The sequence below is a fragment of the Eschscholzia californica genome, unplaced genomic scaffold (genome assembly GCF_041429995.1).
Source record: "Eschscholzia californica isolate CP2 unplaced genomic scaffold, dmEscCali1.0.p SCAF_6, whole genome shotgun sequence".
NCBI lineage: Eukaryota > Viridiplantae > Streptophyta > Magnoliopsida > Ranunculales > Papaveraceae > Eschscholzia > Eschscholzia californica.
Window position 1 is genome coordinate 26,310,523 of NW_028238483.1, and position 69,153 is coordinate 26,379,675.

The following is a 69,153-nucleotide window of genomic DNA, read 5'->3' on the forward strand; positions in this document are numbered from 1 at the left end:
TGTAGGATCCGATCGAAGTTAGCCGCGAATTACTTCGTAATTCGACGATCGTAGTTGGTCTCTAGCTACAACTCTACGATCCCTAAATCAATCGGACTTGATGATCTTCCACATCAATTGTCCTATCCGAAAAATTGTTCGCATTGTCACCTTGGTCGAAGGACATCTCCTTCAACTCCTTCAGACTCCCACTTGGACTTAGAACAAGTGCAATGCCTCGATTCCCGTGTCAATTTAGTATCCCATCTGATACGTCACATCATTCAGACTTTCTTGATATCCGAGTACAACTGCAAAAGACAAACGATTAACTTTTAATCCGTTTGAGCGCGGCCACGCATTTTCAGTTGCTACTCATCAAGTGGCCTTGAGACACTTTGTACCTAATGTGATTAGGGTGACACAATCCATTCTTGCGCTCCCACTTAACTTCATGTCTATCCTGTCCTTCCCAGTATCCGTCTTTATAACCTCCTTTTACGGCGCGGCGTTTAACGGAACCAAAGTCGGGCATTCCTTACATAAGGTGAGTGGAGCACTCATGTTTTGAGGAATCTCTCCAATTGTCTTTATGAGAAGTATTGACGTTCATCACGAATAATGTACTTCTCATTTGAGGGTTATCCAGTGTATAAACCTTTTATACACCCACGTAGTCGAATAGAATATACTATTCCTATAGCCCATGAAACTGCGCTAACCCATCGACTCCCGTGCTAGTCTTCGTGAGTCATTGTTGTCCATGCAATGACCTGGACCAGGGATTTTTGATAATAAATATTCCAAGTTCACTTAGTAGGGTTTCATTCATCAGATCACGTATCTGACAAACCTATTCGGAACGTTTTATTATCGATGGACTGTCGTTTAAACACTAAACCAAGTTTAGACGACTGGTGAAATAATTCTTATTATTTCTGATAACGAGAGTTGTAAATCTGAGCCTCTTCCGTAAAACTCCTTTTACCCACTCAGTTTTACTTGTCGAGGTTTAAAATTTATACCTCATGCCTTAGACTGTGTATGAATCTCATACTATGTCTTAGGTGACAGTTTAGTTTGACTACCGTGGTGGTCGGTTTTAAACTTTGCTTATTATCAATTAATTTGAAGTACTATATTCAACCTTGATAATATCTAGTAATCTTTACTAGAGTTAAGGCCTTTAATTCTTTGTGTAGTATTTGCAACAGTTCCCGGCTTAAAACACTTTTAGCCTACTTTCCTTCCATGTCTGGAAGTTTGCTACGATGACATGTTCAACTTTGTACTACTTCATCCTTTAGCCTTCTAGGATGTACTAAGTAGTGTTTCGGTTTTCCAATCCGAATTCGGATGTTTAAATGCTAATCATGTCCAACATGATTGACTTTATGTTTTCGAACATAAATGTCTCTCTCATGCGTGCTAGCTCATCGGTGTCTTTTAGACTCCGAGTTTTGCAACGCCCTCTGTCATGAGTTTTTGGGTCGAAATTCTTTTAGACTTTCCGAGTCTTAGATTTTCTGTTTCGGATCTCAAGCATCTCATCGTACTGAGTCTCTCTAATCCTATCATCCTTTTGATCTATGCTTATAGATCTTCAGATGCCCAAAATGACATTTTATCCTTTTGTGTGTGGTCCTTTATTGAGTCAGTTCGTTACTGTTATACAACACCTTATGTCGTACTCAATCTTTTGTATGTACTCTGCATACGGACCCGGAAGGTTTGTTTACTCCCACTTACCTTCTTGAAACTCGTGATTCAAGATTTTCTTCATTCTCCAGGAATCAAATTTCTCTGATTGCCTTTTGAATCGAAGATTCTAACTCTTGCGTGCTTTTAATCCGTCGATATATTTCTGAAGCATGCTTGTGGACATAACTTGATTGGAAGAATCTTTATTCTTCTTGTCTCGTTTCGGGAAACACGAATGTTTCCATCCTTCTCAGTTTTCTATTTTGGAAAACCAATTTAGGTCTTTTGTTGACTTAAATTATCAAGCTTCATGTCTTGACGAGATATGGATTCCACGATGATTTTGGGTTCTAGCCAAAATCTAGAGTCAGTTTCCGTTTCTGCGCCGGTCTTTTATCTCTTCAGAAATAACCTTTATTTTCTGTGTCTTTGAGTTTTGACCTTTTAGGGCTTTTGAACAACAATTTGGAATTTTCTCAATTACTTTAAGATATTCCTTTAGAGACACTTTCACTTGTTTTGAGAGTTCTCCGGCGAATAACATTCGCTTTTGTGCGGTGGGTTTATAAGATCATGTCTTTAACCTTTCCTTTTCCGAGGAGCCGCAGTTTGTTGCTCTTGGTCGACTTTAATCGACTTGTACAAGTTCCATGATTGTTCTTCATGACCCTCCATGATTTTTCTCATGATCGAATTAAATCGACTTAAATCGTCTTGTACTTTTTCTCCCACTTATTCTTTTAATAATTAGTGTTTTCTCCCAGACTACTAGGTGTGCTAATTATTAGAAGAATACTATCATGAGCAACAAACACTTTGTTCTCTTGATTAGTTATGGAAGAAGCCCAAATTTCTTTTAAAAGAAATTGCGTCAGATATTAGCTAGTTTTGTAATGCTTTTACAAGCTTTGCTGTTAGACGGAATTTTGGTAGTTTTGTGAGAAGCTATGTCTAAACTAAATGGATTTTGGAGGATAGAGTTTGATTCGTGTTCTTCATCTTAATCCTTTTGGACACTCCAAATATGGATAGGTTAGAAGTACGTTTGAAGATCAATCTCTGTTTTTGACTCAAGGCTTTCTTTCTTGTCAGTTTGATTCATGTTTTGGTTATAGTGGACTTGTTGTCCTCATCCCTTTCGATTGGGATGAACCTATCTTATAGGTTTTTGACCAAGTTTAGAATCTTTTGGTATAGTTTGTTAAACTTAGCACTTATTAACATCTCAATTTAGAAATAAAATTCTTTATTGATTCTCCATAATACTTAGTACAGAGATGATGTTAAAAAACTAGAAAAACGATTAATCTAGAATAGTGCCTAAAGTAGACTTCGATCCCTTTCAGCATCCTTAGCAGTCGAGGCTTCTGCTCCCTCTTGGATCTTGTCTTCCTTAGCCAAATACTCAGTTCCCAGCTGCGCCTGTACATTCACAATGAAAGGGCAATTTTAGGTATCATATACCAAGGTTTGGGAATTTTCAGTATTTGATAAGTTAACTGTTTATACCTGAATTGGAAGCTACTGTTCCATTCCTTTTGTCCTCCAAGAACTTAGGGCAGTTTCTTTTCCAGTGGCCCTTGCCATCACAGTAGAAACATTTGGTGTCAGGAGGAGGACCTTTGTCTTTAGGTTTGGCAACTCGTTTGCTTTTACCTTTTGACGTGGTTTTCTTCTTCTGTTTTCCACCTTTCTTGAACCCTTTGTCTTTTTGTACCATCAGAACGTCCTTCTTAGTTTCCACTATAGCGACGTCCTTTTCGGTTGTTAGAAGCATAGAATGAAGTTCCTCCAACGTTTTATCCCATCCATTCATGTTGTAGTTCATCTTAAACTGATTAAAACCACTATGGAGGGAGTGAAGGATAGTGTCGGTAGCTGTCTGTTGGCTATAAGGGAAACCTAGTTTAGCCAGTTTGCCTATGAGCCTGATCATTTGACGAACATGAGGCCCAACTGGTTTTCCCTTTTCAAGGCGCATGTCCATAATCGCTTTAGAGGTTTCAAACCTCTCCAATCTCGACTGTTTCTGGAACATTTCCCGAAGTTGTCGCATCATGGAGTAAGCATCCATGTCTATGAACTGCTCTTGCAGAGTCGGTTCCATGGTTGCTAGCATTAAGCAAGTTACGGGCTCTGCCTTTTTCCGCACACTCCTTTCTTCATCTATCTCTTCTTTAGTCGAATTATCATCCAATACAGGAATTGGAGTTTCTAGTACATGTTGCTTTCCTTCCATCCTGAGAACTATTCCTAGGTTCCTTTCCTTGTGTCATCTTTAAAACTACATAAAGTAATGGCAAAGTTTTAAAACTCGTTATCGTTTTTGAAAAACATTAGTTTTCCCACATTATTCAATATAAAATCGTCCCCGATTGAATAAGTGATTCCAAGACCCCAGTTCTTCGAAGTAAAGCGGACGAAGGCCCTACCCTTTGACTCCGTCGTTCCGGGTGAGCGAACTACTTCACTGATCATACCTTATGACTCTTGGTTGATAGATTTCATTAATGAATGACTAATCTATCCTTTTGCCTCGAGTATCCAAGACTCTCTTGCTGATCTCGTTGAGTAGAACCATTTAGACGTGTAGGCCTCTTCTATAGACCTACCCGCATTGTCCCAAGGTAGAGGAGGTACTCTGCGAAGGCCGACCCACCTTCCTCGAACAAGGGCGCAACGAGTGTCTTAATCTGGATAGGCGATTACTCAAGATTACTTTTGGGGACTTTTACGCTAGTCTGGCGTTTGTTATAGTGAACTATTTAGCCTAACTAACATCCACGACATAAAGCGTAAATAAGTAAGTAAATGCGCGCGAGAAAGTAAATCAAGCAGACATGGATCCTAGTATGGCCCCTAACCTAGAAGATCTAATCACCCTTGGTTTTCTTCTTGTTTCGCCTTTTGGTTCGTCTTAGATCGCCATCTTTGAACCTCCATTGATTTCTCCCACTCGCCTTTGGATTTCATCCTCGAGTTTCTTCAATGGACTCATAGACCCTAAACTCTAATTACAAGACTCTAACGATTCGCAGATCGTATAAACTTGAAATTAAAATTAATTACAAAGCGCATGCACCCATCCGTGCTTAAAACAAGAATAAAGAAATAAATCTATGGCCATACTAGTTTCCCGCATTCACATCACATGCAATCATATAATATATCAAGGCTAAGAATTATATATGCATGATTATCTTGGGAGATACTTTTGTTGACATCACATGTCACATTACGGACCTTAAGTCTAAATTCGAAGAATTCTACTAATGGTGCTTTCCGGTTTTATCTTTTATGATTTCTAAACTCATCTTTAAGAAAAACTCCGTTTTGGGCTCGAGAAAGCCCGGGTCAATTTCGGAAAAAATATTGGTTCGATTCTTAATGATTTCATAAATCAATTTAAAGAGAAATCCGTTTTGGGCTATTGGATGGCCCGGATTGATTTTGGAATTATTTGGTTGGAATCGGAAAAATTTTTGGCAAAAACTCCCACTCGAATGATGGTCCCTTTTCGTGGTCCGAAAAGCCTCGAAAAAAGCCCGGGACAAGTCCTAGACAAGTCCCGGCCCAAGCCCAAAAAGGGCTCGGACAGGGTCCGGACATAGCACGGCCCATAGGGCCGGCATGTCCTGGCCGAGGCCTATCAAGGCCTGGTCTCGTCCTGGCCGGAGCCAGGACGCTAGTCCATGTACCAGACGCGTCCTAGACGTGTCTGGTACTGGACCGGACCAGCACTAGGTGTCTCGGACTAGTCCGAGACATCCAGAACCTCCCAGACGCGTCTCCAAGACGCGTCTGGTCGAGTGCTCTGGACGCGTCCTAGACGCGTCCAGGAAGCTCCTTCGCAGCTGCTGGTCGCGTCATCAAGACGCGTCCTTAGTAGCTGCTATGGACGCGTCTCAAAGACGCGTCCAGAAGCTTCTGTCGCAGCTGCTGGTCGCGTCTTCAAGACGCGTCTCAGCAGCTGCTCTGGACGCGTCCAGAGGACGCATCCAGGAGCTTCTGGTCCGGCCAGGAAGCTTCCTGGCCGGACACTAGGGTTTTTCAAAACCCTAGTTTCCAAAAAGAAATTTTTTTTTTTTTTTTTTTTTTTCTTATGCAACTTTAAGTTGCTATTTTCCAATTTTAAAACTTTTCTTAAATTTTTGAAATTCCTTTTAGAACACTTCTAAATTTTTTTTAAAACTTTTAGAAACTTTTAAATTTTTCCAAATTTGTTTTGAGAGCTTCCTAAAGTCAAAACTACTCCTTTTAGAACACTTCTAAAATTCTAAAATTCCAAAATTTTGTTTTTCAAAAGTTTCCAAAACTTAAAAACAACTCTTAATCAAACCAATTTTGGATCAAAATCTAGGTTTTTGAAATTTTTCAAAGAACAATTTTGAAATCAATTTTGAAAAATCTTTGAATCCAATTCAAAATTAATCAAATTTTATGTTTTAAAATCTTTTTAAACATAACTATCAATTTAATCAAGCATGGATTAGTTTGAAATTCAATCAAATTGAGACTTTTAAAACACTTTTAATCATCAATGTGATTCTCAATTTGAAAGTTTATTGAATCCCATCAAATTATGAGTTGAAAATACCTTTTTAAAAACACCTTTTAAAATACTTTTATAAACTCAATTTTCAAACTATCAAGCATATAAATTAGTTCGATTCTTAGCAAAAACTAGTTAATAGCAAGAGGCTCTGACGCCACTGTTGGGATTTACACCCTTCTACTAGTGTTTATAGCGGAAATAAGACATCTAATGTCTACACTAGTATTCCCAGGATCACATGCAAAACTAGTAATTAATCTAATGGAGATAGTAGATTACCTTAATCGCTTTTCCCTCGAACTAGTTGAATTGATTGAAGAAGACCAAGAGCTTCAAGTGTAGCTCCTCTACTTGGGACACGAGCAATCAATTTGATCTCCCACCTTGTTGTATAGCTAGCACACCAATGGTGGTTGGAAAAGAAGAACACCTTCTTCTTTGACTAGGTTGATAGTTAATGGGAATTAGCTCACTTTCTCTTCTCTACTTGATGTGGTAGAGTAAGAAAGCTTAGAGAGAAATTCCACACCTTATTCTCTGCCCTAAGAGTGTTTATATAGAACCCTAATAAGAATCCACCTCCTTTTAGGTTTCCTAAAACACCCTTTAGAATAAGATTTAGGGAAATAGTCGAAAATAGCAACTATTGGTATTTTCTCAATTCCCTAAGGAGGAGGTATCCAAACACCACTAAAATTTTCAGATATAATGTTTATTATATCAGCAACTAACCCTCCAAAATTCAGCCCAATCCGAGTCCTAGAAGTACCCGAACCGGTCTAGGCCCAAAAACCCTGTTTTTGGCCTTTTTGTACTATCTTTGCCTAATTCCTTTTTAGGCCTATGAGATATGTTTATGGGACACTCCCATGATTATATCTCACTCCCACTAGTCATATCCTAGATCAATTTGTCACTCTTATGTGTAACCCGTTGTAGGATCCGATCGAAGTTAGCCGCGAATTACTTCGTAATTCGACGATCGTAGTTGGTCTCTAGCTACAACTCTACGATCCCTAAATCAATCGGACTTGATGATCTTCCACATCAATTGTCCTATCCGACAAATTGTTCGCATTGTCACCTTGGTCGAAGGACATCTCCTTCAACTCCTTCAAATGTACGGTTGTTCTATAACAATTATGTGTTTATTTTATCCTTAAGATATATTAAAGTCATAATATAAAACATGATTAAAAGAAAATTTTCACATGAGAGCAATATTTTGGTCAAAACTCCCTATAATTTTTTTGTGTTGGTAAAAAAAGATTAATCAATTTTTTTTTGTCTTCAGCTCCGTAGGTACTTTTTTTTAATTTGCAACAACTTTCAACAGCTTTGCAACATCTTGCGACAACTTTGCAACACCTTGCGACAGCTTTGCGACACCTTCGCAACATTTGCGACAACTTTGCAACACCTTGCTATAACTTTGTAAAAATATTTGATTTTTAAAAAAAAGTACAAATTTTAGATTATTAACCCAAAAAAAAACTCGTCTTTATAACTCAAAAAAGTTTAAAATTGGGTCTTTGATCCAATTTCTTGTTTTAAGTATTGTAAAGTTGATTACTTATATAAGCAAAGGCATCAAGGACAAAAATCTCAATGATTCGCCTACCGGGTCAGAGCGACTGACATGCCAACTAAATGTTTACTACCAGACCAAGTCAACGTTCCAAACTCAGTCTTTGTACCCATAGGTTGCATCCGGTGATCTCGCTTTGACGTAATCTTGAGCACATAACTTTGTTTATCCTCCTTCTTTGTAAAATCCAATTTGGGTGGATTAACCTCCATGAACGTTCCAAATGGACTATCAATTTTTACGGTGTAACTCGATGCATCATTTCTAACGTGTGTAGATGTTCTTGTAACATTAATCTTATATTTCAATGATTTAGATTTACCAAATGTAACATATATGGATGGGTAATTAAAATCCCAAATATTCAAATTCTTGTTACACTTTACTGATTTATGAGTTACTTGTCTTATCATAATATCATTATAGTTAGAAGCACAAGGAATATCCTAGTAGTCACCAGTTGTTAGATCATAAACAAGACCGGATTGAGTGGCTTTTCCAGAATACACGTAACCACATCACATGTCCCACACAGTTGATGTGCGAGAAGAACATCTAAAATGGAAAATGATAAAAAGACCTCATTTGGATTTCAGAATAGTATTGGGCCTCAAACCCTTTTGGAATACTAGTTTACAACATAGAAAATGAACGTTGTGCATGATCGCCCATGTCAATCTTTTAGACTACTAACACGATAAATTATGACACTTGTTATCGCAACTTTATCTATTATCTTCGGCGTGAGATCAACTTACAAACCCTTAGAAAAGGGTAATGTTTGGATGCCAAAAAAGGGAATTCAACTGGTATTTAATGTGGTCAAATTTTATCTATTTGTTTTCAACATTCTGTCACAATTGTGTAACAAACAAGCGGGTTTTATAATTATATATATAATTTAATTATTATCTACAACTGAATTATTATCTATAATTCATAATTACATAATATTTATAATTATACCAACTAGGGACTAGTTCCCAAGCGGGATGTCATCGGAATCAGTCGGATTTCATTGCTATATATATATATATATTATGAGTGATACCTTATTTATCTATGTGGGGGGTTGATTGTACAAAATTCATTTTAGTTGTAGGTTCTATATCACATATCACATATCATATACAATATTCTCATAAAAAAGAGATATCAATACAATATAAGCATTTTATTTATTGGTGCAGAAAGTAAACATGGCTTTATTTTTGCATGTGTCTTTATAGAGGGAGGATTTCCCATTATTGAATATTAGTAGATATTTTTGATAGGTATGCATAAGAAGTATTTTGTTAGAGACAATCATATAATCTAAAGAAAGCTATGTGCTCAAGGTTACTTTGAAGCGAGTTCACCAGATGCCACTTGTGAATATAGAGACAGAGTTTGGGAAGTTGACTTGGTCTGAGGGTAAACATGTAAGTGGCTTGCCAGTCGCTGTGACTTGGTAGATGACATTTTGAGATTTGTTTTCTCAATGCTTCTGTTTATTCTAGTAATGCAGTATTCTAGAAATGAAGTTTATAATATTCAAAAATTGTTCTAATGCGGAAAAATATCTTTAAATCATGATTTACATCATAGTCACCATTACATCATAACAATAAAATAAACACATAACTACCCCAAAGATCCGCATTTTGTTACCGTCAAATCTTTTTTGCTTTGATAATCAATTACCAAAATCTGTGATATGTGATATGGGATGTCATATGTGACATGGGATGTCATAGGAATTAGTCGAATTTCATTGTTTTATATATATATTATGATTTATAAATATATATATATATATATATATATATATATATATATATATATATATATTTTATGATTGTGTACGTCATAATTAATTTATCTTCGTAGCTTATGTATCTATGTGGAGGTTGGTTGCACAAGATTCATTTTAGTTGTAAATTCTATATCATATACCACATATTACATATTACATATCACATACAATATAAACATTTCATTTATTGGCGCAGAAAGTAAACATGCCTTTATTGCATGTGTCTTTATCGAACGAAGGTTTCTAGTTATTTAATATTAGTAGGCATTATTGGTAGGTATGCATAACAAGTATTTTGTTAGAGACAAGTGTATACTCTAAAGAAATCTATGTGCTCAAGGTTACTTTGAAGCGAGTTCACCAGATGCCACCTGCAAATACTGAGATAGAGTTTGGGAGGTTGACTTCGTCTGAGGGTAAACATGTAGGCAGCTTGTCAGTCACTGTGACTTGGTAGATGACATTTTGAGATTTATTTCCCTAATGCTTTTGTATATTCTTATTTTTTTTGTCGAACGTAATGTTTTTGTATATTCTAGTAATGCAGTATTCTAGATATGAAGTTTATAATGGAGTACTCAAAAATTGTTATAATGTGAAAATATTTCTTTAAATCATGATTTACACATGTCATTATTACATCATAACAATAAAATAAACACATAGTTATCATTGAACAACCCCAAAGATCCGCATTTTGTTACCGCCAAATCTTTTTTGCTTTGATAACCAATTACCAAATCCTAAAAGAACGCTATATTCCATAATCCATAAGCACCCCCCATGTTTTATTAGATCCATCCACCCAGACCAAGAAGAAAAATACAAGAAAGATAAGAATGAAAAAAAAAACAAAGCGAGAAAGCTTTGTAAACATAAAAAGGAACAAACAAGAAAAAAGAAACGATGCAGATGAAATATTTAGATGACAAATTGAAAGAAGAAAAAGACAAGTCTTTTTTTTCCCATATGTTTGGAGATTGGTTTTTCCCAAACTCATAGGATTTGTTGTTGAGATCGAGTTTACATAGCTTAAGGCCACTTACAAAGATTTTGATTAAAGTGTCTTTCGTGTTTCGAGTTTTTACATGAAAGACTGTCTAATTAAGCGATCAGTCTAAGTAAAAAAATTGAATTCTAAATCAACATTGATTTTACAAAACACAAACATTTGATGTACCTTTTTAGGTGTTCGGTCGGATAAAACAAAAGCACTATCATACATACAAAAATAAAGACATGACAAAATATACAAACTTAGTGAGCAGACGAATTTCATCTTGGAATTAAAGCACTTGATCGTTTAATATTCCAATAATTAAACAATATTTACGAACTTGACCTCATCTGGCAGGAACACAAATCTTTTTTTTTTACTCTGAAGTATTCAAATAAACTGACGTACCTTATTTCCTCAGTAAGAGATACTTCTAAACTAAACAAATGGAATATTAAACCATTAGGTAGTTATTCAACCGTCTATACCAATCCCTTATTTATATCAAATTGGTTGGAAGTAGCCAAATCTTATGTGCTTGGCAGAGTCTTAGAAAGAAAGTGCATCAAGGGCTTGTTGTTTGTGTTGTTAGAGTCTTAGAGAATAGAAATAAATTTCTAAAGATAAAATGAAAACAATTGCAGGAAGATAGATAAAAGGAAACAACAAAATGGTGGTTCGGCGTCTATAAACATCTTATACGATTTCTCGTCTAAAACCAAGTAGATTCCTATCTCACAATTCGTTTGTGGTAGCTTTCAATTTATGTCATGCTAGATTTAGTATTTTAATCAAATAATTTCTGTAATGATTTTATAAATGGTTTAGATATTAGTTTTACATTAAATTTGATATTAATTGTTAAAGATTTTCGGTATGTTTCTTCAATAGTTGGAAAGGTTTGTGTGTTTATTTTCTAATGCTTCAAAAGGTACATTAATCGGAGTTCTTAAAGAGGAGTTATGATAGTTTTTATACAAGCTGTCAAGATAGTCTCTGATGTATGAATGTATCAACATGATTCACGTGGTTTTAATAGGCAATGTATCTCCTAGGCCGATCCCTTCCTGTAGTGAGCAGGCATTTGTTATTTATAATTGTTATTACTTTCCCTCTTCTCTATTTTTCGACCATCAAGCGAGATAGTTTTAATCATGGTTATCATGGCAGAACAATAATTTTTTAATGGCTTGTTTGAAGTTGCGATCCATGTGAGGATCTAGTATAAGTATAATTTTGTTTAGATTTATCATGTTTTGTTGGCTTGGTATGTCTAATAAACTTGTTTGTATCTTTTATAAGAGTCAATGTTGGTTGTGTTGAGATCTGAGACACCGAGTGAGTGTTTGGTGATTTGTATAAGCTTTTTGATATAAGTTTGTGTTGACTTACATGTCAAGTTCAGAGGCTATTAAGGTTTACCTTATTTAAAGATATGATATTTATATCTAGCAGAAAGAAGAAACATCGTTCTAGCATGAATGTTAGTATTAGAATAGAATACGAGATACCTTGAAAACCTAATAATTAAATAACATAAAGTATTAGTTGTTATAAGCGTTGGGTAATTCTCTCTTTAAAATGTTTGTTATAACCTTGAAATTTCAGATAAAACCGAATAATGAATACGAATACAATACTTGCTCGATTGACGATTGAGCTTGTCTGCCCAGCCCATAAGTTTGTGAAAATCTACTGCAGTTGGGTTTTGACCCGGCTATCATATTTTTCAGGGTTGATTGTGCATTCTTGATAGGGTTGCTTGTTGATCCAGTTTGAAGGTATCAAGTCCTTAATTTCAAAGCGCAAGCTTGAGATTTTGGGATTTGAGCCGCTACACCACATCACTCCAACCTCATGCAACAAAATTTTCCTCAATCATCCCCCTCTATAGTTCAAAAGGCGATCCAATTTCCTACCACTCAATCTCCCCTTACCTTTCTCCAATATTTTAATCTTCTCCTAATTTGCTTTTTCCAACTTTACTCCCTCGCCACTTCCACAATCGGTAGGGGCGGAGTTACAGGTGGGCTCAACCGGGCTACAACCCGAGTCTTCCCACCTGTAACTTCTAACTTGCGTTGCCTTTTTTATCAAGCAGCCTGAGTCTTCCCACCTGACTTATACTTTGCGTTGAGCTGTTTTACCAAATACATCAACAACTTAGTTGGTAAGGCAAGAGGTTTATACCCATGAGGTCGTGTGTTCGAATTAAGGTTTAATTCTTGTGTATATTTCTCCTCTCATACTAAAATATATTAAGAAAAAATCTTTTCGTACAAAGATTCTTATTAGTATTAAACCCAATAATGTCTATTTTGTATAAAAGATAAATATGGATTAAATGATACAATGATTCTGTAGTTTAGCCAAAATGTTAAATATTTTCAAATATAAATTCGAACTAACACTATGATTATGATCATTTATATAATTTGTTTTTTACAAAACATTTTTCAGATGCATGAATATTTATAGCTTTTAAATTTAAAAGGGTGTGTATAGAAATTGAAAATTTTCGTGAACTTAATATAAGTTTTGCCCCCCATACTCAAATTCCTGGCTCCGTCTCTGACAATCGGCAATCGCTTCCACCATCGGACCTCCATCCCTTCTCCCAGTTCGACCATCTATCATCTCAAACTATGCAATCTATACCTCTCCCATTTCTTTTCCTACTACACCACATTGCACGCCTATTTGCCCAACCATCACATGCATCTTTCGTGTTTCACAAATACTAATACCATCATCTTCCTCGTCCCTGGCCCCGTCCGTTTTTCTTATATTTGTAGTCATATACTCAGTGGGTTATTTCCTTAATAACCCCCAACTTTCAGACCGGATTCCTGCCTAACCCCCTACTTTATAAAAAATATCCGGATGACCTCCTTTTTCAGATTCCGTTATGACACCGTTAACTAGTCATCACCTCTCTCTCATCCAACTCATCGCCTCTCTCTGCCACCTCACCTTCTCGCCTCTCTCTGCCACCTCACCTTCTCGCCTCTCTCTGCCACCTCACCTTCTCGCCACATCACCATCTTCTCCGGCGAATGTCGCTGGCCGGCCAATTTTCCGGCCGGCGACCTTCCACCATTTAAAAAAAAAATCTCTCTCCTCTCTCTCTCAATGCTCCGGCGAAGGGAACCCTTCGCCGGAGCATTGAGAGAGAGAGAGAATTAAAAAAAATATATTTTTTGTTTTAGAGAGAGATAAATGTTTTTTTTTAATGGTGGAAGGTCGCCGGCAACCTTCGCCGGAGAAGATGATGATGTGGCGAGAAGGTGAGGTGGCAAAGAGAGGTGATGACTACTTAACGGTGTTATAACGGAATCTGAAAAAGCGGCCTATCTGGGTATTTTGATAAAGTAGGGGGCTACGCAGGAATCCAGTAACAAAGTTGGGGGCTATTAGGAAAATAACCCTATGCTCATATACCATCATTACTGATCTCAAGGCAACAAATAAAATGTAAATATGTACACTAAACATCTCTCATTCTCCATTAACCACAATTTCCTTTCAACAAAAAAAAAAAAACCACAATCTCAATTCCACTACCATGTATAAAGTCAATCTGCTATTTAAAATCTCCTAAAATTTTGCCATTATTGTGGATTGACAGGTCATGTTGAGAGATTTTGCACCAAAGAGATGTCATCCTTGAATTAATTCCAAACGAAATTTCATACAGATTCTTCAATCCATTCACCAAGCTCAAAAACCAACATTTCCTTCGACAAAAAAAAAAAAAAGCTCAAAAACCAACATATTTTGGAAAAGTTACATTTCATTGATCGGTCTCTCGGTGTCCCTCAAGGTCGAGCGAGTTCCTGACCACCATCATCGCTATGCCGACCATCCCATCATCCTGATACCACCCTCCCACTCCTTTTCCATATGCAAACTTCTCAAAAAATTCCCAACCACTTCCAAGTTTTTCAACTCTCGTAACTATACCGAACCTTTTAAGTATAAACTCTAAAAATCTTAAGTATCACTTTAATTTTTAAATTCGCGTGTACCATATTCGGCACTATATAATATTCTATGTCGAAAAGTATCCAATCATTCCTTGGTTTTCTACGGTTTTTCTTCCCTCGTTTTTCTTCCGGACAGCAAACATTCTATTTTCTTTCTCATTTTCTCTCCCATTTTCTCTCTATCTCCCTCCATTTCTCGATAAAGATAAGTTAGGTTTTCATCGAGCAAGCTGAACTCAAAATCTTAATCTTAAATGCGATGGGTTGGTTCCTTAGATGTCTTTGCTTTAAACCTCATAATCGTCGCCGATTTTCTTCCCAAAACAGAGTACCCATTTTTTTTATCTCTTTTCATTTTATCAATTAATGTCATCATTCAAATACTTCGATTCTTAACTATTTGTTTGAATTCAGAGAGATCATTCGGTATCGCGAAGTCGAATAGCATCTTTACCTCTTCCTGAAGGTGATTAAAATTTGATTTTGTTCTTTGTTGTTGAAATTGGATGAATGAGAATGTTAAATTCGATGAATTCGGGTTGTTATAGCCGTCATATTCTTATCATTTAAACTACTTAGAATGGTATATATGAAAATTATGATTGTTGGGTAATTGGTTAGGTTTTATTTGTTCTAGATTTTTTAAACTGGTTTTGTCTAATGATTTGATCCTTAGCCACAAAATCTTATGTTTAAGCAACATACATTCTTTGAGATAATCCCACATTGGTTGCCTAAGGGCATCGGGTGAGTTTATAAGTGTGGGAAAAGTTTTACCTCTTGAGATATTTTTTGGGGTAAGAGAGGCCCGAAACCGCCTAACGTTGGTACCAAAGCCCAGGTATAACAAATCTCGGCCAATATCTATTGAAGTTAAGATTTAAGAACGTGAGGGGGAGAATGTTGAGATAAGGTATAACAAATCTCGGCCAATATCTATTGAAGTTAAGATTTAAGAACGTGAGGGGGAGAATGTTGAGATAATCCCTCATTGGTTGTGGAAGGCAGTGTAGGAAAAATTTTACCTACATTGATGATTTCCATCCGAAAGGACTTTAGGAAATTTTCACTTATTTTACTTTGTTATTGGTGGCTAATATAGAGGTGTTTCTTTATGACTTTATAGCTGAGAATGTGTTTTTTGGTTGTTCTTTAAAGAGAAAGAAGGTTCTCTTTACAAGGAAAATGTGAATCCTCGTCTCGAGTCTGGTCGCCAAGCCAATAAAGAGAAGGAACTTGTGGAGAAGAAGCTTGTGGAGAAGGTGCGTATTGTTTTTCACACTTTGATTTTGTACGTATCGTCTTAAGCATGTCTTTTTTCCCTTTCTCTTCCATTGGTTACAGCCATTTAACTGCATTTTGTTTGAACAAAATGATACTTATCGTGTTACTAAATTGCATAGACTCGGTGAGAATGATATGAAGCAAGATTAAATTATCTTTCTTGTTACCATTTGATTGTAATTATTTGAGAAGTAGATTCTCACCATTTTGTTTGATTTTGGTTGTGTCCGGCAGGATCCTTGGGTACCACAAAATCAGCTAGCTTCTTTACTTCATGCAAGAGGTGATAATCGACTTATATTATTGTTTTTTATTTTTCATTAGTTTGATATTAATAAAATATCCGAGAGAAAGGGACTCTAAATTGGAATTGACTTAATATATTTTGTATGTTTGCTTTATTGTCTTTTGAAGTAACGATCGTGTTAGATTTGAGTTTGGTTGCTTGATCTTCGTTTGCTTAGTTTTCTTTAAGGATTTGGTTTGGTCTTTCGGCATGCAATTCTGTATCCGAGCAGTCCCGCATAGAAAATTAGATGTCTTAGGTTTAATATCAACATGGAAGCGAAAGTGGAAAACTTTTACTCTTTCAGTCTTTTATAGGTGTTATTATTGTGATATTCTCGACATGTTTGATCATACTGATTCAACCTGCCTTTTCAACACTCTTTTAGCATAAAGATATTTATGACTTGTAACCGGTGATTTACATAATTCTTGTTCTCTGAAGACTCTGAAGAGAAACAAGGATCTCCTCGCAAAGACAATGTGCGTCAAGAGATCGAATTTCCTAGCCATGTTAATAACGAGAAGGAGCTAGTGAATGAGGTGTGTTTCTTTTTGTATGCCTTGACTATCTCTATGATCTTAAGCATTCATCTCTTATTCTTAACGCAGTTAGCGTCAATTTTCTCTTGTAGAATGTGATATCTGTGATGTTCTTCACCATTCCCATTCAACAAATAAAGTCGTGTGCCATATAAAATAAGTGTTAGTACTTGTCTATCTAGTACTTCGTGAACATTCTGGTTACTAGAATTTTGTCAATGAAAGGTGTGAAGTAGTCAATAATTCAATACTTAGGTATTTAGAAGTTGCCATGGTTTAGGGCCTCCATGTATTTTTTTGGATCATTCAAGTTTTAATGAACTCCTTTGCTCTTGCATTTTACCTAGTAGTTAATTCTAGTGTTAGTAATTTATATATGATTTAAAAACCGGCATGTAAGCACCTCAATGTATCCCTAGCTTGCCTAGCTTTGTGCTTAACGGTACTAGATCCTTTTTTGGGTAGAAGTACTAGATATAATTTAGCTTATTTAGGTCTAATGATTCATCTTCGTCAAATTGTTTCTTTTTATTTATATCACCACTGATGAATATCTTAACATAGTTGGAGGGCTTGTATCTGTTCATAATCAGTTAAGCGGGTATTCTTTGAAGATCTTTCTGAACTTTTATCATCAAAATGTTCTGAATTGAAACAGGTTCCAGTTTCCCCTGTTAAGCAATGTGAAGAACTAGGAAAGGAGACAGGTTCTTTAGAGCATAAACCTTTTGAATCAAATCAGGCTCCTGTTTCCCATGTTAATTCATCATGTGAAGAACTGGAAATGAAGTCAGGTTCTCCAGAGCATAAACCTAGCAGGTTCGATATTCTTATCTTCTTCATCAGTAGCTATTCTATATTAGGTTAAATGAATAAATCTGTGCCATACAGTACGCATTCTGCCGAAGCAGAGATATGGTTCAGTGACGCAATCGTTTTATTAGTCCCATCCTGGAGCTCCTTTCTGCCTCTAATTCAACTCCCTCATTGGATTGATAATTGTCGTTTCAAAAGTGTCTTGAATGTCGGTCGATCTCAAACTCAAAGCGTTACACGGAAAACCATTTTGGGGCCGACCAATTTACTTCTTGTTACCTTGGGGGCGTCGTTTATCAATAATGAATTCTATTTTCGTTTTCATATATATTGAAATCGTCTTACCATTTTCACAGTGGGCTAGGTCTATACGACTGAACACGTAATTTCTTGTGTTCTTGCGTGTGATTGGTTATTATTGTCGTCGTTCTTTAGTTTCGTTTGATTCATTATAACAAATTTTAGGGCCAACTGATCTTTGATTATTTCCTTGGTTTCCATAAAGCAGTACATCAGTGGAAGAGAAGTCAGAAGATAAGAATTTTACCAGGTTTCCTGAAACTAATGGATTTCATAGTTCTGATGAACCAAGAAAACCACCGGTTCACATTACTGACAGACCCATTTTTGGGACTGTTGGTTTATACTGGAATTACGACGACCTTTAATCATTTTGAGCGAAGAACACACATTTCCGAGAAATTACGAATGCAGCTTTGCCTGAGTAGCCAAAGGAGAAGAAGAATCTAGCTGGTGACTAGTTTAACGTTCTTCTTGTTTTCTTTTTTCCTTTCTTGTACAGCTTTAGTATATAAATAAACACGAATACCCAACTGAAGTGAAAATGATGTAAACCTGTAAAATTCTGAATGCAGCTTTAATATACCATTTTTATTTCCTCAATTGAATTAAAGAATGAATTTGTTCCACAAAACTGCATACAAAGAATAACACCAGGAAAACTAAGTACAAAATCACAACATTTACATCGTACCAACTTCAATACAAAATTGCTTTCCATATTAAGAATCGAACTCTTGGATTTGGCAGAGCTAATTCATTAACAACATGAAGCCTGCCATCCTTCATTACTGGTTTTGAATCCTTGAGGCGAGCAGTGGAACGAAGGACTGCAGTATTGATCTAAAAAACGTTTTGCACCATAAGCTTGTTGCTTGTCATTGTTCTCAAAATCGTGGAACGGAAGTTGCTTCAAAGTATTTGGTTCTGTGTTTGGATGAGAAGACAAGAAATCAAACCCAAGATTTTGCTGATTTCCATGAATAGGAGATGCCTCAGATTTGAGACACAAGTTCATGGGAGAATTAAGTGATTCCAGAACTTCCAAATATGTATCAATTGGCAATTCATCCAGAGGTGTTGGTTCTATGTCTGAATCCTCTACCCATCTTCTGTTAAATGGGGAATCAAACCCGAGATTTTGGCAATCTTCATTAATCGAAGAACGGTGTGATTCTGGGCATATGTTCATAGGAGAAAACAACGATTTCTGCACTTCCATATATGACTCTTCCATCTCTTCATTTGAATCTAGAACCGATTGTGACTCAAGTAGAAACAGCAGATCGACAGCACGGTCAAATGATTTGATATAAGTATCTGCAATTTTCCGTTCAGTAAACCAAGGTATAACAGTCTGCAACAGAGATTTGCCTTCCTTAATTCTTTCCGTCCTCATCAAACAGATGGCAAGATTGCATTGCTTGTTCTTGTCTGGTTCTATAGATAGAGCTTTTCTGGATCCAGAAAAAAAAAGTGTCATTTTATAGCTTGATCAGAAGCAAATATTCAAAACAGATTCTACTAGTATGCAAACATTTTATGCTTAAACTTTTGATACGAATGTCCAAATTCTATTTAATCAATTTATAATATGGTCATAAATATTCGAAAAGAAGGGAAAGTTGTACATATTATGAGGTACCTGTATAGTTCTTCTGCCGCTCGATAATCATTTTGTTGCATGTAATCCCACGCCAAGTTGCCTAATAATCTGCAATCATAGAGTAAAAGAGTGAGCAAATTACGAATCCAAATGGAAAACAAGAAAGAATTTAAAATGAGTTCATTTACCTTGATCTCTCTTTCTCATTGGAAATATAAAATTTGCCCCTCTGAGATCTAGATATCTTTGTTCGATTCTCAACAAGCCTTAATTTTCGTTTAAGGAGTGCGATATGTTCAGGCATTCGACCACCTCTCTGCACATACCCACACATACAAACGCAGTTAGTTCACGAATTATATAAACGATTATGATGATTAAAAAGGAAAGAAATTTAACAAAAATGAGACAAGTTTTTACCTTGTAAAGTTCAAGAAGTACATTATCAAGACTACCCTGAGCTTGTTGAGAGCAAAGATGGCGAAAAGATTTAATAGCTTCAATCCCTTCATCGTTTCGGTTTAATTGATGCATTAACATTGCCATGTCTTTTAGGGCACTATCAACACGATCACCAGAATTGATTGCAGACCAGAATAGTGCAATTGCCTTGTTTGGGTCTTTGTCTATCAACTGTAACAGGCAATTAAACATTCAATTATAATGATATTAAGAAAGCTTCAAAAATTACTTCCATCCAAAAGTAGAAACGAGAAATACTAATCCTGATGTGAATAAGTTAATAAACCCTAAAACTCCTATAAGCCTAAAAGTAGAACCCTAAACCCTAAATCCAGCCATTCCCCTACATGGGATTGTGGAAACTATTCAAAAGAACTTAAAGTAAATAAATTTCTGAACTTTTTAATAAACCCTAAAACCCTCTATAAGCCTACATGTAAAATCCTAAACCCTAAATCCAGCCATTCCCGAGAATGGGGTTGTGGAAACTATTCAAAAAGATAACTACATAAATTTCTGAACTTTTTAAGGGGTTTTAAAGATTCAATTAAAAATTATACTAAAGACGCACGAACAGTACCAATTTCCGAACCATTTAACCTAATTTCTAAATCGAAGAGCATAAACGATTAAAAACTAGAAACCCACTAAGAAGAAGAATTTAACAAGCAGAAAGCGATTAAATACCTGAACACGTTTGGCTATAACATAAGGAGAATCTCCGGCGGGAACTTTGTGAATGACGTGAAACGAATCTGATCGGTGGAATTGTTTCTTTACCATCGGTAATGGCTTTCCCGCCAAATTTTTGCCGCCTCTCTTCATTGTACTTAAGTAATTTGCTAAAGAAAGTGAATCGCTTCAACTAAATTTGATCAAGAGAGTGAATACTGAGAAATACTAGTTGGTTTCAGGAAGTTTCTTGATCGAGGAAGGAGAAGAGAGAGAGAGAGAGAGAGAGAAAAGTGATTGATTTCAAGAACTGGTAACCTAGAAATAGGAAATTGAAAGTAGCCGTTGTATCGATTAGCCGTCACCGACCTGTGTTTTCGAATCTGAATTTTGAATATTTGGGCGGGAAATGACGCGCGTTTTTTGGATGTCTGGGTTTTTAGTGCGCAATTTCCAACTTCATCTTATATTTGTTTGTTACACTTTTTTTTTTTGTTGAAATATTTGTTTGTTACACTTGGATTACACTTCTAAAAGAGCAGTTCATTATTTTTTTTCCTGTAATTTATATAAAAGAAAAAAGTGAAAGTGCTCGTTCTGCCAAATACTAGTTCCAACTTCCATGGATAGAATTTGTTTGTTCTATCGTTGGCTTTGCCCTCGGTGGGAGACACGTGATGGAAGATCAAAAAATTATTTTTGAATCGACTAAAACCATGAGATCAATAAACTATAGATGGTAAAGAATGGGAATTAATTAAAATTCACTAAATATTTCATAGAAGAGAATAAAAATCTTTATTTTGATTATTTTTGGGTTGTTTTACCTGCTTAAATTCTGTAAATTAGATGAAGGGATAAATCAAGTATAACATCTCGCTCCACAATCTCACTTTCGAAGTCTTTTATTTATTAAACTCTCTAATGTGTTCATTGTTTAGTAAAGGTATAGATCTACAAATGTATCACCAATGTGTTAATTGTTTACTGAATGTGTGTAGATATGTATATGGACAAATTTGTTTTTAACATGTTACAGCTAAGTTGCTTGAAGTCAAACACTACAAGGCGCGGACACATTTTAAGTTTTGTTCAATTTAGTGAGATAACAATTCATGCAAATATTGTTTGTTTGGTGAACTCCAAATACAGTGTCATGCAAAAAAAGATCCAAAGCTTCTAAAATTTTGGCTTTTTGGTGGACTTTGTGTTAGTATTTGAGCTTATGGTGTTAGCAAGGACTATTTTTTGGGCCTTGGATCCAAAATTTCTTAAATAAAATCTTACAAACTAACTATTATACAATATGTAGGTCTTGGATGTGTTCTTTTTAAGACTCTGCAATCTAAATTGACTTGAATCAAATTTCATAACGTTTGAATCTTCGAGTTGATTTTAATCCCCTTCAGCCAGGCATAATAGTAGAAGCCAATCATCTGAAATAATCTCGAATGGTTATTCTCAGACTAGGTAGACTAATGGGAGTCAGATGAAGACAATAAACAAATACCATGGTGGATAATAAAGTAATTCCTGATACAATATATTAAGACTCACTTGGAGAATTTCTGTTTCTGCCCTAATTTTAAATCAACTTCTATTATGCTGAATCCTTGAGTTCTTTTGTTTTGGATATGGACTACGATAGTCAATACAAGGCATTGACATTCATCAAACCGTGATAAACATAACTGCCGAAATGAAACCCTTAAGGCTAAGGTTGACCTGAAGTAGTGAAGTCCAACATACAACTTTTTATTTAAACCCAAATTCAGTAAACCTTGGATTTGCACCAGGGGATCGAACTTGGGACCCCCGTGTTGCGGAACCTTGGATTTGCACCAGGGGATCGAACTTGGGACCCCGTTTTGCGGAGCCCCGTTTGCAGAGGAGTGTCCATTCACTAAGCCAAATGGTGGTGGACGAAAATCTTGAGTTGTCAGCCTCATTTCCGCCCTATTCTTCTCTAAAAGGATCTTAACTAACATATATTCCTCCTATGTTAGTAAAGTATGGTCTATCCGTCTATCCATGAGACTTGAAATATAGAATTGCCACAACAATTGCAGTAATTATGAACTATCATTCTCTTACAAACTATACGCATTTATGTACGATACAGTGAACTGTTATACTAAACATACAAGAAATGAACAATACAAACTTGAAGTTCGACTCTCCTTACCACATAACAATTTAATCAAGTTCCAAGTTGCTGTAGGCCAAGATTATGTCCATCTCTTTTGGATTAGTTTAGAGACTGTGAGATCCGCTCCACCGAATGCATCCATTGTAGCCTTGGCCGAAGGAAATTCAGCTCTTGCTGTCAAGCTTGATAGGGAAAGAAAATTATGAGTTTTAACAAAGTCGCAACTTAATTAGTGTAACAGAGAAAGGACTACAATGCTGAAATTAGATAGTTATTTTTACTCGTTCAATCTCAGTTACTAATATCATTCTAATATTAAGGAAATGAAATAGACAAGATTTATCTGAAAATATGACAGAAGAACTTATGAATTATTGTGATTCAGCATAGAGAATATTGCTGCAAAACCCTGGGTACCCAGACAGGACGGAATTAATAGCCCAGGCTACCCTACTAATGTCTCTGAGTGGCATATTAGCAACATGTACATCTATATACATTATTCGCTTACTGGGTTTAATTGTTAACTATAAGATTAGTACTGAGAAATCTTACCCCTTCACAATCTTGAACACCTACAATCAATTCTTACGACACTTTGGTGGCACTCTGTTGGCTAGAAATTCAAACTATTGAGATCTAGTATGGAAATGTGAGCGTACAATATGTGGTGCGGAAGAGTGCCACCCCATCATGTCATAGGGAGAGAAAGTAGCATTCTCATTTTTCCATACCTTCGTACAAATGTAATCACGCTTTACCTCGGGACTGAAACATCTAATTAGTCCTTTCCATACAGAGACGTAATTAAATGTCTAGCAAGGGAGTGGGAGTTTAAACATCATGAGGGTGAAATAGCATACCAAAGAGGTATATCACACTAGCTTACGACATAATGATGATGGGTTTACCACGTACTAGTGGAGCACTCTGCTTTCTAGAGAACTCAACAGCGGATGGCATTTTAGTTTAGAAATTAGTTGATGTTTTTGTAAGTGTGTCCCATTGAGTAAACCAACTTGTGGTTGCCTTCCCAGCAAGATTTACATCATAAATTGGAATTAACGGTGGCCATACAGGGAAATCTGAAGAACATTGAACAAAAAGGATCCTAATCCCAACGGCAGCATAAAATATGAAAAACATTAGGGAATACAGAATACTACCTGCTTCGGAGGATAACACATGGCATGCCTATGCAATCGGCTCCAACTAACCCAGATTGACCTCCTGCAATTAGCACACAGTTTGGCACTGAAACCCCAGAATACTCCGCCCCCGCTCGTAATGCAGCCACAATTTTATCGGAGCTGAACAATTCTCAAAGCATAAATATTCTGAATTTATTGCACTATTATGTAGCATAAGGTGAGGTGATAAATAAACACCAATGAGTTTATCTTAAATTTGATATATTTATGCAAAATAACATAATCTTAAAGTTGAAAATGACTCGGCAGACCTATCAGTTGGGGTTGTATCAAGTTGGACGCTCACTTTGAGCACAGAAGCGACCTCCTCGGCAATCCTTTGCTTCTGAGCAGAAGCTGAGGACAGGAAAAACGTAAAAAGAACCTATGAGTAGGATCACTTGTTTTTTTTATTAGCCTAAGAAAGAAAGGCAGTCTTAGAGAAGGGAGGGCATCGATGCTCAATGATAAGATGGCCTGAAAAAAAGAATATGGGATTTAAGAATGCACCTGCTTTTCTTGCTTCTTTGGCTAGCTGGTCATCCAGACTAGAAGATGCTCCTGGACCAAGTACAAGTTGACCATATAAACTTCCTTCCGTCTCTTCCTTCCCTACAATCTTTATCTTTGGAACCCTATCAGAACCAAGCTTTTCAACGATGGCCCTAATCATATTTAAGAAAAAAAAGTAAACTTTAAGTCCCTCCGTAGCCTGGAAAAAGTACACCAAGCATGAAAACAGAGGTATATTAAAGCAGAAAGGAAGCAAAACAAATCAATCAAAATTGTTTATTTCCGGGAATCATTCTACCAAAGAAGTCGAGTTTTGGAGAATATACTGCTTCTTATTTTCCTTTCCCCTTCTCTTAGTTATAAATGGTGTCGCTTGGAAGCAACATGGTTTGCCGCAGAAAAGATCATTCCCTTCATTTAATCATTATCCAATATGATTAAGATTATAGTTAACCATCCGTCCATCTCATATCTAGTAATGTAGATCTTCTTCTCCATTGTTTATCTTTTTTTATGATTTATAATACCAAGGTAGGATTTCATGAATCAATATCGTTGACTAGGGAACAATCACACAACATGAGAAACTTTTAAATATGCAAGATTCTACGAGATGCACAACACATGAAGCTAGGTTATCCAAATTATGTAATAATATAATATACCTGGCAAGTTTATCCCCATTCTTACTGTAAGCTGTTAGGATGACCACAGGTATACCTCCACTAAGTGCATCATCAATGAAACTGGAAAGGAATACAACATGTATGGTTCAGGTACAATTAAAAATCAAACCATGGAAGTGTTCTCGGTTTTGCGCTGAGTTTAAAAATTACAAAAATAATCTCTATCCGAAGACAAAAGATTGTTACACTTTATCGTTACATGCATAATTCTCAACAGAGCCTAAAAACTGTAAAGCGGACCTTTTATTGAAGATAAAATAATACAAGCAGATATGTTCCAAGATTAAAAAGGGTAAATAGTACCTAATTATAAATTTATAATACAGAAATTTCTGTGAACCCTGACTGGAGACTGTTGGATTAAAGGTCAATCAAGTCCTTAGATGTCACCCTCTAACATTTCATTAAGGCATATATGTGCATCTATGTTCGAAGGCGCTACAAAGTATATGTAAATCCACTACAACTTTATAAACCATGTTTTGTAGTATAATCTTAAACTATAAACCATTATACATAATTAACTTACAAAGAGAGACACTTAGAATTGCTTTTATTGTAAAGAATAGAAACTTAAGTTCAAGATTAATTAGGATGTCCTTTTTCATCTATACCATCGGACACATCCTGCAGATACAAGCGTCCTAAAAGAATTCCAGGAAAATGATGTGTGACTGCTATATCGTGATCACATGCTTAAAGGTCTAGCAAAAATTGCATTAGAAAAAGCAGATATTATCAACAAAAGACACAGCTTAATACAGATTAAGATCTCTAGAACTCACTCACTTTTCGACTCCTGGTCGTAAAGGTAAATCTGGTGACATCACAAACTCATCCAATGCATTCCGCTGACAACAAACTAAGGAGTAAGTGAATAATCTTACAGTAATGCACCTCAAAATCTACCAAAACCTATGTAACAATTCTACCATTCTCTAAAAATTGTATTGTAGTGTTCAAGCGATGTGTTTAATACATGTAATCCCTACTTTGCAAACAAGGTCTACGTGAACTAAACGCAGCTCTGTGTTAGATACATATTATTGCTTTGTTTCTATGTTCTGTCTAATGCTTAAATCTTCCAGTATATGCACAATGGGCATTGATTACGTTACGTCTATGTCCACGTAAGGGTGGGTTTTCTAACACTTTGTGCTGCTGCCAACACTGTACATGTATGAGCTCTTGCTAGGTAAACTTAGATGAAATGGAGTATGACATATGCAAAAATAAGGCAAAAGTATAAGAATCAGGTTAAATAGTTTGAATTGTGAGAAGGAATTCTTCAACATTTCAAGGATACACACATTTGTCAGGTTGATTTCAAGCAACCACAGGAACCTTAACAAAACTAGCAGATAATATAGACCACGGGGAAGAAATTCATGCCATAAGTTGTATGAAATGATGTTTTCGCTATGTGAGTCTCTAGTACGTTCATTCAACTAAAATCACTAAACCATGAATGAAGGTACATCCTACAGCACTTTTTGAAACAAAACCATGCATAACGTGCATTTTTATCAATAAACTACCTTTTCCCTAAGAACACTTTTCATGAATGTCTCTTTTTCACTTGTTGGCAACGATGTTGGCCAGCCAATCTGCACAAATCAGAAGAAACAAAATAAAGCGCACCATCCACAAAATATGTTGTTTGTAACTTATCCACCAGCTATACACATTTTTATACACAAACTTCGGGAGGAAATGATCGAACTCACTCTGTTGAAAAACAGGGTTAGCATCTTGTCCTCATCCCCGCCGGTCTTCCTATGAAAGTATTGAATACAAAAGATGATTTCAGGCGTAATGACTTAAATCCGACCATTAGTAATGGAGATGCAGGTCACTATAAACTAAAACACGACGGAAATTATGTAACTTACTAGTATCAATTTGGTAACTAGCAAAAATATAATATTGGTTAAATAGATCATGTGAGACAAAAAAACATCACGAATGAACCAAATTCAACCAAACATCACGAGTCAGACAAAAAACAAACATTCTGAAATTTGACTTAAGTCCATTAAGATCTCTGAGTTAGATTTCGGATCTGAAACAAACACTACCTAAGCAACCTCAGATAGTGCATTTTGAGACAGATAAATAGGACAAAGACAGCTAAACTAACGCAGCTAGTTTTTGTCTAATACAGCAAGTAAATTTTGCTATAATACCAAAGTAGGATAGAAATTGAGACGTTCACAAAGATTAAAGTGAGCAACAAACCTTACAAGATCAAGATAAATTGGTTCGCTCCAATTTGCACAATCCAGTCCAAGTTTTTTAAACGCTAACAATTACCAAATCATAGATAGATATAACAAGCATTAAATTCACGATTTCCAAACCTAGCAATTGCAAAAAATTACAGAAAAAATTCAAACCTAAATTGAAGGATTGACGATTTCCTAACCGATGTACATCCATAAGAACCCTAAATCAAAAGAAAAAAATTCCAAGTTAGTCATAAAAACAAAATGAAATTATATATATCATCATGAATTATAAAGGTGAATCTGAAAAGAAAAATGAGAGTTGTAAACCCTTCAACTTCAAGGAGAAGAGCTAGTTCTTGAGATGATGAAGTTTGATCATCTCTAGTAGAGATTGAATTATAAGCAACAATTCTAGGAGAGAAATTCCTAGAACGAGAAACTGAAATCGGAGAAGTAAAAGAAGATAGAGAAGAAGAATAAGAAGTTGTGGTGGAGATAATTGGATGGAAATTAAGGGTTTCAAGAGGAGAGAAACGAGTAGTAGTAGAGTTGTTAAAACTAGTAGTTCTGAAGAATGAGGAAGATGGAGTTGTTATTTCCATGGCTGACTGACTGGTCCAGTTTCAGTGACTACTGGTTTTTGAGTAACAAAATTCTTTCTCATATATAAAAGTTATTTTCTAATAAATAAGTTATTTTCTTTTTGGCCTCCTACTTTGTGACCATCTTCCTTCTTGACCCCCTATTTTTCATAAATTCAAATTTGACCCTATATTTTTTTAAAGCAAACGCCATAACTACCTTTTCTATAAATATATTTTTAAAATAAAAAAAATAAATAACATCTCTCCACCTCACCTCTCTCTTCTCTGACGAAGGTCGATGGCCGGAAAATTTTCCAGCCGACAACCTTCAAACATTAAAAAAAAAATTTCTCTTTCACTGAACACTCCGGAGGTCTGGTGAACCAGATATGAACCAGACCTCGGCGAAGGGAAACCCCTTCACCGGGGTGTTTAGAGAGAGAGAGAATGAGAGAATTTTTTTTTTTGGTTTGAAGGTCGCCCAAAAAAAATTTCGGTCGTCAGAGAAGAGAGAGTTGAGGTGGAGAGATGTTTTTTAATTTTTATTATTTTGAAAATATATTTATAGGAAGGGTAATTATGGCATTTACTTTAAAAAGGGAGGCAAATTTGAATTTATGAAAAATAGGGGGCTAAGAAGGAAGCTGGTCGCAAAGTTGGGGCCAAAAAGAAAATATCTATAAAGTTGTGTTATTTATTATCCTCTTTCTTGACCAATTGAAATTGATATTGGAAATAAAAACGTGTATCTACCCGGCCATCCGTCTCTATTCTGTCTGGTACACAGTGGATAACCTTTGCACTTATATTTATCTCAAAATTCCTCTCATTTCTCCCAACTAGATTTTGCCAAACACCATACATGTATAGATTAAGAAGTGTTTGTTTTTTTTTTAAAGAAATCATCAAATCGGTCTATTTTCGGCTGTCATATACATAGTTAGGGCATTCGTCATATTTAGCAGCTCTGTATCAAGGTCAATATCGTCACTAATATCATCACTATCATCAATATCTATATTCTTACTATTATCAATAAGATAACCTTTAGGCTTGTCATCCAGTAACTTGTTCGGAAATACCGTAATGAAAGGAAGATAGGAGTTTGTCGCTAGGTATTTGACCAAATATGATCGTCCAGTTCCTATAGAACCTATCACTAAAATACCCCCATAGAATATTTATTTTGTCTGTTTCGTGATGTTTAATTCGCTTAAATTATTGATATAGGTTGAGTTTAAGTTCATTTTAGTTAATCAGATTTGGGAGTTTTACTCTGCCACTATCAACTGAAAACCAAAACCGTACCTTTCAACAAAAAAAAAACTGAAACCCTAACTTCGAAAAATAATATAAGGCCAATTCATATTGCCCAAAGCTCCTCCTACATTGTTCTGATTGTAAACAGCTTCAAAACTGCAAACCAGTGCGACAATAAATCACAAGAGTACTCTCTAGAAGAATGAAATACAAGAAACCACCAATGTATTCCCTGTCTTGTTCACAAGTTTGATCTTGGTAGTAATTTCTAATTTCACTCCACAACTAGATAAGCAAGATAACACAAATTAAAGCAAACGGAATATTTAAAGTTTCATTATATTATTTATCTGTTAGAATGTTAGATAAGGTTGGGAGGTGGATAGATAAGATACATAAATAATAAACATTTTTTTTTCTGTTGACACACAAATAATAATCATTTTGTAGGCCTAAGTTGTTCTTCCTGTGTTATCCACTTTCATTTGAATATATTCCTGCCAAATTAAGAATTTAAAACATATTATTTTTGTACATTTTGTACTCAAATTGAGATTTAGAAAGCTAAATTATTCAGTTACATGTACAAAAAAAAACAGAAACGTAGTTTGGAGTCTTTATCTTGTCGAATGATTGTTATCCATTTAATTGCATTCACCTGCATTTGTGATACTTCTTTTTTTTTGTCTTTTTAATAACTACTTTAATGGAGAAATGACTTCAGAAAGTAGAAATTGTGAGTATTATGATGAGTCTGACGATGATAAAAACAACATTGGACCAAAAATAGAAGTAGAAGTATCTAGGTCTGGAATGGAGATCAATAGTTTTGAAGAGTTGTACGATTATTGCCTTTCTTACGCTAAAAAAGTGGGTCAGCCAGTGAAAAGACATCATTGAGAAGTATATAAGGAATTTTAAAATATGTTGTATAGCACGTGCTAAGGGGAACTATACATCCACAACAAATAATCCTCAACCAAGTAGCAAAAGTATTGTAAAGCAATAACTAATGTTAAGTTACAAGACAATGGAATATGAGAGACTACTTTTGTGAATCTTGAGCATAACCATATTCTTTGTGAAAGAAAAATTCATCATTATAAATGCAACAGGAAGATAAACCTTTATGCAGCTAGACAACTCGAAATATCACTTTCAACAAAAAAAAACTCGGACTATGTGATTTGACATGGGCTAAAAAGAGTCGTAGCTTTAAACAACAAGTGATGGCAGCCGATGACCATGAGAAAGTCACATTTACCGAAATAAAAATGCAAAAAAACTACATCGAAATGAAGAAAAAGATACGTCTTGGGGAAGGAGATGTTGTTGCTACTCAACAATATGTTTGACTTTAAAAAGAGAGAACAATGATTTCATTTTTTTCAATGGGAGTAGATCATAACTCTCGTTTACGTAATATTTTTTACACGAACAGGAAAAGTAGAGACATAAAAAGAATTTGAAGATGTCGATCCGAAAATCTGAATCAACCCATGCGGAGAACCACGCGTCATCTCCCCTTTTGGCTTCTTTCGTGTATCTGAATCACCCCATTGGGAGAGAACCACACATCATCTTCCCTTTTGGCTGCTTTCGTGTATGATCAAGGACTAAACTGTTTTTTTTCCTAACTATTCCGCTCCCCATTCAGACGAGTTAAACATCATGTATTAGATATTAAAGGGAAAACAAATTAAAACTATATGACATGCAATTTGAAGAGGATGCCAAAAAACATCTAACTAATTAAACAAGGAAAAAGATTGTCTTCCCAATTAAATCCTTCAAGTATTATCATCTTGCTCTATCTTTTAAGTTTCACTCAACAAAACAAAATACAAAATTTTCTTCCTTCTCCCTGAAAAAACTTAAAAGAACTCTGAAATCTAACACTGTTTTACTCAGAATAACTAAAGAAGTTGCACAATTCTCTTTTAAGACAGTCTGTAAGGCGAATTTCCAATACACGAAGAATAACCTTCCTAACGAGTAGTCTGTGCCTGCGCTGATTCTAGTACAAGGTTTACGTATTTGTAAGTACGGAGAGAGAGTGCTTTGGTATTCTCGATTATCTGTTCATACCTGGAAATACAAGAAAACAGGCGAAAAGGAAATCAGCAATAAAACAAAGATATAAAGGGAAATTTAGAAAAAAAAAAACATGAAAACTATGGATTTATTATGAAACTATCTCTTGATCTATTTGACAACCAAAATCCAGTCGAAACTAGAATCGTTTGAAGCAAACTTACACATTAAGATGGGTAGGTTCCATGACAATAGTTCCAAGCTTCGAGTCAATCTTAGCATCAAGCTTTGCATTTTGAACAAGATTCACTATCCATCTTTCTGCCTCATCATAGTTCATATTCAGCTTCTCTGCAAGTGTTCTTTTGGGGAAAAAAACTTTATGTTAGTTAAAAGCCAAGAATTATAACCAATATTAAAACGGGAAATAGAAAAGAGTCTAGATGAAACAAAAAAAAATATTTGTAAATAGTCTGAATTCAATTGGAAGAAGAATCGAATATTATTCAGTAGTCTGTAATGCTACAATCATTTGATTCTAGATTATTAGTTACTAATGAACTTAAATTAAAGCGAATATATCTGGTGCTAAATAAAATTATGAAGAAACTGTTCAAAAATAAATTTTAATTATGTTGTGCTACCAAGCCTACCAATAAGGTCTATATTACATGCCCCATCATATGTTTAAATGGAACAGGTGGAAATGAATTACAGGGAATACACTCTTTGATATCAGAATACCTTAATTACAGGGAATTTAGTATGTGATGACTATAAAACTTGTGCTTATGCGGATAGCAGTATCTTTACTTAATGGTTCAAGGATTATGCGTTGCTTTTTCAGATCAACCCACCTTCGAGGCAGGAATTTTTTTTTCTTAAAACATTGAATAAACAAAGACTAAATAAAGCTATTTTATAACCCCTTGCTCTCAGTGCGCTTAAGGCTTGCCAACTAAAGAGTTTTTCCACTTTGAAGCGAACAATGATGTTATACAATGTGTATACTCCGGCAGATTGATGTGATTGCACGTTTGAGAAAAAGGGAAAAAGTCTAGCCTCCATTGAGTTCTAGGTGTCTCTCTTCCTATTCAATGATGTTATACAATGTGTACACTGTACAATACCAAAATAAAATACCATAGATGCATAGGAAAACAATTCAAAGAATTCTGGAAGTATAAAATTTAAAGAGAATAATTCAAAAATGGAGTTAAGGAAAAAATAACTCAAGGAAAAATGCGTACTTGATGTCAATGCACTGATGTATTCTGCAATAAGCCTCAAAGATGAAGAGGCGAGCATTTTCAAGAAATTCATCCCTCAAAGATACAGAGCTGAAGTTTCCTTCTTCATCTCGTTTACCAAGAAAAGGATCGCTCATTATCACCTGCGTGAGATTTTCCAATGACCATAAATTAGAAAGCTTTTGCTATGAAACTAAAAATATGAGAACACATAGAGAGCAATAAACCAAAAAAATAAATAACAAACAGCAAATGGTTCGAACATTGAACAACATAATAAACAACCATTAGGACTTCTTGCGCAGTTGCACCAACCAACTGCCAGGAAAAGCTCTGAATCGATTTCAGATACACTTGGAGCTGCCAACTGATCTAAGAATAATATCTCACCATGTCTAAACCAGAGATCAACGAGTCCGATAGTTTTTCACAAGAAAAGTCAATCTTAGTTGGCATGGTAAAATGAGTTTCAGTAATCCAATTCTATATGAATGACAACCTCCCACCATGATGTGCGTAGGTTTTCTTGTAAAAGACAAACTATATCTGTATCTCACAAACAAGTAAACCAACGTTTTAATACACTACACAACTAACAAACAACAAATACATTTTTTCAATAGCACAAATAGGTACAAAGAAAGACAGGATCAACATTCTGGTTCGTGCAACACAAAATAAAGAAATCCGGAAGCTTGGGTTTCTCATGTAATTTACATAGTGCTTATGCACCTTCTTGGGTTATTACTGTATAAAACTATAATTTCTAATGAAAAAATTGTTCCCGTGAAGAATAATGGCTAATTATTAAGTCTCTCTTTTATCTGTTCTTTGAAGTTTCTCATGTAATTTACATAGTGCTTATGCACCTTCTTGGGTTTTATATTGTTCACACCTTGCTTCATCACTTGGACATCCACTTCGCACTCTCACTATACAGATATATGGTAGCAGGTTAACTACTTTCGGAGAAAACAAAAAACTTACTTCCTCACACTCCCGTAGCTTCTGTTGTGCACCATCAAAGTCATAATTCACATATAAGCAATATAAGAAATCAGTGATTGGGTCTTTGTAAGAAGTATGTTCTTGCTGAATGACTTTGATCAGCTCTTTGAGCTGAGGTCTTCTCTTTTTGTTGATAATCAATGCAGTAGCCAAATATCGCAACAGATGGGGTGCATTAGTTTGGATGGCATTCAAATACCTGCAAAACATGGTTTCTCGTTTAGTTTAGCAGGTTCAAGAATCAAGAAATCATGGTACATACCTTTAAGAAGTTCAAAACAAGGAGAAATCAGTAATCGTGAGCATTCCTTTCGTGCTCTACTTTCAATCAATTGAAAGAAATTGGAGAAAAAGACATAGACAATCGAGTAGTGGCCGGGACAAAGAAACAATGGAAAACTAGAAGCGCACTACACTAGAGTAGACAGTATATGGTGGTGCACGAGAAAAAAGAGAAACAAAATAAAGTCATGGGAAGTAATCATTGTGTCTGAGTTTAGATATGGTATACCTATCATTGAGAAACAGATCAATGATTCCGTTTCTTCCACCTTCATGGTTGAAAAATATGAAGAGGCTCCAGTGCATGAGCCAGATTCTGTTTTGCAGAAGATTTAATGGCGACTTGAAATTCTGCAACCACAAATACGACTTGTTAAACAAATAAAAAAACACAAATAGTTAAACTAAAAGAGGAAATATGTGCATCCAACACAAACCTTTGATTCAATAATTTCTCTCAACCGATTAAGCTCTTCAAGAGCAATGTCCCAACTTTGCATCAATATCTCTGCCGATAGCTTTCCCCACAATGCACTTAGACTCCTCTCACTGTTGGTGCATAATGCTCTATATTGATACAAAAAATCAGCCGCACCAGAGTAATTCCCACATTCAAATTGAAACTTGGCGTACTGATATAAAGCCTCTATCTGATCTGGACCAATCTGATTATACAAAGAAATTAATTTCACATCTCCTAGTTAGATAAGAATAACTTCTACGAAAACAAGCTTATCAATTCTAAGGAGTTGGGGGCGGGATCTGCTCAAGATTAGACACCAGTCTATCCCGATCCCACCAATCGGGGTCGAATTCTAATGAGCTTTCTCTCGCTCTTACGCACACAGACACCCACTAATATTTCATATTAAACTCTAACAATTCAGAGTTCTACACATTTAACACACATGGATCAGCTCGGACTACTGTCAACCTCAATCTGAAAGCGAGTTATTTAGACTAATCGGCCGCTCCCAACAACTAGGGATGGATTCATGACAACTAAAAAGTTAAAGAATCTCCACTTAGCAAATTCCAGTAACTAGAATTAGTAAGTAAATGAAATTTTACTTGGTATCGGTCCTGCAACATCTGAAGATTGTACTGCTTATCAGTACGGAGTTCCTGTACCATGTTGGGGCTTTGAAGAAAGGAAATCAATGGGGCAGCAGATTCTTCAAGAGATTTCAATCTCCCAACTACCTCAGCTCGCCTATCAATCATATCTAATAAAAAAAACACCATTTAAAAATCAAAACCCTAACAAGACCCTTAAAAATAACTTCACATTTTCCAAAAGATGAACTTGACAACAAACCTTGTGGGACTTCTTCTGTATGGTAGAGACTCTTGTGGATATCCATGGCGTAATCAACCATATTAGTCTGGCTGAGAAGTTCGATTTTGGCTTTGAGGATTTCATCACTAGGATGAAGTTCATGCTCTTGCAGAAATTCCAACAGAGGAAATACAAGATGTCTATCCAGATTGGGAGCAATTTTGGGGGTTAAGTCGTATTGCGCCATGATTGAACAATTAGGTTACGGAAAACCTAACAGTAACACCAAATATTTCAATAAGATTCTTACTCCGGCAAGAAATTTACACAAGATATTTCGTGAATAAGAAACGTTGCATCACAATTAGAAATAGTTCAAACCCTAATATTAGAGAGAGATATAGAGAGAGAGAGAACCTGGAGGCTGGAAGCTGGAGGAGGATTGAGAGTTTATCAACAGATCTCTATATCCAATGAAAATTAGGGCTGGGAAAAACAACTCCCACAAACCAAAACCTGTTGTGAACACCCAAGAGTCGAGACCCTAAGAACTCATAGACACCCGATAGCGAAGGGCGGGCTCAACCCGACCCACCCGGTAAAATGAATGGTTGAATCCCGCCCTAGCGGGCCTGGCCTCATCGATTAGGGTTTGACCGATACTAGTCGCTTATTGGTCCATGCTCATTTGCCTATTGCCATTTCTACTGGCCTCACTGGCCACACTCACGTATCCTTTGACTTCTAAAAAAAAATTAATTATCCACTACACTTATTGGTAATTGAGTTTACTCCTCAATAAAGAAAAGAAAAATTTAAACGTCAGTGTATGTAACAAAAACAGTGAGAGCACTTAAAATTTTCGAAATTATAATTGTTATCATATAGTGGCTGCCCATAGAATTTTGTGTGTTCCCTTATAAACCACCTCTTCAAGGACAAATATAATTACATTCTCACTTACAACATTCTAAGTTAGTCATTCCATCTTTCATCAAAAAAAAAAAAGTTAGTCATTACATTCCTTCAACAAAAAAAAATTGTTAGTCATTACATAACATAGGTATATATATCATGAAGATTTGATGAACACGATAACCATCGAAGTTAAACTACTAATGAAAGAGATCTAAAATCCAATTCTATTTCTTTTGGAAATCGAGCCTCGGACTTTTAAGATTTTGGAATTTATGTCAACACTTTCAATCACTTGGGCAACCAAGTAATGACACCCCTCTATACTTGTGTATGAATAGTTAAGAGACAATAATATAACCTCCGTTGTTACAAGCAATAAAAGTGTTTACATCTTGTAACCTTTTATCTCCTTCACAATCAGGCAATATGGGAGCTATCGACAAGTTGAGGAGAGAAACTTTATCTGTTTCTTATGACTTCTCATTGCTTGCTTCATTCATTCATGACATTACTGGTTATCCTTACTAATTTTTCCAGCTTATTATTACGTAATACGATATCAGCACGATAGTTTCTGAAGACGGGTAAAGAGATTTAAAAGTATAAACAAAGGGTTATCTTTGAAGGTTATCCGAAGGTCAAGGTAAGTTATGATATTAATATTCAAATGTTGAATGTAACTAATATCATCAATTTTGCAGCGCTAGGTTTATCGAGAAAAAACTATATTAATTGGGCACTTAATATTGAATCCTATTTAGAGGAAAAGAATCGAAGAGGACCATAGTGGAGGGTAATAACGAAACTTCTCAAAATCGTGAAGTTGCACTGAATTTTATCCGGCACTATTTGTGTGAAGATCCAAAGTCAGATTATTTAAGTACGAGAGACCATCTATTGCTATGGATTGGTCTAAAGAAACGTTTTGAGCATTTAAAAAAAGGTTATTCTTCCTAAGGCGCGAAATGACTGGCTACACTTGAAACTGTAAGATTATAAACTGTTTCAGATTATAGTTCTATTATGTTTAAATAATGAAAAAATTGGCACATAATGTTTTTTTTTTTGAAAGAAAACATTTTCTACTTTTCATGCTTCTAATTGGAACTTGCAGGAACAACACAAAAATATTTTAAATGTTATTCTGATTTAATTTCATGTCTTCTTGTTGCTGAAAAAAATCGTGAAGTTATATGAAATATTGAGTTGAGATTCGGGTTATCGAACAATGGTGATTTTACTGGAGTCGGCCCTCCTTCTAACACCAATTTGTTGATGTCAAAATGTGTCTTCTTAGAATCAGTCAGAATGATAAGACTGCTACATTGAATCTCGCTTTGTTCCTCTCGATCTAGAGGTGAAACCTGCAAGGAACTCGAAAACATCTCTGACGCTCAAAATAATAATAAAAAAAAACATATCGAAGATACGGGATACTTTCGAGTGGAAACTCTAATATCTTCTAACTACAAAATAGTAGTTTCAATCCAATACGGTGGATCTCTACCGCCCCAATTACACGGTCAATCAACAGTCGGTCACATCAGCTCATAAAAAGGTCATCAACTCGCTCTGATCTGCTACTCACTATCTACCGTTGTATTAGATCTCAAAATCCAAAAAAATAGTATCACCCTAACAACATCTCTAATGAGACACTCAAACTCTTCTCCAATTGAACACTCTATTAGACACTCAATGGTGACGTGAGAACATTTATTATAGAGATTCTCAAGAGAGACATCTAAAATTAGAATGTGTTTTTCCGACTCTTGAAGTGTCACTCTAAACTTCAAAACAAAAGAAAATTTTGTATTTTAATTATTTTTTCTAATGAATTTAAGAGTGACATGTGTATTAAATAGAGTTTATTTTCAAAATCTCCATTTGAGACAAAAAGTTTAGAATGTCTCTATTTTGACACGCATGAAAGAGGATCTTAATTGACACGACAACTACGAGTTCTAGAGCTTTTCTCGAGGATCCCACTAGAGATGCTTTAAACTCTGGTGCGTGAGCTTTGCGTGGTGTGAGTGGTACAGACCGCACAACACACCTTATCATTTCAGAGAGTCTACCCGTAACACATGGAATACTCTATATAAGGAAGTAAGACTTGCCTTATGTCGTAGATGTTAGACTCTAAAACACGTTTTGTAGTTAGCCTCTTCACATACCAAAGAAATTTGTTATTAAGTCTTTCAAACAAATTTTGACAAACTTTAAGTCTAAACTTAAGAGCTCGAAAGTCGAATCCAACTAGACATCGTGTTCTTGATTTAGACAAGTATAGGCCCCTAAAATGAGGAAATAGACGTCCAAGTAATGTTAGCTAGCATGGGACTCCAACTAAAGCAACCATGTCAATATTCTGTTAGAAAAAGAGTTTCAAGTCTAGACTGAAGACTCCAGAGTATGTGGACTTATTTAGATTTATTTATTTCTACCATATCTTCTCCATCTCTCTTTTCTCACCTGTCTGTCAAAGAACAGAGGAAGAAAGAAGAACGGATGCAAAAATGACATCCATAATACAATAACAACAAAAGAAACCATGAAAGCTTCCCCAGTTAATACACCAAAGCTAAGGTAACACGTTTTCCACTTTTGTCTAACACTCCATTTTCATGCTTGTTTTCATTACTTCATCACTACCCCATCACTTCTTGACCTAACTTCTCTTTCATTTTCTTCAATCTGTGTCCTCTTTTTCTTTTCTGGATTGCTTGTTTTCCAATTTTTGAGACTTGGGTATTCCTTATATGACTTTGATTAACTTTACTTTCATTGTTTGGTGATGATTCTAGTATCAATTTGAAAAGGGTCTGAACTTGATATAAGAGTAATGGTATCATAATTCTCATATTCAATATTTAGTTATTGAAATTTGGAAAATTGAAATTGAGAATATAAGTCAACCAAATTGATATTTTCTAATTAGTATCTTTTTTTTTCTTGATCTCTGGGTACAACCAGAAAGCTGCTTGGTGGTTCTTCAACATTTTCAACTAGGTAATGGTGATATGTGGTTCAGTTTAATCTAATTGCTTTCTTTATCTGACATAATTGACTTCACCACAATGTGATATTTCATATGATTTTCTTGTTATATATTTAATGAAGTATACGACTATTATTTTACGAAAATGCTTAATACTATATGTCAATGATTCACACATGTTGGGGATATATAGTGTTCTTGCCCTTAACGTCTGACTGGTATGCTTGTTGCTTGAAGTGTATTTAACAATTTATTTCTTCGCAATCAGGAAATTTTATGTAATTTATACTGAAGTTTTGGGCGATATTATTTTGCTAGCAATTAGTTTCTTCGCAAGGTTATAGTGGTTATAAAGCTAAAACAGTTTGAACATGTGCATATATTACAACTTAAAAAATGGCGTAAACTTTATTTATTAGATTTGGAGTAATATTAGGGGACCTAATCGTGACCGTCGAATTCATATTTTTTGGTGTATATATTGTAGTAAAAATGCAAGCCGCAGTCAAGAAAACCGGATTGAAGTTAATTTTAGTGTTACTTCGCATTCTCGTTTCTTTATTTTTTGCTCATTTGATCTCTTTAGCAAGTGTAACCATCGTGGCAAGAACACTTACTAGAAGCTAGAGTCTCTAATAGAAAAACGTACTAGCTACTCAGCGAATGAGTCTCTTTCCTCCAATAAAAGACTTGACAATCACAATCTGCTTTCTGAGCGCTTTCCGATCCTGAATCCTTGATTACAATTGATATCATAGTTACAGATGAACACTAATACCCTAGGCCGACATCAACAAACAAGTTTTATGTTCGACTCCAAAATATGGATTCCCTTATGGCTTAAACATCTAAAGAGTGCGACAATATATGGAAACGAATAAAAGAACTGCATTGAATTACAAATATTTTTGTAAATTTCAGAAATTTCGTTTGAAGTATGATAACGACATTGACTATTTTGCACTTACTGGATCAATAAATAGGCTTAAGGCCAAGGCTTAGTAATATTTTGCATTGACTTCTGTACTCAGGGGTTGTTCTGATGCCTATTTCTAAGAAGGCAATTATGGCAGTCAAGTCTTACCAAAGTCAAGCTGAGGTGCTGTTTACGAATTACTTACTAGCAGATCCTGTTATCCCTTACACTTCTGTCCTTACTGGTGTTTTTGCTTGCAAAATGGTACGGAAATCTCCTAACCTTTCATGTATGAAATTTCATTGTAAGGCACATCCTTAGGGCTTTCTAGGGGCAAAGGGGAAAAGATCGAAAGAAAATGAAAAATGAGTAGTAGAGATAAAAAAGAATAAAGAAAGGAGAGGGTCGAATAAGTTGATAATAACGTTTGGATCTTTTTGTCTTGTTTCTACTGAAATTTTATGTAGTGGCCAGTGCTCAATTCGTATTTAACACTTTTTTTTTTTGCTTTTTGGTTCCTTCTTCTTAGACGTACGATCTCTCCCAATTGATTAGTTTGCTATGCTTCAAGACCTACTCAAGCCTTACAAAAATCCAACGGATTGAGTGGAATAACCGGTAAGTACATATATTTTGTTGCCCTATGTTGTCAGAGGCGAGCTAGGTGACCAAGATAAGGTGTTGGCGAAATGGTCATCTAGGCAACATAGTGTCTAATCCAAACTTTTTTTTTCCCGTTTCACATCTTTCTTATATTCCGTCGTAATTTTTGCAGTGGCATCTCTACTCTTCATGCCACTTTTATCACTGTAATGTCATTATACCTTGTATTCTTCTCGGATCTATACTCTGACCGTCGAAATGCTGGTTTTGTTACATTTAGAACTTCACCACTTTCCAATTTTGCACTTGGGGTAGGCATTTACTTTCCTATTAGAGCTTTCATCAGATATGTGAGGCAATTGCTCAAACAAAATTCGCTCACGTTATAAATTTTATATTTATCACCATCTAAGTCTTTTTAATATCATAACTTGACATATGACAGGTTTCTGTTGGATATTTCATTTCGGACCTCGCCATGATACTTTGGCTCTACCCTTCTTTAGGCGGCATGGAATACGTAAGTACATAACTATATCATTTTCCTTATTACGTTCCCAATTTTCTTGCATATCCCGCTTATTAGAATAACCTGGCCGCTAGAATAGTTTGACTTGTGTTCTTGAATTCGTATGATTTAGATTGACCATCTTTTTGTTTTTTATTACTATTGAGATATGACATGGATCGAGATGAAGAATCCGACGACCAAGATGAGTCCAAGATATTGGAAGATATGAAAGTTATCGAAGATATATTTTCCTGCGATCAAGTCTCATACCAAACATGTGTTAGCTAATGAGGGTCAAGGAACGAAATAATCAATGAAAAGAAAAAAAGAAGAATAATCGATCTTCATTTCGGATGAACCAATCTGAAATTATGCATACAAAATCAAACTGATGAAATCTGTTTTTTCAGGTTTTTCATCACTTTATTTCTATAATTGGGGTAACATACTCAATGGTATCGGGGGAGGGGCAGCTTTATACTTACATGGTTCTAACATCCGAGGCTACAACTCCTGCGATAAACTTGAGATGGTAATTATGAATATATTAAATACGACTAGTATATGTGAGTTTCTTTTAAGCAGGATTTCAAGATTCTATTTCTTGCATTTGGTTTTGATTTGTGGTGGTTCTGGTGAAGGTATCTTGATACTGCCGGTATGAAGAGATCAACCGTCTATATCATTAACGGGGTTGTTATATTTTTCGCCTGGCTGGTGAGTTGAATTCTCCTTATTCCTTAATTCACATTATAGTTTATAATACTACGAAAATTTACTTAAATGAATAATTTTCTTGCCCCAGATTGCTAGGGTTCTCCTCTTTGCTTACCTGTTTTATCACGTTTACTTGAATTATCATCAGGTAAGGATTTATATAAGTTTACTCTTTTTATGTAAAATCGTATGAAATGAAATATATACGGAGATTGAATTCCGCTTTGTTTCATTAGAACATTTTAGGAAGTGCTACCACTTAGGGTCTTACTCACTGTATTAATGGCAGAGTCTGTGCCTTTATTTTATATTACCGAGATTTTCGAAAAACAGTTGATGGAGTTATGTGGTTACGGAGATTCACACCTTATATTTTCTTATTTTAGATGTAGTAATAGGCATCATCAGTTTCTTTCTTGTTCCACAGGTAGAACAAATGCACAAATTCGGAGTGTTATTGGTGTTTGTGGTTCCGGCGGTGTTGGCTATTATGAACTTGATGTGGTTCGGGAAGATCCTCAACGGGTTGAAGAAGACATTAGCAAAGAGACAGTGAGATGCGCCATTAACATTCTTCTATCTCTCTTTCTCTACTGTATAAATTCTAGAGAAGAGGAGAAAACACGGTAAATGAAGGAATACGAATGTTGTGAATTGGTCTGAAGCAGAAAAAACATCGAAAAGAAGAAAACCCATATGCTTATTTGTTTATATTACAAAGCAAAATATGTATTTTTACTACAAGTATATGACGAGGGAATGAAGAGCAAAGAATCTGTCGGTTACATTTGTAAATGGAGTTGTAATTTCATTGAATATTAGACATAACTTATCGAAGGTTGTGATTGTGATTTGAACCCATTTTACATAATTTTTCGTTCTTTCATAACAATCCTAGGGACCAATAACTCTCATAGATGTTTTAGACTTACCAATTCGATATCAAATGTAAGAGTCCCCAAAGTTGAACCTTCACCATTGGCCAGGCGAGTCGGATTAAAAATTGTTGTAAACAACCTCTGCCTGTCGAAAAACTGCACAAAACGAGAGAAAAAAAAAGCTTCAAGATATTCGAAAGATCGAACAATGGAAATTACCATTGCTGAAGATACCGACTTTATAGTAAATATGTCTACCGCTTACATTCTTAGCTCAAAGAATGCGACAATGTGAAGCGAAGGGACCTGTGAGAACAATCCCATGAAGATAACGGAAGTCCCATGACCAGCTACATTATATCTAGGGCGTTTCTACTCATTGCTGCAATTTTGAGTTGGAAGTCAACAAACTTAAGAAACATAACTCACCCTAGCTCTTTCGGGTCAACATATGTTCGTACATTTTGGGTCCTTAAGTCATTGTTGCATGATTGAAGATCTATATATATATATATATAAGTTTTTAGAGTGGTAGTAGATGAGTAGAAATCATACATTTGGAGGGATCGGTTCTTGAGATGTGTTTTGGTATCCTTGAGATGGTGGGATGATTACTCGACGAATACTGCCTACTTTCATCGATCTTACTGCAGCTTCAATCCCTGAAATTACCTACATTGAATAGCCTAAATATCAATACCGAAAGGATACTTTCTTTTTTCAGTTCATGTAACAGATTGTTATTTGACTTCAACGTAGCCGATTTTGCCTACAAAATTTGCTATTCATACTCGTCTTTACGGACAACCAGTTCACTGTTATTTGTTCTTTTAGCATTTACTAGAGGAAATAAGAGAAAAGAATAATTGCACACAGAGCTTTACTTTGCCAGATCCAAGGATAAAAGTAAAAGGAGTTGGTGCACCAGTTGCATCTTTGTGATCATATGTTGAATCAAATCTCCATCCTTGCTTCGCCGATAACCTCCCATAGTAATGTATTGAAACCTTATTATCCAAAGCAACAAGAAAAAAAACAACATGAATCAGCCATTCAAATAAAATATACGTCTCAGAGTCAGACAAAAACAAGCAAGCCGATTTCTGACTTGAGTTAGAAAGAATACTCAAGTTAGAATTCGTATATCCGACTTGAGTCAGAAAAAAAACATATACATCATCACGTTCTAGTCCAACCGAAAACAAATGACAAATTTCCATGTACACCTAACAATAAAAATGGATAAAAGATGAATGGATATTAAAATTTCTAATATTGAAAAACTAAAAGTCCAATGGAAAATGAAATAAAAAGAATTTACAATTCAGACCTGATCTCCATTGGTGGGAATATCACCTTCACCCATTCGAAGATCCAAATACTTCACTCCACCGGAGTCTTTGAGCTCTACGAACTCAGTAATGGCTGCTTTTGAAGACGACGAAGAAGCGAAAAAGGAGAGAGTTGTAAGAAGAGGAAGTGAAGCCGAAAGAGAGATGAACTCCCTTCTTCTCCTTGTATGTTGAGTGAAAAGAGAAAGAAAATTGGTTGATTCTAATAGAGGTTTAAGAGTAGAAAGATGGATGGTTGGGTTCTTGTGAGGGGATATAGATGATGAGACCACTACTAGTCCACAACTCTGAATGACCATCTTTGCTTAGCAGTTTAACAGTTTTATCTGGAAAACATGAGCTAGAATTATAAAGTTTATGGTTCTGTTAGAGGATCCTGATTTTAAATGTCTAGACTCTAGAAGGAAATGATAATTTCAAATGTGGGAACTAAAAACTTGAGCACATACATAGTTAAAATCCACTAACCCACTAGAAGATGCTCCACTTCCAGCCGTATCGAAGTTATGAAGAGGATATACAAATGTGATGCTATGAGATGGTTTGATTTATAGGAGAGCCGGATTGAAAATGGAGCTAGACTTATTCCTCGACCGAAATGCTCTTCTTTTTTTTAACATAGTGAGGCAATATTATTAGTTGAGTAATTTCTCAATAACAAGGGTATTGGATAATATATATGTACACACACAAACAAGTAGATAAGAGGGAGTTTTCCCCCATGAAGCAAAAACATATGGGTTAATGTAAAGATCAATTTTACGCCAAAAGTATATTGCATATAATATAAACATAATTTCTATAAACAATTCCTATTTCAAAGAAAACATTTTGGGAAGAGGGTCAACAACTTTTGACTTCTTAAGATGGTCAATAAAATCTGTAAGACAGGAAATTGCTCTTGAATTTCCATCTTCACCTGTTAACATCACCTTCATTTTCATTACCCTTTCTTCCATATCACTTCCTCTTTTCATCACCCTCTTTACACCTTCTTCAACATCATTCTTTCGGATACCGTCCATTTTTGCTCCGACTCCCCAGACGTCAACGATATACGTAGAATTAATAAATTGATCGCCTGCTACAGGATAACAAAGTAACCTCTTGCCACATTGAATTGCTTCCATTGTCGAATTCCATCCACAATGAGTAATATAACATCCAAGGGATGTATGTTGAAGTATTTCCTTCTGTGGAGCCCATGAAACGATTTTACCCATACCCGCGACTCGGTCCAAGAACCCGATGGGTAACCCTTTTCGCCATGTGGAGCCCAGTACCCATATGAATGGGCTTTTAGCACTTTCAAGGCCCAAGGCTAACTCAGTTATTTTATCTTCCCCAATTGGACCTACCCAACTTCCAAATGAAACATAAATTACAGAATTTTTCTTTTGTTTATCTAACCAATCCAAACAACTCCTATCTTCATCCCAAAAGCTAGGAGTATTGGTCAACTTTGTGTTACTAGTCAAAGGTCCAACTCTGAAGACATGTGGACAACTTTTTGGCCATTGGATTGAACAACTCATTTGTTGGTCAATGTCATCACAATCATGGGTATCTGCAGGTTCTTCTATGAATGAGTTGATTAGTAGCCATTTGAGATCTCTTGACCTCTCCATAGTCCTAAGCCAAAACTTGAATCTTGCTTTTTGTGAAGATAAATTTCCTATTATCCATGGTAAATGTTTTGTGGTCAAACTTGGTTGACCAGGTGATAAACTAATATTTCCTTGATGTTGAGGAATTCCTGTGAAATTTTTCAAAATTATAGAGATATCAATTTCAAAAATTATGTATTTGTAGATGAAGATGGTAGTATTCTAGAATATATCCAAGTTATTATTTTAAGAGAGAAATATATGCTGGTTATTGTTCGAAAATAAAAATATTGAAATTGAGTGCTGACCAATTATATTGTTGATATTGTAATGCTAGTACACATGACATGTCTAGCACATGGAGAAATGTTCAACTAAAATCTATGCTTGCTTAATAAAAGAAAGAGTATCTATTGAATAACTAAAGACGTCGACGCGTTAAACTAAGATTTTTTTTTTAATTTAAGTGCAACTTGGTTAGATTGACTGGATGTACAAGTTAAATACTTAGTTAAATTTTTGGGTTTTGCCAATCAGATTGTTCATCAATGAATCACGAGTACTAAACCACGTTATTATTACTAATAATTATTAATTTATGATATCAAAACCCATTAGAACATTTCTCTTGGAGAAATGAATACTATTTCTTTGAAATGATACTAATATATATTATATGGTTGACAATTACAAAATCATAACATGGAATTCCTTAAGGTGTGGCCAAAAAGCACATGTTGAGATTATAATGAACCCACAATATTTTCTTTTATTTTTTTGTGTTTTGGATATTGAAGCCATCATGTATTTATTAGCTTTAAATTCTTTTAATCTGTTTTACCCTTTTCATCTCTATAAAAAAAATGGTGGCACATAAAAAGAACTTCCATTCTAACCAAGTTTGATTTAAAGACTTATCTTTATAATTTAGATAAATCATAAATTTAGCTCTTTTTTTTGAAGATCAACAAGTGATGGGAAGTAATTTTCTCTATAAAAAGAAGTGAGGTAATTTGAGTTCTTTTTTTTTTGGTGTTAAGAACTAATTGAAATTTGACTACTATCACAATAAAGTCATATGTTCGATGACTGAGATATTCTACTTCAATGATATGTACTATGTGAATTTTACAAATTTAAAATTTTATCTTGAGTATACAAAATACAAAAGAATAATAAATGCACGTCAGCGCATTTATGTGTAGATTTTGTGGCATAAAAAAGAATCAAATGTTATCCTGTCTAACAAAAACGTGGTCTGACAAAGCCAACTTGCAGATGTCATGATGATGCCATCCTGACTATATGCTTAAATTTGTTTTTTTTTTAATTGTTCAACGTGTCTGGACTCTTGACCTCTAGGATGGAAGACTATACTTGTTACCACTTCAACAAAAGGTTGTTGATGTTCAAATTTGACCTCGTTGTAATATTCGGACCACATTTTTTTCGTCCCACATTGGGTAGATTGCATACATACTAATGAACTTTAAACAACTTATGCAGATTTTAGAAATCCTGAGGAGATTTACTTATGTGAAAAAAAAAATTGTTAGAGCTATATCCACATACTTGATTAGATTAAGAAATATTAACAAAACAAATACGAAATGGTAAATATTTTAATATAATAACATGAAAAATTAGCACTTACCAAATTCGGAAATATCACCATGGCGAATCATATCAGGAATAGAATTAATCAACTTATACGTAGCAAACATGGCCGGCCAAAACCCGGCGATTTCAACATTACATCGAATTCCAACCTCAATAGCCCAAGAAGCTAATAAATCAACAATCAAACAAACAATTTCTTCTTCTTTTTCTTCTTCGTTCCGAATTATAAGTTTTTCTAAATGAATTGGCATTTTATTCTCCATTGAATAACTTATAGAGAAGAAATCATAATTTTCATTTTCATCATCTAATCCACTTGGTATTGATACAAATATGATCTTATCATTGTTTTCGACTTTCGAGACGATTTGACGGTGGATGAAATCAGGTAAGACTATTATTGGTTGATATCCACGGTCATAAAGAGCTGAAGCTAATTGAACCATTGGTGTTACATGTCCTTGTGCTGGATATGGAACCAATACCATTCTTTGGCGCTTCTCTAATAAGTACTTCATCTCTCTCTCTCTGTGAATCTTATTCTCTCTCTATTTGTTGTTGGCTGAGAAAAATGTGGGCTGTGTGAAATGAAATAAGGAATGTGTATATTTATAAGGTTGAGTTTTAGAGTTTTTGATTAATTTAAACGTGCATCGATGTGGGTATAGTGTTGTTTGGCCAGATTGACTGCGACTTATTTGCCGACAAACAAATAAATTAACGAGAGTGGAAGATGAGGAAAAATTCCCGCTTGGCGACGTACTTTATGAGTAACTTTGCGTTTGACCGTTAATTATTTTTGTAGTTTTCGAAACCGCCCTTATTACATTTTCTTGTTTTCTCTTCTACTTCCAACATTTTTTTTTTGAAGTTTCTTTTTACATGCAAACAGAGACTTCAAAGTGGCGCTCATTTCTAAGTCGCTTGCGTGGGCTCTGACGGAACTACATTCCTTAGATCTGGTGATTTTTTTGTTTGTTGGGTATTTATTTTCAACTGAATCAATAGATTTCGATTGATGAATGATGTCGTCTAACAATGATTTTAGGTTATCACTTAGGTAATGAAGATTCAACGAACTGAACAATGACCTTCTCTTTGTGATTTTGGAGACAGAACTTGCAGAAACTCAGAAACGTCAAGTTAGTAGATGTTTTTGCAGTTAAAGAATTGAATTCAAAGTCTAAGTTTAGAAGTTGAACCTGACACGCTTGATTAGGGCAAACATGTTATCTTCATATAGGCTCGGTTGACCGACTAAGATGGTTGGCTGAGATGGTGCGGGGATGAATCACCGACTTAGATGAATCCACGCTTCGACGATCCTAAATGATAAGTTTTCTTATTTGCGTATCTTTCGCATTTGATAGATCTTCTTACTGATTTTGTAAATCGCATATGAAAGGTTGGTTTTCTGGTGTGTTTTAGTCTTTCACATTTTTTAGATTCGTTGGTTTCTACACCCCAGGCCTTAGATTAGGTTAAGACTTAGGTTGGGCAAACTTTGACACAAATTCGCCTTCCTGCACCTTGAGGCAAGACGTGCTCAAGAACCAAGCTGATTTCCGCAGACCTCCCTTGCTGCTCCAAGACCCAGAGCGAAGTTATGACCAAAATGACTTGGTTAGTTTTAGAGCCATAGCAGGACTTAAGGTGCCTAAAAGACTCGTTCCGACCTTTCAGTTTTGGGCTTAGGTGACGTAGTTCTTTCGGATTTACCTCCCTGGTGACTTGGATACGGGTTGACACGTTTGATCTTTAGTCTTTTTCGTTAACTTATTGACTGGTCTATTAATGACCAAATTTTGGATCATCAACGAAGGCTTATTTTTGTTTTATTTCTATCATTTTGTTCTATCTCTCGTGTGTCTTTCATCTTCTCTCTTCTCTCTTTCATTGAAGACGTCCATCTAATAAGTAGATAATCGACAATTACTCTCCTTTCTTAGAGAAACTAAGTAGACTCTTTCTCCAACAATGGGGAGAAAATTGACACCTTTATGAAGAAGATAACTTTCTTTCATTGAGAAGGTCAGGGAGAGATCTTCTCTCTCTCTCTCGTTTCAATCCTTTGTTAGAGAAGAAGATTCCACGGAGAACGAGAAAGAAAAATGGTTAATTTCTTTTAACGTTTCAATAGATGTAAAATTAGCTTAAGATAGTTATTATGCGTTGCTATCATAAAAACATAACCGTAAAGGTTTTCTGTCAATTACTTTATAAATTCCACTACAGTTTAAATGTTTATTTATCCTCTTGATGTATCGGTGTCGTACATTGTGGTCCTGGAGGGGTTGTTGGGGATCATGGACTGATCCATTGGTCCCCTCTACAAACTATAATTGAAATAGCTCCGTACTCAAACATTAAGTAACGCGACCATTTATCTACCAATATATTATAGCTTTCAATCCTGCCTAAAAGCAGTTGGTTCAAACTGGAGGATTAGAACTATGAGTTTGATTTTGAACAGTGATCATTGACTACTTCACCTTTAAACAAAAAAAACGTGCTCAATTCTAATGCCACTTAAGAAACGGGAAATTAAAAGCAACCCTATAAACCTACTGACCTATTGTGGGTGACACCCTAATTTCTCCTTGACAAATTTAAGCATTCCCACTATCATTCAAGTGTTAGTACCCCTTCACCAGTCACCACTAATGTCCATTTTTTTTTTTTTTGTTGAAATCACTAATTAATGTCGAATTAGATTCACTGTTTTTAACACACTAGCAGAGCAACCTCTTGAACTAACAGAATCAATTTGCTTCTGTAGTACCCTGATTTCTTTTAGGGTGCCATTAGAAAAAAAATTACATTGGGTTCAAATAACATATACCCAGATTTCCTATTTTGCCCTTGCCCTTTTTAATTAATAGTAACCCTAACCCTCCCTATTTCTTTTTCTCCTACCGTAAGAGCAAGTTGAAGAAGGGATTCTAGAGTGAGAAAGTGAGGTTTTAGAGAGAGAAAGTGAAGAAGGAAAAGGAGGAGCTTGGAAGGGATTTGCTAAAAGGTTTAATTTCTTCTTCTTTGTGCTCCATTATCAAGTAGGTTTCTTCTTCCCTAGGGTTTACATAGCCCTCTTTAATTTCAAACCTAGATTTGAATGGTTAGAACAATAACAACTTTAAACCATGAATTTTTGCTAGGTTATCATCATATTAGTACTAATTAGTGATACCATAGATATATAATATGATTAGAAACTAATTACAACAACAACATAGTAACCCTAGACCATTATAGTTATATTAATGGAGTATACATATACCCGGACAGCAACCTAGGTTATTTAGGTTATATAAATATGGTATATATATACACCCGGACAGCAGCCTAGATATTAAGAATTGTTTGTGTTTATGTTATTTATGTTGATAATTGATTGTATGCGATGATGTGTATGATATTGGAGCATAAGTGCTATCAATAGTTGTGTGTGATATATTGCTTTAGGTTGTTAACCTTGAAAGCATAGGCTAGTCGGAACCAAGAATGGTTGGCTCCACATGTGGGTCGATTGCAAACACTAGTTACCATTACGATATTGGATAACTTGGTGGACCATGATCTTGAGTTTCGTTAATGGATTGAACTAAGACTGGTTGGCTCGACATGTGGGTCGATTGCAAACACGGGTTTGTCAATTTGATATTGGACAACCTAGTGGACCAGGGGCTTGGGTTCTAATATGGATTGACGGTTGTAATCCATAGGTGGTTGGCTCGTCAGGATGATCGATGCAAACACAAGATCATTCTTGTGGACCACATACTTCTAGTTTGAGAAGTAATTTACCAACTAGAGGTTGGCTCGCCTCCTGCTCATATGAGAAGTGCTCGTGTTGCACGGATTGCCTTTTGGAGAGGTATCCATGGTTTATTGAGAGGTTTAAGTCGATGCAAACACGGATGCTAAGTGAAGCTATCTCGTGGACCTCAAAATTGGTTATGCCCCTCAAAAAGGGAAGTTGTATTGTTTGAATCTCTTCAACTGTGAATCAGGTTGACTTTAGTGGTGTTGACACGAAAGGTGTAACACAATAAACTGTTATTGTTTTTCTTCTGTTCGATATTTGGTTTTGTTATTGAATTGGTCTATTTAGACCTTAGGTAATTAGAAATCTACTAGCTGGGTTCTGACCCAGCCTACTATTTTTCAGGTGATAGAGATCGGGGAGCGCCACCAGCTTGATCCCAGTTCGTCAGTTCAGAGCTTCTTTCTTAGTTTTCGCTTCCGAGATTAGGTAGTTATTTGGAGTTTCACTTTCTAGATAGTTATTTGTTTCATTCGTTATTGTCCGACCTACGTGTCGATGATTCAGAACCATTGTTTAAGTTAAGAAAGTTTAATGGATTTCTTTTAGATGATTTATTGATTCTTATGAGCTTCATATTTGATATTATTTGTCTCTTTTGATGGGTATATCAACTATGTTTACTGTTCTGCGGAGAAATGCTTTGAGTTTAGGTTTTCATGGCGGCCGACGTGGAAATCTAGGCTTGGGGCGTTACAGCTTCTTGCTTTTTCTTTTGTTAAAGGGGAATAGATTAAACAACGACCAAGTTATTACAGTACAAATGTCGAATAAAGTAGGGAACATCCTCCCAATAACAACTACTATTAGAGTTTATAGCCCATTTGGCAAGAGAATCAGCTATAACATTAAGCCTTACGAGGAATATGCGAAAAAACAACTTCTTTAAAGTTCTCAAACATCTTCCTGATTCTGGAAATGTGAGCTTTGGAGTACCAATGAGTGGAATTTTTAGCGTCCTTGAGATGGCTGATAATCGATAAATTATCACTTTCTATGTGTAGAAATTCCACCTTGTGAGTAATGGCCCATGTAATACCTTCTGCGATTGCTAGAATTTCACCTTCTTCCGCATTTCTAGATTTGGTGATGGTTGTGTAAGCATGAAGAAATTCTGCTTTGTCGTTATGAAATATAATACCAACACCCGCGGGGTCTTTAATGTTAGTGAAGGAAATATCAGTATTAAGTTTTATAAAGGGTTGGTGGCACCATCTTTTCCAAGTTGAAGCATGCCCTGTGAAGAGGTAAATCACCTCTTGATAATAGAAGATTATAATTAACTGAACACAGAGAGAGAGAGAGAGAGAGAGAGAGAGAGAGAGAGAGAGAGAGATGGGAGAAAGAATTCTCTGTGTGTTGTATTCATTGGTTTACATGAGTATTTATAGGTTTACAAGTGATTTACATATAGAAGTAATCTAGGAATATTGGAAACTTACTTATACATAAAATATTACATAATATAGCAACTTCCTATAATATTAACCCTAGTCGGTTTGCCCCTTGCTCATGGTCGGTCGAGCTTGTCGAGTGGGCCTGGTGCTATACTCTAACATTGCCCCTCAAGTTGGAGCAGAAAGGGACGTGAGGCCCAACTTGCCAATAATCGTCTTGAATGCATCAGCTCCTAGTGGTTTGGTAAAGATATCCGCAAGTTGTTCAGAAGTTGGTGTGAAATGAGGAGCGATGACATTTGCTTTGATCTTTTCCCGAACGAAGTGACAATCAATCTCAATGTGCTTTGTTTGTTCATGGAAAACTGGATTATCGGCGATATGGAGAGCAGCTTTGTTATCACAGTGAACCGTCATGGGTGAAGAATGTGTTATGCCAAGATCTCTGAGAAGATACTTCAGCCATTGAAGCTCACTAGTGAGATGTGCTAGCGCACGGTATTCTGCTTCAGCAGAAGATTTAGCAATCGTTGGTTGTTTCTTGGATTTCCAAGAGAGAGGGCTAGAACCCAACATAGTGAAGTAACCTGTGGTAGAACGACGAGTGGAAGGGCATCCAACCCAGTCAGAGTCACAATATCCAGTAATGTGAAGAGAACTGGAAGAAGAGAGAAGAAAGCCATGGCCAATGGATCCTTTGAGATAACGAAGGACCCGATGAGCAGCATCAAGGTGAGTAGTGCTGGGTTTTTGTAGAAATTGACTAAGATTATTGACCGCGTAACAGATATCAGGACGTGTTACGGTAAGATAGAGAAGACGACCAATCAGCCGTCTGTAAACGGTGGGATCTGGAAGAGGATCACCATCGGAAGGACTGAGACGAAGCTTTTGTTCCATTGGGAAGGGAGAAGGACGGCATGCCGAAAGACCAGAGTCTTTAATGATGTCAAGGGCATATTTGCGTTGGCAAAGGAAGATGCCTTTGGAGGATCGGGAGACTTCGATCCCTAAAAAATATTGAAGACGACCCAAATCTTTGAGAGAGAAAGTGGTGTGGAGAAAGGATTTGAGTTTAGAAATGGCGGATTCATCATTTCCAGTGATGACAATATCATCTACATAAACTAGAACGTAAAGTTGTACGGAAGATGTGCAGAGAGAAAATAACGAATAATCAGAAAGGGATTGTGTGAAACCCTTTTTGATAAGGACGGAAGAAAATTTGGAAAACCATTGACGAGATGCCTGTTTGAGGCCATAGAGAGATTTCCGAAGTCGACAGACTTTGGACTCCCCCTGTTTGGAGAAACCGGGGGGTAATTTCATGAAGACCTCTTCATCGAGGTCGCCTTGGAGAAAGGCATTATTTACATCTAGTTGGTGGAGAGACCAACCTTTAATAGACGCGATTGATAGAAGAACGCGTACAGTAACTAATTTTGCGACGGGGGCAAAGGTGTCATGAAAATCGAGACCCTCGATTTGTGTGTATCCTTTCGCTACTAGACGGGCTTTGTAGCGTTCAATGGAACCATCGGCCTTGAATTTGATTTTGTAGACCCATTTACATCCAATTGCCCTTTTTCCAGAAGGGAGGTCCGTAATGGTCCATGTGTTATTTGATTCTAAAGCGGCAATTTCTTTAGACATTGCCTCACGCCAATGAGGTGATTTTACGGCTTAAGAAAAGGAAGTGGGTTCAACGGTTGTGATTACCGAATTGAGAAAGACTTGATGAGAACCCGAGAATTGTTCAAAATTCAGATATTGAGTAAGAGAGTATACCACGTTAGAATCCGGGTAAGAGTGACAGACGTAGTCATTGAGATGAGTGGGCGGTCGACGGTTGCGTGATGGCCGTGGAGGATGAATCGGATCAACGGGAGGAGGCGCCTCTAGTGAAGTAGGCGCGTGATCGATAGAGGAGGAAGCTGGGCTCCGGCTTTGATCCGTGAGGTGCTCAGGGGTGCCCGAAGGGAAGTCACTGTCGGGTTGATCCGAAACGGAAGGGACATAGATGAAAGGCCGTGAGGGAGTGCCTATAGGCACATCAGTGGCGGTATGAGAGGCTTGTCGAGTAGCCGATTGTGGATGTGATGTCCTCGGAAAAGTAAAAGTGCCATCATCGTGGATGGAGACCATCGGTCGGTAGGGAGGAGGAGAAGGGATCGGATGTTTAGATAACATCAGAAATTTATCTTCGTAAAAAAGAGCATCACGAGATGTGATTATTTTACGAGAATTCAAGTCGAATACGCGATATCCTTTTTGATTGTGGGGATAGTCGACGAAAATACCCGGAGATGCTCGGGAATCTAACTTTGTTTGTACCAAAGGGCGTCTAGTATAACATAGACATCCAAAGACACGAAGATGGTCAAATTTGGGAGGAGAACCCAAGAGTTTTTCATGAGGAGAAAGGCCTTGTAATGTTGGTGTTGGCAATTTGTTGATGAGATATACTGCCGTGAGAACACATTCACCCCAAAAAGAAATCGGGAGATGAGCTTGAAGTCGTAAGGAACGTGCTACCTCTAGAATGTGTCGATGTTTTCTTTCGACGATGCCATTCTGTTGAGGAGTATGAGGGCAACTAGTTTGATGAATAATGCCCTTCTTACGGAACCATGATTGAAGTTCATGGTTCATAAATTCCGTACCATTATCGGATCGGATTGATTGAATTTTCGGAATAGGAATCGTTCCTTGTCCGGATTGTAAATTTGAGATTGAAGAATCAAATTGAGTTGATATATAATTAGAAAAATTCTTGAGAAATTGAGTAGTGTCAGATTTACGTGACATTAAAAAAATCCAAGTGCAACGAGTAAAATCGTCCACTAAGGTTAAGAAGTAACGACAACCAAAGTTTGAGGGAATGGAGAAAGGTCCCCATAAATCCGCATGAATTAATTCAAAGGGACGAGAAGAAGTAGAAGTACTTAACGGAAAAGATAATCGTGTAAATTTGGACAAGGGACAAATTTCGCACGGATTTTTATTGAATGAAACTAATTTCATACATTGATTCTTTGAAATTAAAGACTTAAAAATAGAAGAAGAAGGATGTTCGAGGCGCCAATGCCAAATATCGGAAACATCTTTATTATATAGACTATTACTGGAAACTGAAAAAGAGCAAATCCTAATATCCGTGCGGAGAAAGTATAGTCTTTCATAGAGATCACGAAGTCCAATCCTCGCTTTCGTCAATGGGTCCTGAAAGACACATGAGCAAAAATCGAATGTTACTAAACATCGAAGAGAATTGGTGAGTTGGGAGACAGAAATTAAATTGATTTTAAATTCCGGAACATGTAAAACGTTTTTGAGAATTAAGTTTGAATTGAAAACAATCGGTCCAATGTGACGTACTTGAATACGTTTACCATCCGGTAAACGGACAAAACAATGAAGTGGAGCATCAACATAATGTGAAAAACGAGATAAAGAACTACATATATGTTTGGCGGCACCGGAATCAATAACCCAAGGAGAAGAGAGGAATTTAATACCTGTAAAGTTAATACCTGCGTCGGTCGAACCTTGAGTAGGGTTGGAAGCGCCGTTAGACTGGCGTTGGTGATCAAGTAGTGAAAGAAGACCTTGATATTCCTCTTGAGTTAATGAGGTGGCTAGAGGTGTTCCCGTGGGAGGAGTAACCGATTCGGTTATGGTGGCGGCAATAGGACCGGTCGGTCGTGGTGGGCGATTTGGCCGAGCACCCGAGTTGGATCGGTTTGGATAACCGTGTAGTTGATAATATGAAGCCCGGACGTGGCCATGTTGTTGACAATAGTCACAAAAGGGACGAGCTCGTTTGGGACGTTGAGCGTTTGGTTTCTCCATTCGAAAAGGTCGTCGATCATTGTTGTATGTTGCAAGGGTGGCGGCTTCCGGTGGATTGGAAGTAGCGGCCATGATGTTTTGTTGGATTTCTTCTTGTTTGACAAGAGAATGAATCTTTAGGATCGAAGGAAAAAGATCCATTAACAAACTTGACTTTGAATTGCCGAAAAACGATCATGAAGCCCTTGAAGAAATTCCATAGCACATTCTTGATTAGTACGATCAAGTAACGATTTCCCTTGACCACAAATACATGGATCGATTACCATAAGGGATTGTAACTCATCTTGTAGAGATTTGAGTTGAGTAAAATAGGAGGATACATCATGTCCTTCTTGTTTGAAGGAAGAAATTGCCTGTTTCAATTGATAAATTTTTGGGGCATTGGTTTGAAAAAACCTTTCATAAAGATTACGCCAAATATCGGCGGCACTTTCATCGTATAAAACGGAAGACCGAATATCCGGAGCAATGGAGTTGATAATCCAACTACTAACAAGATCATTACACCTTCCCCATGAGTGTAATTGAGTTGGAGAAGTGGGTTTGGGAATAGAACCATCTACAAACCCGAATTTATCTTTTGCCCGAAGAGCCATCTTCATGGCTCTTGACCAGGAGGCATAGTTATCTCCGGTTAACAATGGAGTGATGAGAATTGTAGTTGGTGAATCAGAATGATGAACATCAAACACCGGATTAGGTGGAGAATTAGGAGTATAATCTCCAGAATCGACTTCAGTAGTAGTCATGATAGAGAAAATTGATTATTAAAAAAAATTGAATTGGCTCTGATACCATGTGAAGAGGTAAATCACCTCTTGATAATAGAAGATTATAATTAACTGAACACAGAGAGAGAGAGAGAGAGAGAGAGAGAGAGAGAGATGGGAGAAAGAATTCTCTGTGTGTTGTATTCATTGGTTTACATGAGTATTTATAGGTTTACAAGTGATTTACATATAGAAGTAATCTAGGAATATTGGAAACTTACTTATACATAAAATATTACATAATATAGCAACTTCCTATAATATTAACCCTAGTCGGTTTGCCCCTTGCTCATGGTCGGTCGGGCTTGTCGAGTGGGCCTGGTGCTATACTCTAACATGCCCACTTTCTGCCCCTCACAAAGAAACAACCATTGTGGGCTACGTTCCTTTTGACATCCAGGACCACACTTCCTGCTTCAACTTTATTCATGCTGAATTCCTCTCTATATTTTATATGTGAATGAGGCTTATGTTTATGTATAAGAGGTCTCCCAAAAGTGTTATTTACGTTTGTCGCACACCGTTGATTTGGTAAAATTGGTTTGACCTAGTTCGGTTAACGTTGTCATCTCCCTTTCGTGGATGTACATGGATCTTTTTTGCACCTATCCCATTGTGTTTTTCTGTGTTCCAACTTCAAGTGAAAGGTGGGTAATTTTTTTTTGTTACAGATGAAGGAAGTTCCAAAAGAATTGGGAGAGCGTTTAAGTATTGTACAAAACCGATTTCAGTACCTGAATCAGTTTCCAAATAACACATTATTGCATGTTTGAAGAAGTTAATTGTCGTTTCTTGGAAGAAGAAATTTGGAACACGAACACGGTTTCGGTTTGGTCATTTACGAATTTGCTCACTAAATTCGACTGGACCAAATCGATTTCAACTTTAGATAGCCGAGTGAAGTTACTGGAACTGAAATCGGTGGACTCGAACCGAAATTTGGGAACAAAGATTGGCTCAAGCCCACCGATTTTATCTCCAGTAAACAAAGTGAAACTACTGGGCTTGAAATCAGTTAACTCGGACCAAAATTTGGTACAAAAATCGGCTCGAGCCCACTGATTTCAATAACATGATATTGGGCCAAAAACCTAATTAAAATTTTTTTTTGTTAAAAAGAAAAGTTACATTTTTTTTGTTAAAAACCCAAATTTTGTATTTTTTTTTATAAAAACTCAAATATTTTGTATTTTGTTTGGTTAAAATCTTAATATTTTTTACAAAAGTGTGACAAGGTGTTACAAGGCATTACAAAGGTGTGGCAAGGTGTTACAAGGCATTACAAAGGTGTTGCAAGGCACTCCAAAACTGGTGCAAAGCAGTTTAAAGTTGTCGCAAGGTGTTGCAAAATTGTCGCAGGGGGTTGCAAAGCTGTCGTAAGGTTTTGAAAATTAAAAAATTACTCATGGAGTTGAAGACTAAATAAATTGACTGATCATTTTTAACCGAAATCCAAATTTTTTAGGGAGTTTTGACCAAATTTCCCTTTCAATAATGGTAACTTCACAAACTTAGTGGAGTTAAATTTTTTGAACTTCCTCAAACCGAAGATAGCTTGTATGACGAAGCTGGTCGAATCCCTCGGAGCACTAGTCAAGGCACCCTTTCCTGTAACTACTATTAAATGAAACAAAATTGTCCCAAGTTTCTTGCAATTCTGAAGGATCTTCCGTGAGAAGTTCTCAAACCCTAAGATATAGATTCAAATGATTGTCTAGTAAGCATTGATGTTGGAGTGTTTTTTCAAACTCAACAAGTGTTTGAATCAAGAGACAATCTAAATCGACTAAGAAAATTGGAAGAAATCATTTGTTTGTGATTTTGATTAGTAAGTCAGGTGCTAGGAGAGATGGTAAAAAACGAAAGTTAGAACTACAGTGTGAAAGAGGTGGAAGGGATCGTTCACATATTAAGGCGGATTTTGATTAAAAGCACAAAATAACCACTCCAAAAGAAAAAAAAAATCAAACACTAAAGCAAATGTAATTAATTGTCTATTCAAGCTTAAAGAAATACCGATTAATGGTACATGGAAGGTGGAAGTGGTGTCTGAAATTCATAACCATAAAATATTCGAAATGTTATTGGTCATGCATACGTGTATACGTTAAAATCTGAAGAACATACTATTGTTGAGACCTATTTAAGATTGGAACAAAATCATGACAAATTCCTTCTCAAATATGTGGTAGCTTTGATGACAACACTTCGATAATTCGTACTATATAAAATGAAATGATACAAATTCATTATAACCAGCAAGAAGAAAAAAAATCCTATGCAACAATTCATGAAGTTATAATACAACACGACCACATTTATTGACATAACAGGTGGAAAAATTCTATTCACCCCTCTATTTTGGTCCCTTCCCCAACCCTTCGCTGATGTGCCGACATATCACTCGAGTGTGGAGCAATTGGAGAGAGAATGGTGAGAAAATATACTCCAGTGATATGTCGCCACATCAGCGGAGGGTTGGGGGAGGGACCAAAATGGAGGGATGAATAGAATTTTTGTCACGGGTAAGGTCACAAACTTATTTTGGATAAACCTCGAGTCTATCAATTGCTCAATTGCTGAAGTGCTCCTACTTTATGTTGATGTTTGAGTGAGAGAGCGACTTCAGAGAGGTCAGAGAGAAAACCAAGAGAGATAGATAGAGACAAGAGAGGAAAAAATGAGATAGATCCAGAAAAGTGAAAGAGAGAAACAAGAGAGGAAAGAAAGATAGTTTCTTGATTCAAACACTTGTTGAGTTTCAAAAAACTCATGCGATTAACTCGTCTCGAGTTTGGAACACATATTTAGTCAAAAAATAGTCACCAACATCAACACTAATTGGACACTCCTTATTTGAACGTAAATTTTCTTCTTCGACATGATACTTATCTTCCTTAAAAAGTTCCCCAAAATCAATTTGAGATGTATTAAGGTCTGGAATATGCCAAAAGGGAAAAGGGAAAGCATCAGAATTATGGCCAAACAGACTGGTCAATCCGATACCACTCATGTCAAAACATGTTGGTCAGTCCGTGACCTAACACATCCAAAAGGGTCAGGTGATCCATTTGGTTGTCAAAGGTACCTGTAACGCCCCAAGCCTTAGCAGTTGCCGATATTGTCCCCGCTTTAACCACCTCACACAGGTACGGGGTTTTGTCCTTGGCGAAGGCACCACAAGCCTACCCAAAAGGCCTCGGTACTCACTAAGCTTGAGCTTACACATATAGCCCAGTCTCTGGACACTCTTGTGAGCAATGTGGGACTATTACAATCCCCCACCCTCAGCGAAGAGCCGTCCTCGACTCTGATACCACTTTGTAACGCCTCAAGCCTTAGCCACCTCACACAGATACGGGGTTTTGTCCTTGGCGAAGGCACCACAAGCCTACCCAAAAGGCCTCGGTACTCACTAAGCTTGAGCTTACACATATAGCCCAGTCTCTGGACACTCTTGTGAGCAATGTGGGACTATTACAGTACCAAACCCAATCAGCCTGACTACGTAGCCCAGACTCATTTATTTGTGTGCATCAAACTATCGATAGTACAATACAACTTTGTTGTGACTAGGACAAGCTGACTAGGACAAACTGACTAGGACAAAAAAGAGAAAAATTATATGAATTGGAAAATGACCCCTTGTATTTAACCTTCAAACCTCACTTTGTATTTAGCCCTCTATAAGTGCTTAGATGTAATGACATTGCATAACTCATACCATATAAGGGGATTCCAAACACTTCTCCTCGAGTAACCTCCATAAGTGCTCTCACGTAATTCGAAATCCAATAAATCAAAGAATTCATTCAAAAACCATCCCCAATCTTCTTTCCAACACTTTCTGCTATCGTTAAAAATATCTCGATACACTTTCTATTAATCTTCAAACTATACATCTCCATATTATACGATAATCTGCAATCTATACATATCCATGTCATATGATTCTTGTATATTCATTCACTTCGCTAACTTTTTTTTGTTTGTTTTGTCAAAGATAAACTCGAAAAGATTATAAGGTCTTTTCCTTAAGCGTGACTATAGTTGGGAAGTTTCAATCAGGGCCGGCCCTGACTTTTCGGTGGCCCGAAGCGAGGTCTGAAAATGTGGCCCCTTCTATCAAATTGTAAAACGTATAAATGTATTACATGAAAATCGTAAGTACCACAAAATATTTTCATCAAATTTATATAACAAAACTAGTTTTTTTGATAATTACAATCACTGAAATTTTGTTCTTCTTAAAATTTTCGATGCAAAGTCACTAATAATCGTCGAATGATCAAGACTGACAGCCACATACTTCTCAATAGATAATATAGCTAACCCGTTTAACTGTTCTTGCGACATAGTGGATCGAATATAAGACTTAATCAACTTCAACTTAGAAAAACTTCTTTCTGCATAGGCAACAACAATTGGTATGGTTAACATAATTCTATAAGAAACCCATGTGTTCGGGTAACAACCTTTCATATCTTTCAAAAAATCTAGTACTTTAATTGGTCTTTTGATCTCATTCGGTAAAAAATGCTTCAACAGTTTCAGTTCAGAAAATAAATCTAGTTCGTCTATGTCATATGACTCATTATGCTTGAAAAAGGTTTCAGAGCGACCACATGAATCTCTATCACCATCATCTTGGGTAACTTTTTTAACTCAAATAGAAAACAAAATATTTCTTTGTACTTCTGAAACGAAACAACTTACAAAGAAAAACAATAAACTTTGTTTCTAGAAATTGAATAAGCAGTCTGGTTCGGCAGTTTGGCTTGAAGAAAGAAAGGGATATTGGGACTTCATGATTTGGATATTTAAAAAACATTTTTGTTTCATAAGTCAAACAAACTGTTGGGGCTCGCCCTTCATTTAAAGATCATCAAATTTGGTGGCTCTTTTTACTTAACATTTGTTAAATGGGGCCCTTATAATTTTCTTAGAGAGTTGGGCTTCTTATATATTTCTTAATGAAATTAATGTCTTGGTGGCCCCTAAAAACCGGTGGCCCCTAAAAACCGGTGGCCCGAAGCGACGCTTTGTTCGCTTTGGCCCAGGGCCACCCCTGGTTTCAATCCATGCCTTATTACGTACATCTTCTTGCTCGGAATGTCTGTATGCCTTATTACGTACATCTTCTTGCTCGGAATGTCTGTATGCCTTATTACGTACATCTTCTTGCTCGGAAATAGTTGGGAAGTTTCAATCCATGTAGATCTCATTTTTTTTCGAATGCCCTTCACCTGTGGTTATCTTCTTTTTTGAAGTTGTTATAAACAAATGGTGAATATCTCACGCGGATTAATTATTCTGTATATTTGAGTTGCCGCTAGTATGTTAATGCCGGAGATTGCCGGAGATTGTCGGTGATGGTAGAAAAACATAGGGTTTTGAAAAAAATAAATTTGTTAAAGATTTTTTTGGAAGAAGGTAGAAGAGATAATGAAGGCGAAGTTGACTCTTAAATACCCAGGTTAGTTGCCTGGGTGCTTTTAGAGGACTCATTGACCCAAGTATGGCTATTTTGGAGGGTGCTTTCAGTGCCCTTGTATAATGTACTATGAATTTTTTTCTCCTTTTCAACCCTTGTGCAATAACTTACATTTGAAATTCACCTTAACTATTCTACCAGTACTTCATAATTATCTCAATTAAGTACGCATAATAAATCTTTTAGATAAACTACTTCAATCAATTCCGTTATACTTAACTTCGTTTGCCCTTTCTAAATGAATCATCAAAAAATAAAAATTAAAAATCATTGAAAAATAAAAGATATTAAGAATATTGAAGCATCAAACAAATGAATTATCATCAACTAAAACTTCCATTATTTTATTCATATCAAAATAAATAAACATAAGAAACCACAACCTGTCTTTGAAATACATAAACTCCATTCATATAGCAATATATACTGACATATATATATAGAAAACTATTTAAAGCTTAATTAATTAGACCTCCTCAATTCTTACTTCCTTAATTAGAAGACCAGTTTTAAAATCCTCACATTCAATCTCATACATAGCAAAAGTTAGTGCCATATCTTTCCTGAACTCTGTAGGCACTGTGAATTCTAGGGTTTCATCAGGAACGTTGCACCATGTTCCTGAACCCTTAATTAAGTTCAATCTCTTACTTTTCTGGTTCGATTTCTGTCCAGTTAATCGTAAATTAAAACAAATATCGTAATTTTCCCAACCATTTCCCTCCTGTTTCAATTTTACTACGTAATACAATTTGTATGTACTCCCTTTTTTTAATTTATTTAATGGGAATTTACCGCTTACTTCTAGCCAATAAACCCCCACAAGCTCAAGCGCATCAATTCCGTCATCGGTTTTTGTTCGCTTCCAATAACGATCGTTCGTCCTTTTTCCACCCCATATTACATTTAGCGCATCTGGTTTTAGGGTTATTACATCTTTTCCGTCTTTAACTTCCTGTATACACACGAACAAATTTAATACATTTATAAATAAGCAAAAATAAACAAAAATCACAAGAGCAATTCTTTCGATAAATTCAAAACCTGCCAATTGTCTTTTAATTTTATAATTACAACATAAAAGATGTCATTTTTGTAGGCTTCATACTTTGTAAAATGTCTTAAATTTATAAAAGTAAGAAATGAACTTTACCTTAGTAAAACTTAATGGGTTTCCTCTTTGATGAGCCATATTGGATTAAATATTTGAAACAAGAGCTTGTTTCTTCTTTCTCTTTCTTTTGTTTTGGATGGATAAATGATAATATTTTTCAATACAATAGCCTTGAAAGATAGCCATATTTATACACATAAACATGCATATATGAGATGAGTAAAGAAGTCCTATTGAAGGCAACCTTTTTATATTCCAAACTCTTTACTTTTGTTGAAGAATCCTTATCTCTTTTCTGACTAGATCTCTAGATATATCTTGAGAATTTGTTCCTTTAAACTTCTATTTGTTTTGAAGTTGTAATACAAGAGAATGTCTACATACTTTGTACATATAAAACAATACATGAACATATTGTGGTCGATTTAATATATAAGATATTCGACTCTAGGAACCATAAAAAGGTAAATCCTAAGGTTATTAATCAAACTATATCTAGCGGTCAATATTTAGCACGTATGTATGACTATAAAAGGTTGTATAGACCTACAAGTCTCTACATGTAGAATTTTTTCGAAAATACATTGGAATCCAAATGTAGTTAGAGCAAAGAAAAGGATTGTCCTTTTATTGTTTACTAAAACAAGTTAAGAATCCTAAGCGACCTATAATGAAACACGTGAAGGTTTAAAAATGCTCATTTGTAATAGAAAATGACTATTTAGGTAGTAAAAAATTTCATAATAACTAGAAAAGCCTACACTTTTTACTATTAACTAAGAGTGGTCAAAATATAATGAGTATTAACTCATAAAGTTTAAAATAATATCAGAAATTATCAATCAGGTCACTTCCTAATATTTTGGTTCCCAAAATACCCTCATACATTAAAATTCCTTTCTCTCACAAAACCCACGAATTTCTGGGAATTTTTTTTGTTCTTCTTCTCGATGGTTCTTCTTCTTCCTTCTGCTATGAGTTCATGTTTTCCATCATCATCTTTGCTTGAACGATCTGTTGGTTTTACTTCGACGCTTCTTTTTGATTCTTCGCGAACCTTTCCTGCTATGTGTTCGATTTCCCCAATCTCGAGTTTTCCCCCGAATCCCATCTTTTAGTATTTCCTTCATGTCTCCTTATACTCTAACGATTCCGATTATCACGCACCGATAAATTACACATCATGATTTAAGAAATGGGATCAATTTTCGAACGGTTTAGAGTTCAAATCTTGAGTAATTTCATCTCCCCAAAGATTGTGTAGATGGGTTTTCCCTAGAACAGATTTATTCTGCTGTTACTGTCAGTACTACTAGTACATCTGATTGTTTGGGTGAGTTTGAATCGTGGAGATTTTATTTAATTGTATAGGATTGATTTATTTTTATAGTTCTAGGGTTTTTGGAATTAGGGTTTGAAGAAGGAAGATTGATAGAGTGTGGGAGAATGTGATTGTGAGGTGGATTTGAGTTTTTCTTTTCTGAGTATTTGTTTTAATTGGTGGAAGAAGAAAGAGAAAGATGATTACTTCAGGGATTTAACTTGGTGATGCCAGTAATTGGATTTGTTTTTTTTTTTGTTAAGAGGTTCGAATCATATTAAGAAATTAAAGTGTAATTGGAGATGCCAGTAATTGGATTTGTTGTTAGTAGGATGTTCTCTGTACAAGACTCATTTGTGCTGGAATTCAATTGAATGCTGTTAGACGCTCATTTCCTACAACTACTAGATCTGATCTCAGTATGATATCACATATTTCATCTTCTAACCAATTGGTTCCTCATTAACCCCTAGTTTCTTTACTGAATCATTAGAACTTAAAAGATTACTACCAATTTATACCATGGGTTTGTTGTTCCTGCTAGTGTTTCTAGGTTTTGTTAATTTGGATTCTCATATGTGAACCATTGTTTTGTTATAGAACTCGATTTGAAATGTATTATTATTAGCACTTGGTAATATGTTGATTTTCCAAATGCATCATTTGATTCTTTACCACTTTTTTATATTTATCTCCTAAGTCCTAATTGTGGATTCGAAATGAACTATAACAATACCTAAAAGAATCTTGAACTTGTCTCTAGGATTTTTTCGATCTTCACATTCTCAATGTGTTATATGTCATACTCAATAAGGCGGAGGTTTGCTATTTACTTGACACCCATAATCTAGTATTTGTTCAACAAAAATGTCTAAGTTTTCTTCTCAAAATGTGAAACATAAATTGTTCCTGTATATTCATACTTTTTAATATAAAAAGGTAATAGTGGCCTTACTTTTCTATCAACTAGCTATCGGCCGATAATTCAAATTCATTTATGTGAAGTTATGAATGATGAAATTAATTCCAAACTCAAGATTTCGTAGACATATACTCTTAGTTTATATTCTCAATTTGCAAATCGAGTTTGCAAGATATGCAACTCAAAATTATATTCTGCAAAGCTTGCAAATCATGTTTGCAATCTACATTTTGCAAACACAGTTTGCAATTTACATTATGCAAACACAAGTTTGCAAAACAGATTGTTGCAAACACGTTTGCATAACAGATTGTTGTAAACACGTTTGCAGAACAGATTGTTGCAAACACGTTTGCATATCAGATTTTTGCAAACACGTTTGCATAACAGATTTTTGCAAACACGTTTGCGTAACAGATTGTTGCAACACGTTTGCAGAAAAACGTAAAGGAAAAAAAAAACGTCGTTTTTTCTGGGTTTTTTTTTTGAAAAAAAGTAATGAAAGTGGATCTTGTTAGAAAGCTAATGAAAAATCATTTCTAAATATATAATTTTCATAGAAATCCGACATCTCAAACAAAAGTTATATCGATTTAAAGTTTAAAGAAAAATAAAAGAATTTAGTTACACAAAATGACAAAAAAAGGGTATTTTAGTATTTGCACACTTTTTGACCTGAATAATAATTTTCAAACGTTTAGTGCTTTTCTACTCATTTTCAATATTATTTTGACCTTTCTAGTAATTACCTCTTGTAATAGACATATAGATAGGGACCCAGTTGTAAATGTTTTCTATTACGAATGAGGACAAAGTTATACTCGTTTATAAATTTCAACCCATTACTTATTTTTTGTGATTATTTTATTCCCATTTAGGTGATCATCCTCTATTTTTTTTTTTTTTTTTGTTAAGAGAAGGTGATCATCCTCCAGGATTATTTTGAATATTATTTGTGTGATGCCCTTTTTGTCCTAAAATTCTTAATTTCATCATTCACTTCAATCATAGAAACATAAGTAACATACGTATTCACCTAATAATATCCAATTTTTCTTAACAGTATTTCTAATGGAAGACTCAAATTGAAAACCTTCTAAGCGCACCAATGATGTTTTGATTTTTTTTTACAAAAAGTTATATCTAGCATGTATCCAAATCAACCGGATTAATAGCTAACCATTCAGACGAGTCAGATATAATAAATCAGATAAAACTCAAACATTCTGTAATCATTAACTTGAATCAATTTGGCCCCTAATTAGATTTCTAGTATGATTATGGAAAGAGATAATTCAATTTTGGCCCCTAAAGATAACTTGCTTCCAATTTGACTCTTTTTCACATTTTTATCTGTCAGCCAGTGGCGAGGCCAGAAAATTTTATGAGTGGGGGCACTTTTTTTGTTATAGTTAGTGAAAGAATTCCATAGTATACGATCAGGCTAGAATCAAAAAGCAAAATTTCAACAAAATTTTATTTATAGTTTAGATATTCCATAGTAATTTTGATGTACAACAAGAAATAATTTTCTCATCAATATGGTTTGGGATCTTTCCCCCAACTGCATTCCCAAAAAATATTAAAATAAAAAACAAAGGAAGGGATGAAGAGATAGTGGTGAAGATTACGAAAACGATGGTGGAGATGATGAAGAGCAAGTGATCGTAATGGAAAAAAATAAAGATAAACTTTTCTAATAACATGTTTACTATAACAAACGTGTAAAAAAACAATCTTGAAGTCCAAAATACAAGTCACTAGAAAATCAGACAGAATCAAAATTAAGGGAGTTATTTAGAAAATTCATCATCTCTACGAAGTCGTGTTATTAAGTTGGTCTCTTTGAGGAGGCCAAAATGGAATTAGTTGAATTCATAAGAATCAATTTTAGACAAAACATGCACTTTATAAAGTATTTTCAATAAGCAGTCATTTTAAACCAAACAATACTTTCAACTAATGTAAATAGTAGACATTCTACGAAAAAAATGTAAGTAGTGGAAATTCAAGAAAAAAATGTGTTGTGTGTGGGTCGAACCCAAGACCTCCTCAATGTAATCCAAGCATTTCACCACTTGAGCTAGAGAAGAAGTCTGTTTAAAACGTGGAACTGTAGATACATAATATAATGACAAGTGTAACTTAAAACATACGAGTCACATTAGGGTCGTGGGGGCACGCGCCCCCACGAGCCCCTATGTGGGCTCGCCCCTGCTGTCAGCTATTAGTCAACTTTGACACCAGACTTTGATTTTCCTTTTTCACCCTTCAATTCCTTCCAAAGTTATTATCTTTTGAATCTATCATAAGCCTTTTGGAGTAGCACGAAGAAGAAGAGACGAGGAAGGTGGTACGGAAGCAGATTTTTCCTCTCTGGTTGATCATCTCTTTCTTCATGACAAGAGAAACCAATACAACAGCGTGGCTGGCTATAGTTAAATAATCTTCAGTAGGGACTGCGAGAGAGACCGTTGGGGAGAGAAATAGATGAGGGGAATTTGAGATATGTCGTGATTTTGTCGGGTTGCATGACTCCCCCGACAAGTTTCTTCATCATCAATCTCTAATAAATGAAAGGTTTCTTCTGGGATGAAAGATGACGATTCCAATATAGCAATTATATCATCGGGAAGTTCGTCATCAGGGAGAAGGGGAAATTCGCGCCTAGATTTTAAAGGATTGCGATTCATAGAGATCTTAGTGACGCCACACAAATAACAAAAATTAAATCCTAATTCTTTGAAATCTAATTTTTCTATATGTTCTGTTTTGCATTATACGAGACTTTCTCACTCTAAAAACAGTTTCAAGGAGGGCTTGATGAGGAATGTTGATGATCATAGATGTGCAGTTATATTCCGAAGAGGGTCTAAGAGGAACTTGCATGCCTCACAGTATCTGCTTCTTCATCACCACCTCTCTGGGATATTTCTTTCAAACTTTTGCTTTCACAATGATATGTGTTTAAGGATGGCAGTGAAACGTGTTTCAATCATAATGCATTCTCTTAAGCTTCCACACCTTTTGGTTGCATATTGTTCCTCATTCAGTAAGGACATTCGAGAGGTCAGAAGATGATTCGAAGTTTGAAGACTGACAATGGACATGCCACTAGTCATAGATTTAACTCATGGGGTGATTTTCATTACCCTTGTGTAAATATCTGTAGATTTAAGGTATAAATAAAATATAGGCTTCGACAAGAATCATAGTTGATCAACAATCTCTGTCTGGTAGCCTCAAGAGCTCTCCAAATCATCCAATATTTGATTAGGTAGATATGTAGATGCTTAGTACTC

The 69,153-nt window shown here is 35.7% G+C and overlaps 8 protein-coding genes across 14 annotated transcripts; 2 read left to right on the forward strand and 6 right to left on the reverse strand.

The window, feature by feature from the left end:
* Positions 1-14,725: 14,725 nt before the first annotated feature.
* On the forward strand, positions 14,726-18,463 carry LOC147532963 (uncharacterized). The gene is made up of 7 exons (XM_086646967.1): positions 14,726-14,929; positions 15,016-15,067; positions 15,760-15,863; positions 16,120-16,168; positions 16,616-16,713; positions 17,372-17,532; positions 18,038-18,463. The coding sequence occupies exons 1-7, from the start codon at positions 14,861-14,863 to the stop codon at positions 18,195-18,197; spliced, it is 693 nt and encodes a 230-aa protein (XP_086503093.1). The 5' UTR covers positions 14,726-14,860; the 3' UTR covers positions 18,198-18,463.
* On the reverse strand, positions 18,396-22,398 carry LOC147532964 (protein SULFUR DEFICIENCY-INDUCED 1-like). Its single transcript, XM_086646966.1, has 5 exons — positions 20,585-22,398; positions 19,856-20,068; positions 19,624-19,751; positions 19,475-19,543; positions 18,396-19,286 (listed from the first exon to the last, which is right to left on the reverse strand). Exons 1-5 carry the CDS (start codon positions 20,720-20,722, stop codon positions 18,590-18,592), a joined length of 1,245 nt encoding a protein of 414 aa, XP_086503092.1. The 5' UTR covers positions 20,723-22,398; the 3' UTR covers positions 18,396-18,589.
* Positions 22,399-22,620: 222 nt separating this feature from the next.
* Positions 22,621-28,003, reverse strand: LOC147532965 (Haloacid dehalogenase-like hydrolase (HAD) superfamily protein). Its single transcript, XM_086646968.1, has 11 exons — positions 27,663-28,003; positions 27,504-27,553; positions 27,346-27,409; positions 26,835-26,883; positions 26,646-26,714; positions 25,897-25,958; positions 25,087-25,167; positions 24,419-24,573; positions 24,181-24,265; positions 23,885-24,028; positions 22,621-22,900 (listed from the first exon to the last, which is right to left on the reverse strand). Exons 1-11 carry the CDS (start codon positions 27,935-27,937, stop codon positions 22,798-22,800), a joined length of 1,137 nt encoding a protein of 378 aa, XP_086503094.1. The 5' UTR covers positions 27,938-28,003; the 3' UTR covers positions 22,621-22,797.
* A 2,914-nt stretch (positions 28,004-30,917) lies between these two features.
* On the reverse strand, positions 30,918-35,800 carry LOC147532966 (eukaryotic translation initiation factor 3 subunit E-like). Of its 2 annotated transcripts, none has more exons than XR_015227350.1 (9): positions 35,450-35,686; positions 35,072-35,305; positions 34,825-34,979; positions 34,191-34,418; positions 33,983-34,104; positions 33,451-33,670; positions 32,067-32,606; positions 31,438-31,995; positions 30,918-31,267 (listed from the first exon to the last, which is right to left on the reverse strand). XR_015227350.1 is itself a non-coding variant. In XM_086646371.1 (9 exons), exons 2-9 carry the CDS (start codon positions 35,277-35,279, stop codon positions 31,168-31,170), a joined length of 1,314 nt encoding a protein of 437 aa, XP_086502497.1. In that variant the 5' UTR covers positions 35,280-35,305; positions 35,450-35,800; the 3' UTR covers positions 30,918-31,167. The 2 variants fall into 2 exon arrangements, 1 of the variants encoding a protein (XP_086502497.1); XM_086646371.1 differs by having other exon boundaries at positions 31,438-31,575; positions 32,464-32,606; positions 35,450-35,800.
* A 2,539-nt stretch (positions 35,801-38,339) lies between these two features.
* Positions 38,340-42,564, forward strand: LOC147532967 (uncharacterized). 3 transcript variants are annotated; one of them, XM_086648946.1, is made up of 10 exons: positions 38,340-38,539; positions 38,927-38,962; positions 39,983-40,131; positions 40,397-40,485; positions 40,643-40,781; positions 40,916-40,990; positions 41,392-41,513; positions 41,623-41,698; positions 41,787-41,846; positions 42,126-42,564. In XM_086648946.1, exons 3-10 carry the CDS (start codon positions 39,994-39,996, stop codon positions 42,252-42,254), a joined length of 828 nt encoding a protein of 275 aa, XP_086505072.1. In that variant the 5' UTR covers positions 38,340-38,539; positions 38,927-38,962; positions 39,983-39,993; the 3' UTR covers positions 42,255-42,564. The 3 variants fall into 3 exon arrangements, with proteins under 3 accessions (XP_086505072.1, XP_086505071.1, XP_086505070.1); XM_086648944.1 differs by lacking the exon at positions 38,340-38,539 and adding an exon at positions 38,697-38,798; XM_086648945.1 differs by lacking the exon at positions 38,927-38,962 and having other exon boundaries at positions 38,352-38,539.
* LOC147532968 (FKBP-like peptidyl-prolyl cis-trans isomerase family protein) lies at positions 42,382-44,761 on the reverse strand. Of its 4 annotated transcripts, XR_015227858.1 has the most exons (6): positions 44,657-44,712; positions 43,907-44,531; positions 43,461-43,583; positions 43,132-43,248; positions 42,842-42,958; positions 42,382-42,732 (listed from the first exon to the last, which is right to left on the reverse strand). XR_015227858.1 is itself a non-coding variant. In XM_086648948.1 (5 exons), exons 2-5 carry the CDS (start codon positions 44,225-44,227, stop codon positions 42,610-42,612), a joined length of 684 nt encoding a protein of 227 aa, XP_086505074.1. In that variant the 5' UTR covers positions 44,228-44,531; positions 44,657-44,761; the 3' UTR covers positions 42,382-42,609. The 4 variants fall into 4 exon arrangements, 2 of the variants coding, with proteins under 2 accessions (XP_086505074.1, XP_086505073.1); XR_015227859.1 differs by lacking the exon at positions 44,657-44,712 and having other exon boundaries at positions 43,907-44,573; XM_086648948.1 differs by lacking the exon at positions 42,842-42,958 and having other exon boundaries at positions 44,657-44,761.
* LOC147532969 (UDP-Glycosyltransferase superfamily protein) lies at positions 44,658-47,739 on the reverse strand. The gene is made up of 2 exons (XM_086648943.1): positions 47,190-47,739; positions 44,658-45,684 (listed from the first exon to the last, which is right to left on the reverse strand). Exons 1-2 carry the CDS (start codon positions 47,671-47,673, stop codon positions 44,741-44,743), a joined length of 1,428 nt encoding a protein of 475 aa, XP_086505069.1. The 5' UTR covers positions 47,674-47,739; the 3' UTR covers positions 44,658-44,740.
* Positions 47,740-62,960: 15,221 nt separating this feature from the next.
* On the reverse strand, positions 62,961-64,719 carry LOC147532970 (protein PHLOEM PROTEIN 2-LIKE A9-like). Its single transcript, XM_086650001.1, has 3 exons — positions 64,666-64,719; positions 63,297-63,449; positions 62,961-63,161 (listed from the first exon to the last, which is right to left on the reverse strand). Exons 1-3 carry the CDS (start codon positions 64,717-64,719, stop codon positions 62,961-62,963), a joined length of 408 nt encoding a protein of 135 aa, XP_086506127.1.
* Positions 64,720-69,153: the final 4,434 nt, after the last annotated feature.

What these genes read in the sequence shown, in the direction of transcription:
- LOC147532970 (XM_086650001.1), bottom strand. Translation starts at nt 64,719, where the DNA reads ATGGGATTCGGGGGAAAACTCGAGATTGGGGAAATCGAACACATAGCA. An exon ending in TCGAACACATAGCAGGAAAG is followed by an intron (nt 63,450 to 64,665) that starts GTTCGCGAAGAA and finishes GTGTGTATACAG; the next exon opens with GAAGTTAAAGACGGAAAAGA. An exon ending in TGGGGGTTTATTGGCTAGAA is followed by an intron (nt 63,162 to 63,296) that starts GTAAGCGGTAAA and finishes TTAACTGGACAG; the next exon opens with AAATCGAACCAGAAAAGTAA.
- LOC147532965 (XM_086646968.1), bottom strand. Translation starts at nt 27,937, where the DNA reads ATGGAAATAACAACTCCATCTTCCTCATTCTTCAGAACTACTAGTTTT. An exon ending in TTACGACCAGGAGTCGAAAA is followed by an intron (nt 25,168 to 25,896) that starts GTGAGTGAGTTC and finishes ATTCCTTTCCAG; the next exon opens with TTTCATTGATGATGCACTTA. An exon ending in CAAAGAAGCAAGAAAAGCAG is followed by an intron (nt 24,266 to 24,418) that starts GTGCATTCTTAA and finishes TCCTGTCCTCAG; the next exon opens with CTTCTGCTCAGAAGCAAAGG.
- LOC147532963 (XM_086646967.1), top strand. Translation starts at nt 14,861, where the DNA reads ATGGGTTGGTTCCTTAGATGTCTTTGCTTTAAACCTCATAATCGTCGC. An exon ending in AGAAGAAGCTTGTGGAGAAG is followed by an intron (nt 15,864 to 16,119) that starts GTGCGTATTGTT and finishes TGTGTCCGGCAG; the next exon opens with GATCCTTGGGTACCACAAAA. An exon ending in CCAGAGCATAAACCTAGCAG is followed by an intron (nt 17,533 to 18,037) that starts GTTCGATATTCT and finishes TCCATAAAGCAG; the next exon opens with TACATCAGTGGAAGAGAAGT.
- LOC147532969 (XM_086648943.1), bottom strand. Translation starts at nt 47,673, where the DNA reads ATGAAGTACTTATTAGAGAAGCGCCAAAGAATGGTATTGGTTCCATAT. An exon ending in TGGTGATATTTCCGAATTTG is followed by an intron (nt 45,685 to 47,189) that starts GTAAGTGCTAAT and finishes AAAATTTCACAG; the next exon opens with GAATTCCTCAACATCAAGGA.
- LOC147532967 (XM_086648946.1), top strand. Translation starts at nt 39,994, where the DNA reads ATGCCTATTTCTAAGAAGGCAATTATGGCAGTCAAGTCTTACCAAAGT. An exon ending in CCTGCGATAAACTTGAGATG is followed by an intron (nt 41,514 to 41,622) that starts GTAATTATGAAT and finishes GTTCTGGTGAAG; the next exon opens with GTATCTTGATACTGCCGGTA. An exon ending in TTATATTTTTCGCCTGGCTG is followed by an intron (nt 41,699 to 41,786) that starts GTGAGTTGAATT and finishes TTCTTGCCCCAG; the next exon opens with ATTGCTAGGGTTCTCCTCTT.
- LOC147532966 (XM_086646371.1), bottom strand. Translation starts at nt 35,279, where the DNA reads ATGGCGCAATACGACTTAACCCCCAAAATTGCTCCCAATCTGGATAGA. An exon ending in TACAGAAGAAGTCCCACAAG is followed by an intron (nt 34,980 to 35,071) that starts GTTTGTTGTCAA and finishes TTTTTTTATTAG; the next exon opens with ATATGATTGATAGGCGAGCT. An exon ending in CATCAGTGCATTGACATCAA is followed by an intron (nt 31,576 to 32,463) that starts GTACGCATTTTT and finishes TTTCCCCAAAAG; the next exon opens with AACACTTGCAGAGAAGCTGA.
- LOC147532968 (XM_086648948.1), bottom strand. Translation starts at nt 44,227, where the DNA reads ATGGTCATTCAGAGTTGTGGACTAGTAGTGGTCTCATCATCTATATCC. An exon ending in TTCCCACCAATGGAGATCAG is followed by an intron (nt 43,584 to 43,906) that starts GTCTGAATTGTA and finishes TTGGATAATAAG; the next exon opens with GTTTCAATACATTACTATGG. An exon ending in TTATCCTTGGATCTGGCAAA is followed by an intron (nt 43,249 to 43,460) that starts GTAAAGCTCTGT and finishes TATTCAATGTAG; the next exon opens with GTAATTTCAGGGATTGAAGC.
- LOC147532964 (XM_086646966.1), bottom strand. Translation starts at nt 20,722, where the DNA reads ATGAAGAGAGGCGGCAAAAATTTGGCGGGAAAGCCATTACCGATGGTA. An exon ending in TACTTCTTGAACTTTACAAG is followed by an intron (nt 19,752 to 19,855) that starts GTAAAAACTTGT and finishes GGGTATGTGCAG; the next exon opens with AGAGGTGGTCGAATGCCTGA. An exon ending in GCGGCAGAAGAACTATACAG is followed by an intron (nt 19,287 to 19,474) that starts GTACCTCATAAT and finishes TTCTGGATCCAG; the next exon opens with AAAAGCTCTATCTATAGAAC.